Source organism: Panicum hallii, chromosome 8 (genome assembly GCF_002211085.1).
Source record: "Panicum hallii strain FIL2 chromosome 8, PHallii_v3.1, whole genome shotgun sequence".
In the NCBI taxonomy this organism is placed as follows: domain Eukaryota; kingdom Viridiplantae; phylum Streptophyta; class Magnoliopsida; order Poales; family Poaceae; genus Panicum; species Panicum hallii.
The window spans coordinates 36,845,900-36,917,459 of record NC_038049.1 but is presented as its reverse complement, the minus strand read 5'-3'; the positions used below and the strand labels follow the sequence as shown (position 1 = coordinate 36,917,459).

General features: G+C 46.0%; 3 protein-coding genes and 1 pseudogene across 6 annotated transcripts; 2 read left to right on the top strand and 2 right to left on the bottom strand.

Moving 5' to 3' along the window:
• The first annotated feature begins 9,087 nt into the window (after positions 1–9,087).
• LOC112902215 (DNA-directed RNA polymerases II, IV and V subunit 9B-like) lies at positions 9,088–10,718 on the top strand. 4 transcript variants are annotated; one of them, XR_003230518.1, is made up of 6 exons: positions 9,088–9,219; positions 9,293–9,389; positions 9,516–9,591; positions 9,777–9,938; positions 10,029–10,168; positions 10,301–10,718. XR_003230518.1 is itself a non-coding variant. In XM_025971165.1 (5 exons), exons 2-5 carry the CDS (start codon positions 9,361–9,363, stop codon positions 10,107–10,109), a joined length of 348 nt encoding a protein of 115 aa, XP_025826950.1. In that variant the 5' UTR covers positions 9,088–9,219; positions 9,293–9,360; the 3' UTR covers positions 10,110–10,718. The 4 variants fall into 4 exon arrangements, 3 of the variants coding, with proteins under 3 accessions (XP_025826950.1, XP_025826952.1, XP_025826951.1); XM_025971165.1 differs by having other exon boundaries at positions 10,029–10,718; XM_025971167.1 differs by having other exon boundaries at positions 9,131–9,219; positions 9,324–9,389; positions 10,029–10,718.
• A 4,926-nt stretch (positions 10,719–15,644) lies between these two features.
• Positions 15,645–17,358, top strand: LOC112902088 (annotated as a pseudogene).
• An 18,125-nt stretch (positions 17,359–35,483) lies between these two features.
• On the bottom strand, positions 35,484–37,385 carry LOC112903483 (AAA-ATPase At3g28510-like). Its single transcript, XM_025972752.1, has one exon. The coding sequence runs from the start codon at positions 37,290–37,292 to the stop codon at positions 35,853–35,855; it is 1,440 nt and encodes a 479-aa protein (XP_025828537.1). The 5' UTR covers positions 37,293–37,385; the 3' UTR covers positions 35,484–35,852.
• Positions 37,386–66,732: 29,347 nt separating this feature from the next.
• On the bottom strand, positions 66,733–70,327 carry LOC112902846 (serine carboxypeptidase-like 45). Its single transcript, XM_025972034.1, has 9 exons — positions 69,898–70,327; positions 69,596–69,697; positions 69,345–69,440; positions 68,911–69,003; positions 68,720–68,799; positions 68,207–68,616; positions 68,030–68,122; positions 67,387–67,504; positions 66,733–67,292 (listed from the first exon to the last, which is right to left on the bottom strand). Exons 1-9 carry the CDS (start codon positions 70,166–70,168, stop codon positions 67,137–67,139), a joined length of 1,419 nt encoding a protein of 472 aa, XP_025827819.1. The 5' UTR covers positions 70,169–70,327; the 3' UTR covers positions 66,733–67,136.
• Between the last annotated feature and the right edge of the window lie 1,233 nt (positions 70,328–71,560).

Genomic DNA, 71,560 nt, shown 5'->3' with positions numbered 1-71,560 from the left:
TTTTTTTCCCTTCAGTTTTATTTTCCTAGTTTTTTTAGAATAAGTCATTTGGGAAACTAATTCAAAGAAGCATCAAGAAAACATGCTGATATAATTTGTGCTTTGGTAAGTTTTCTCGAAAACTTATTTATATAATAAGTTGTGAGATCTTCCCGAAACGTTATATCGGGGTGTATATAAGTTATGCTTCAAAAGATTTTCTAGAATTCTTGTTTTTGTAAAAGTTGTATTTAAAATTTTTTGGACATTTTTGTTCAAAGAGATCACCAAAAAAGTTTTCTACTATAGAAGTTGTACTAAAAAGTTATGCCAATGCGTATTACTCTGAAAATATCCTCTTGAGAAGTTGTCACGAGAAGTTACATGTAAAATTTGTGTAAAGTTAGAACTTCGTAGGGATGGTAAACTACCAAGAGGAAAAAATCCAAAAAAAAGAGAGAAATTTGGGATTGTTGCAGATCGAGGACGTGCGGCAGCAGCCCTCTACGCAAGTCCAGTAAGCTTTGTCAAGCCATACCATCTAGTATACACAAACAATAGAGATCATACATACAACTCTTCACAGATTCCAACACATCATTTTACTTTATTATGGCCCACTGGTCAGGCTTTCTGATTACTCGCCTCCATATCCTTATTTGTTTTGTCCGTGCTTCACCGAGAGCAGCAGCTCCATAGTTGTGGACCCGTGATTCAGACGTCACAGTTGAGAAGGATCGGCATCCCGGCACCCACTGCTCCGCGCCCGCTCGTGTTAGCTTGAAGCACGTTGTCTGCTCGATCGGCTAGGGAACCCCAGCCAGCAGCTCAGGACTCGGGAAGGTCGCCGATGTGCTGGCCCTGGCCGGCGACTAATTCCCTCGACGCGCGGTGCTCTGCTCACCTGGAGGCATCAATGCCGCGAACATGTACGGTGCGTAGGGAACTCGTCCGGCCGGCCATCTAGCTAGCAACCGCGCAGGCATGGCAGCAGCGGAGGCGCTAAGGGAGCCCACACGTTCGCGGGACGAAGCCCGGCCTGAAAAAAGCCTAGCACAATGGCATTCGTGCCCGGGACGGCCCGGCACGATGGAGCAGGCCGTGCCTAGGCTGCCACCCCGGGCCATAATGCTGGACCGGGCATGGCCCGACTAAGGGCTAGGCCTGATGGCGGCCTGCTAGCCATTACCACCCCCCTTCCCCGTCCCGTCTGCTAGCTGTTGGCCCAGCCCACTGGCCGTTGGGAGGAGGGCATATATATGCCCCGCCGGCCAACCGCCCCAGCACCCCAAAGCCTAGCTCGCCTCCTAGCCTCCCAACACCTCGCTCTCTCCGCTCCGCTCTCGAAACCCTAGCTGCTCTTCTTCCAGCTCTCCAGCGGCCGGCAGCGGCCACCGGCGGCCTCTCCTCCACACCCTGACCGACTCCTCGCCTCCAGCTCTCACCTCGCTCTCTCCATTCCGCTCCTACCACTGGATCTCGAGCTCGCTTGTGTTCTAGATCTGCAACTCTCTCAACCTCTCGTCGACTCGGCGGCCGCCATGGTGCTCCAGTGATCCGGTCTCACAAAACTGTTACCAATCTGTGAAGCCGTAAGGAACCAGAGGCTCCATGGTTCGTTCGTTGACCTCGCCGATCGCTCTAGTGCTCCGGTCTCACAGCAGGTAGAAGTCAAACCCATTTTCTTGGTCTTGTTCTTGTGTTCTCGCTCTAGCGCTTCTTCTCGTGGTCTCATAGATCCTGGTGCCCTGATCTTGTTGCTTCATCTAGTGGCCGCTATGGTGCTCTGGCTGTGCAGATCGGTTGCCGATCTATGAAGTCATGAGGAACTAGAGGGCCGTTTGGTTGTTGACCTCATCGACTGCTCTGGTTCTTTGGTCCCGCGGCAGGTAAACCCCATTTCCTTAGTCTTGTTCTTCTGTTCTTGTTCTTTTGTAGGCTGTTGAGGGATCAGACCAGCCGATGGCGCGAGTGCTGCAGCTGGTGATGAGGCTGGAGCTACGGCTAGTGCTTGTGCCGAGCCCGTGACCATGGGCACCGGCGCCAAGAGGAAGCACTCCTGCACCTCTGATGTCTGGAATGATTTTGACAAGGTCTACAAAATTGTGGATGGTAAGAACATTCGCTTCCAAGTTGTGTGCAAGCATTGCAAAACTGTCTACTCTGGTGTGTCTTCCAATGGTACCGGTCATTTGCAACGGCATAGAGAGATATGAAGTTAGAAATGCTAAGTCTTGTGAGTCTCGTATGTCTCAAACCATGATCCTCAGTTTAATCTTGATGGTAGTGTGCGTCATTGGGAGTATAATGCCGAGGTTGCTCGTGTCCAGATCTGTCATTTGCTTGCTAGACTTGATCTTCCTATCTTTTGGGTGAGACTGATGCTTTTGAGGAGTACATTAAGATTTCTCACAACCCCTAAGTTTGTTCCTGTGTCTAGGCAGACCACGACTAGAGATCTTGTGAAGTATTATGCTGATTGTCGTGCTAAGCTTGTTGAGGCTTTGAGTTATGGGGTTTCTTCTGTTGCTCTTACATCTGATATTTGGTCTGGAAATGCTAAGGAGGACTAACTTAATGTGGTTGCCCATTTTGTTAACTTTGATTGGCAATTAGAAAAAACAATAATTGGTCTTAGGCTCATTGATGTGTCCCACTATGTTGGGAATATTGCTACGCATTTGCTGACTGTGCTTGAGGAGTATGCTCTGACTGACAAGGTGTTTGCTGTAACTTTGGATAATGCCTCTGCTAATTCTAATGCTGTGGAAAGACCGAGACCTAGATTGTCTACTTATGTTGGTAAACTCTTCTTGCATCAACGTTGTGCCTGTCACATTATTAATCTGATTGTTAAGTCTGGCTTCAACCTAGAGGCTTTCGGAACTACAATTTCGTTCTTAAACTCTTCTAACCGGCACATTGCTGCATACAAAAGCTATTGCGTTGCTACTGATAAAAGGCCTAGAAAGTTTGGTTTGGACATGGAGGTGAGGTGGAACTCTACCTACCTTATGCTTAAGCATTTTATCCCTTATAAGGACACATTCAGTGTGTTCGTCCAAACTCACTATCCTAGGGGACATTGTGACCCTATGCTTTTGATTGAAGCACGTTGGTACTTTGGTGAGAAGATCTTAGAATATCTTAAACTTTTTATGATTCAACTATTGCACTCTCTAGTGTTTACTATCCTACATGTCCACTAATACTGCATCATATAATTAAGATTACTGGCCACCTAAATTTTTATGAGAATGATAACTTGCTTAGAAATATTGTAGTCCCTATGAAAGATAAATATCTGAAGTACTAGAGAGACATTCCCATACTTTATTCTGTTGCATTCATATTGGATCTTAGAGCTAAATTAAGGGGTTTCAACATTATATTACAGCTGTTAGCTAAGCTCACTGGTACTTATTATTATACTTACTTCACTAAGGTAAGAGATGAGTTTGCAACCATGTTTAACAAGTATGATATTAAGTTTGGTATAGTGAGATTGTAGAAGCCTGCACAGCAACCCTCTTCTGGTAAGAAGAAAATAGCTTGGGGTAAGATTTTTGCATTTGATGGTGGTGGTGCTTCAAGTTTATCTGTTGGTTTTGGTACTGGTACTTCCTCCATCCCCTCCCTATCTAGAAGAAGCTCAGCAAGTGCCTTGCTGAATGCAGCAAGCACTACTGCTGGTCTTCATATTGGATCTGAATTGTCTTCATATTTAGATAGGACAATGTGGACCAATATGATGATGATGATTTCAACATCTTAACCTGGTGGCATGAGCACAAACTAACCTATCCAGTGCTTTCGATCTTAGCTAAGGATGTTTTGACTGTTCCTATTTCTACTGTCTCTTTAGAATCTGCATTTAATCTTACTAGCAGGATCATTAAAGAAAGGCGGCGTCGACTGACCCCGAAGATGGTGGAGATGCTCTCCTGCATCAAGGATTGGAAAGCTGGTCAAGCAAGACCCCAACACTCAGTGGAGGATAAGGAACTTGAAGCTGCATTCAAAGATCTTTATCTTGATGGTCTCAATGTGTAAATGTAATATTAATGCTGGTGTTGTAACTGCACTATAATGTGGTTGAAGAACTTGAACTATTTAACTTGAGCTGGGCTGTACTCTTTTTCTATCTAGGGTTTTCTCACCAGCGTAAGGTTTTATGTAGATTGATTTTTAATGAGGCAGCCATTGCACTAAAGCTCAATAATATTCAGTATTTGTATCATCTCTTGTCTCTATGCTTGTCTTTATTTCTTTTTCTTCTGAATTATAAGATTTTTTAATTTGGTACTGCTTGAATGATTTATGTTTTCAACTTGGTACATAAAGTAGGAGTTGAATAGGTGGTGATTTGTGGTATCGTGCCTGGCCGGCATGGGCACGTAGGGCCCGGCGTGCCGAGCGGCCCGGCCCTGCCCTGTTATGAGGGCTTAGGGTCGTGCCGGAGCCATGGCACGTCGGGCGGTCCGGCATGGCTCGACTAACTGATCGTGTCGGATAGGGCCAGGCTGTATCATGCTTGGGCCGAGCAGGGCTTGAACCGGATCGTGCCGGGCGGCCTATTTGACCAACTATACCCACACCCAGGGTTGGGGGTATTTTATTTACCAACCACCCCTTTGTCCCTGGCAGCCGTGTCAGATCGGACACAAGCATGGCGAAGCGAGCGGCGACCGCGCGCGCTGCTGAAAGGCTCCCGTCAGTCTCGCTCTCGCCGTTCCGTTCTCTGCCACGGCGGAACGCGTGCTGGCACGACCTCGCGCGCCGCTAGCTAAACTAACGTGCCTGGTGATCGGCGCCGTCGACCAGGGCCTCTCGTGCTGCCGACGGAACGATCCGCGGCGCTGGGAACGATCGGGGAGGCCTCATCGGGGGCCGGCCGTGAATGCCTGGTCATCACTGTCGGCACATGACCGGCGCGCTTGCGTGGTCCATCGATGAGATCGAAGCTCTCCCTGGGTGCTCAGCATGAACTGATTGCTGATTCAGTCATCATATCTGAAAAAGCAGCAGTACCTGAACAAAGATAGGAATCGCGTGGCTCAAGGTCAGGTCCAACAGGAAGTTACACAACATGATCAACTAGGTCCTGACTCCTGAGATAAAAAATAGATCATCGCACCAACATGATCTTCAGCAGCATCAGTAGTAGATGTTGACCGCATGACTGGCAATTCAGACACCAGTAGTAGATGTTCGACCAACTTTCCCGTTTTGAAGTCTTTGGGGGAGCCACCGCAAATACACTCCGGCTCAAATAAGCCTAGCTGGAAAAGACTTTTTTTTAAAAAAGGGATTACAAAAAACTGAAATTTGAAAAAGGGGTGCCAGTTGGGAAAATTTAGAGAAATGGGTACCTCCCGCTCGCTGAACGGGCGGGACGCGTGGGGCCGGGGACATCCCGCCCACCCAGCGGGCGGGATGTCCCCCGATGGCCTATTCGCAAATAATTTCTTCGCGAAGAGGTCCCTGGGAGGGCATCCCGCCCAACCAAAGGGCAGGATGTTGTGCTGAGGGGCATCCCGCCCTTTGGTCGGGCGGGAGGTCCCCCCACCGGCTATATAAGCCCCAACCTGCCCCAAAAATACCATTTTATCCAGCAAAAATCAGAAAAAAGAGAAAGAGAGGAGAGGAAGAGAGAAAAGGAAGCGGCGAAGCCCTGTCCACACATCGATTTTGAGGTATATTCTCATTCTAGCCATATAAGTACTTGAAAATAACTATAATTTAGGAAATATTTCTTAGAGTAGTTATGTTTTGAATAGTTTTTAGTATTTTCATTTGTTTTTAGTATAATTTATAATCTGAATAGTTTAGAATCTGTAAAATATAATCTGAGAGTCGCTGAAATTTAGGGTCGTTCGTTGTGTATTAATATGTAGTATAACTAGTTTATTAATGATTGACAGATATGTCTTCCGAGAAGGGTATTTTCAGTATATATTACGGAGAAGGAAATGTGATTTATGGGCCGAATGGGGTAGATTTAAGTGAATTCAACTGTGCGGTCAGAGGAATTACCAGACCGCACGAGAGGACATTTGAATCCCTATGCAACTGGTTAATGAGGAGATTAAGGATTAATCAGGAGACACACACTGTGAGTGTTCAATGCGTCATAAATCGTACCACTCACGCTTTGATCTGGGAGCTTATGCCACTTGCAAGCAACGAGGACTGGTTAACTTATCTACAAAATGCAAGTCATTGGCAGTGGCCACTGGTACTCCTTGTCAGTATGCACCAAAACCCTTTGATAAACATTGAAGCTGCTCCGGGGGATGAAAATATTGATGAAGAAGTTGAGGAGGCAAACATTGAGGCAGGTGGCACCGCAGCACCTCAATGCGTGGCTGATGAGGGGGAGAACATACCCTTTATTGTTGAACAGCTGCAAGACGAAGAACGTGAATTGGATGAAGCAATGAATGCCGATTCGTCTGATGATGACGATGATGTGCCTCAAGATTGGGTAAGCAGCGACTTCAGTCATCTTGTCGTAGATGACGGATGTAGCTGGCCTTCGGATTGCAGGGAGAATGAAATTATTCAGGGTACAAGGTACCACTCAATTGAAGAGGTGAAGGAAGCTGTTAAGTGCTGGTCTCTCTCTCTTATGCGAGAGTTTAAGACAGTCGAGTGCAAATCTCGTAAGTACGATGTGGTATGTGTGAAGGATGGCTGTCCATGGCGGGTGCATGCCTATAAGGGTAAATGAAAAGATTATTGGGAATGCTCCATTGTCACTTAGCACACTTGTCATTTGCCTGGGGTACAGAAGAGCCATCGCAACCTCATGTCGCAATACATCGCAAATGAGATGTACGGGATGATAGTAGAGAACTTGTCATATGAACCAAAGTCTATTATCAGGTACATTCAGGAAAAGTACAAGTATACCATCTCATACAGCAAGGCGTGGAGTGCAAAACAAAAGTTGTTGGAGATGAGGTTTGGTACGTTCGAGGCTGCATATGATAATGACCACCAACTTCGCCGAAATTTACAATTGGATGCTGCGAGGTGTTCGTGGGCTTCCACTGGTTGCAATTGTTGAATTCATTGTCCGCGGGTGTACCGATTACTTTCGGGAGCGGTTCACTAAAAATCAGGTATTCATGCGAGATCCAGACAGAAATTTTGGATTCAAGGTAACAGAATATATGACTAAGAAGGCAGAAAGCGCCCGGCTACACCATGTACGGCAATGTGGAACACAGGAGCTCAAGTTTGAGGTATCTCCTAAAGACAGGGCGCGACATGGCATGAGACGTCAAACTCCTGTAAAGGAGTGCATTCTCAAGTTTGATGGAACTTGTTGTTGCTCATGCATGAGGCCCAAGTTGCTGCACTTACCTTGTTCTCATGTAATGGCTGCTTGTGCGGATATTGGACATCCTGTCGATATATATGTTTCACATTACTTCAGAAAGGAGACAATTGCTAGCACCTGGCAGTATGAGATCTATGGGTTCCGTTTGGTTGGATCGTTCACTGAGACAGCGAATCCTGTTATATATATTCCAGACCTAAGATCATCACGGGTTAAGAGAGGGCGCCGTCAGTCACGGCGTATTCGTAATGATATGGATGAGTCAGAGTTCCGTCCGAGGATACAACGCTGCAGTGCATGTAATCAGATTGGACACACGTATAAACGTTGTCCAACCAATGATGCTGGCCCCAGTTGTGCTGAAGCTAGCCCTACAGGTGATGCTACAGATGGAAGACCTCCGGTTGCATCAAGAAGTGGGAGACGTCGCCGATCGAATGCTAGTACGTCATCAGGCATCATTTAGTTGTAATTTTATTTGAACGTTGTTTGCTCATATGTAATATTTGCTGCGTTGAGATTCTATCAGACCTGGATGCGTATTTGTAATATTTGCCACATTGACTGAAGACACAATATTTGGATTCATGTATTTGTAATATTTGTAATGTTCATTATCATATTGTTTTATTTTTAATGGCTTCATGTATTGTACTATCGTAATATTTAGATTCTACGTTGCAAACGTTATCGTTTAACTATCTTCGTACGAGTTTTAGATACCGTAATCTTCTTCGTAAAATTGAATTAAAATTTTATATGCATACATAAGAGTATGGCGAATAAATCTTATATTTGAAAATCTCTGAATTTTAAATAGTTTCTGAAACAAAAAATCTAAGAAAAAATATAACAAAAATGGACCAGGAGCATCCCGCCCACTGGCCGGGCGGGAGGCATCCCGCCCAGTGGCCGGGCGGGAGGCCTGCTTCAGGGACCTCTTCGCGAAATTTTTTTTTTTGAGCCTTTCCGCCCGTTCAGCGGGCGGGAGGCACCCATTTCTCTAAATTTCTCCAACTGCCACCCCTTTTTCAAATTTTTTTTATCCCCTTTTTAAAAAAAGTCGCTGGAAAATACACCGCAAATAATTGATTTGATGTGCGTTTCATGCTGACGGATATCAGGCCCAGCCCAACCAAGATGGTGGGCGTTGTTAAAAGGTAAAGCCCAGTGATGTTAGGCTAGCCGCATATTCGGCCAAAGCCAAATCTAACCACATCCCGAGCACAGAATTTGGTTTTCCAATTCAAAAAAGAAAGAAATAAAGAAAGAAAGAAAGAGCCCTGACTTTTACTCTAAAATCTGTGCTTTCTCACACTTTACCGATTAAAAATGAATGCATGTCATAGTCAAACTACCATAGGCAAATGAGGTTTACTGATGTTTTTCTATTGCAAGAATAAGAAAATAAAATATGGTCGTGGCCTGCATATAGTTAATTACACTAATTAGTACTACAAAGTCTAATACGTACTACCGCCTACTGGTTTAAATTTGAGTTAAAGCCATGCCCTTTACTGCTTGCATTTGCTTACATGCTCGTTCTGTAGGTGCTGGTGCTGTGATAGCCATCCAATTGATACCAAACACAATTAAAACTGTTAAAGTACAATCATTAAAGTTACACTAGAGCATGTATTCGAGCTTTCGCCGAAAAAGAAAAAAAAAATCAAATCAAAGCTTCAAGCGAGACGGAGCTGCTTCTAGTAGTTAGTGGATCAGTAGACGACCAGACAGCTCGACCGATCCTTGAAAGCGAAAGACCAAAACGCTCCCCACAAAATCACCTGATGCTACGACACACTGCATCTCCAGCCACTTCTCACTTCTTCCACCAGGTTCCTCCAGACTACACGACTTGGCATCAGCCTCGACCAGCAGCAGCAAGTCAGGTGAGATTCTGCAATTATTTTCTTTGTATACTTCAATGGTCTCTTACAAGTAGCATCTGAATTTACTTGTCAGCCATCTCGGATCACTGATACAGTCAGAGCAGAGCAGGAGAGGGCGGATAGGGTGCAGCAGGAGCAACCATGAGCACCATGAAGTTCTGCCGGGAATGGTGAGCTGATTGACGGTGATTGATTCATATGCTCAGCCAGTTTACTCCTTTCTTGATTGTTTTTCCCAAGAGGGGATTGGCTCATGAACAAGTTCTCTGCTTTTTTTAATGGGTGCATGCATGCAGCAACAACATACTGTACCCCAAGGAGGACAGGGAGAACAAGGTGCTTCTCTATGCCTGCAGGAACTGTGACCACCAGGTTACCTGATTCCCCATCCATATTTACCTTCCTCTAATCCATTATCTGCTCAAAGATTTGAAATTATCTTTCAGATTCTGCAGAACTATACTGTTTTAGGTTCAGAGCATCTGAATTTAAGAGCAGTCACTCTGAACTTGTCATGGCCTTGCAAGTACCCTGTCTGAAACTTCTGCTCTCCGCAGGAGGTGTCCGACAGCAACTGCGTGTACCGGAACGTGGTGGACCACGCCGCCGGCGAGTTCACGCAGGTGCTCTTCGAGGACGTCGCTTCCGACCCCACACTACCGCGCACCAAGTCCGTCCGCTGCGCCGCCTGCGGCCACGGCGAGGCTGTCTTCTTCCAGGTCAACACCATGCCTGATGCCTGTCTTCGTTCAGTTGGTTCAGAGTCAAGGCCTGACTTGACAGCCACCATGTTTGGATCGTTGGCGCAGGCGACGGCGAGGGGCGAGGAAGGCATGACGCTCTTCTTCGTCTGCTGCAACCCCAGCTGCGGCCACCGATGGAGAGACTGAATGGTGATCCGATGCTTCAGCTGGTTGCTGCAAGAGAGAAGAAACTTCATCGATGCATTGTAAGTTGTAACAGCAAGAGATTCATGGTTTACTTCTTGCGTTGCTGCTCAGGAAATGGTAACGAGTTAAGGGAATCCAGAATTCGTGCTAATGTTCTGGGATCGATGCGCCATGTCTGGCAATTTGTTTAGTCGCAGAGCTTTGTGCCCGGCCATCACTCGGCCGGTCCCTTCGCCTCTGGGGTCCGGAACCGGGCAGCTGCACGGCCGTGGGCCGTGGCCATGGCTAGATGCAAGCAGGTGCGGCGCTGAGGCCTCCAGGAGTAAGGGAATGGAAGCGAGGGGCGGCCGGATAGCGGTGCCGCTCCGGCGAGCCGCGCGCGGCATGAGGCAATGCGGTGTTTCTTGTCAGAACAGACATTGGCCGCCTCTTCAGGCTCCGAACACCGTCGATCCACGCGATATGGGACGGATACGAGACGGAAAGGAGGAAGATGAGGTACCCAAGGGACGGCCGGCGTCAGGGGGCCCTCCGGCGAGCTGCTGTGGAGGATTGGATAGCGATCCAGGATTTGTTCTTAAAAATACCCCTGCATATTTTCAAATAACCCCCTAATTTAGATCGAGATTATAGATATCGATCCAAATATTTAGAAAATACCCCCCACCAATTGCAAATCGCCCCCTAATTCGGATCGCGATTATTAATCGCGATCCGATTATTTGCGAAAACACCCTGTTTCGGAATTTCTGCTCCCCACCCGTCCAGCGCCGCCCGTCGCCGGGCCGCCGCCGCCGTCCCCGCACGCCGCGCCATCCAGAGCCTCAAATCCGCACCCTGCGCATCCAACATCTTCTGGAGACGTAGCACCGAACGCCAGTGGCGTGCGCCATTCGCGGCGTGACTGAGCTTGCACCGGCCGGGCATGGCGAGCTGCGATCCGACGGCGGGGCGGTGGCGGGTCCGAGACGTAATTTTTCAGCTCGAACTCTGACCGAGCTGGTCCGGATGCCGGCTGCCACCGCGGCCATACGTCGCCTGGAAGCGAGTGGCGCAGAACGGCTGAGTGCTCCTGCTGTCATGTCAACATGTCAGGGTCCGGCTTGGTGTCTAGGAAGATTTGGAGCTCACTCGTCAGCAGGACTAGCCGCTGCCAACGTCGTCGGGTTGTTCGCTACTGATCCAGCGAGGTAAACAACCAATCTCTCATGGCGAGATAGAGATCGTTCGTCCGGAGCGTTGCGAGGTCCAGCATCTGCAGGGTGGTCTGCGGTCAAAGCAACATAATGGTGATATACTCATCAGCGGGATAGCCATTAATTGCCACCATCGCCGGCAGCGACCCGCCGCCAAGTTATATTTATTTTTGGCTGATCGGATCCATCAAAAAATTTGATAAAATAAACTAGAATGATATTTATCAGTGCTAAGAGAATGGGGGTTCCCGGCGCAAGTGATGGAGACGCTCACCCGCCACATGAGGCTGGGCCACAGGTAGGTCCGCATGACTCTCGGGTCTTGGAAGTCCGGAGGATCTTAGGATACTACTACGAAAGGATCCTGGATGCTAGGCCACAAGATAGGCCCACCTGACTCTCAGGTTCCGGGAGGCCAAGAACCCCGGGATGCTACTACGAAAGGACGCCGAGGGAACACGAGGCTGCCGTCGCTCCAAAGCGCTCGACAGGCGGCAGGGCAGGCGGCACTAAATAGCCCCCCCCCCTGCATACATGCATGCACCAAGATATGACAAGACAGAATCAAAGAGAACTCCTCCACAGGAATACATGAGCCGCATGAAAGCGTGTGCCCACGTATATGCACCTGTACGCATTAAAAAAGAAGGTCCATGCATGAAGGGCATGTCACTTGTAGAGGCAACACCTTATTGGTTCTCTGTGTACAGCTCGTTATAGGGATGCCTCTTTGATTATAAAAGAGGAGACCGTAGGGCAGGGAAGGGGGCGGCTAGCTCCAAAAAGATTCAAGAGGTAGAGAACGAGCTCGGCTCTTGTGTACTCTCTAGTTCATGCACACCCACAAAATATACAGAAAAGCAGGACGTAGGGCTATTATCCTCCGGTAGGCCCGAACCTAGGTAAAAATCTTTTTGTGCTGACCATATGTGCTGTCCAATGGGATCAACGCGTTTAGCCCCCGGCCGAATCTCTAAACGGGGTTCCACGAATCCCCGCTCGCAGTTCTCACCCACCGCCAGTTGGTGTGCCAGGTAGGGGGCTATGGCGTTGTTTCTTCTTTCCCAGCATTTCCGATGACCTTTGCTGCGCTGCATCCCGGCGAAGCAACTAAAGGCCTCGGGCCGGACGAGCATCCGACCCACAAGCTGAGTTGGCTGCATGACAGCTTATTGCTCCGGGCGACCATGTGCCGAGCTGCTCGTGTGTGCTCCGGTGGAAGCGACGTATGCTTGGATACCGCTAGCTAGCGCGCCTGTCCCGCTCGCGAGAGCCCGGGGGTTGACCTCTTGCGATCCCCCACGTGGCTCCCTGAGCTCCCTCGGGACGCTATCCCGGGATGTACACGGCGTGTGGCGCTGCCGCTGAGCACGTCGCGGTGCACTAGTGCTCTGATGGTAGCCTGCTGGTCCCGAGCCACCGGCAACGACCCTGCTCGGGGCGGCAACGACTCCGTGATGACAATGGCCACCATGGGCAACTGCCCCGAGTTGCTGTCGACCGCGCTTGATTTTGCGCGACGACAACAACGTCGTAGTAGTCATTGGCGACAGCGCCTGGCACGATACAGTGATGACCCCATGCCACGAGGACGGTGCCAGACCGCAGCCCCAACACAGGTGGCGATGTTGAGATAGACACGACGATGGCAATGCACAGATGATGCCGAGTGCCACATGGTGATGGCAATATCCTCAGACGAAGCTGCGTACCGGGTTCTTGGCCTCGAGCAACTTTCTAGAGCAGTCGGGTTGACGCGACCTCGGGTCGCCGAATCCGAGCGTGCGGACCCCGGGTTCGGTTGGTACTGTTTCCTTAAATAATATCGTTGTGTTTATTCTAAAAAATTAGTTGATTATTTCATAAGCATCTAAGCTTAGATCCAACTGAATGAGATTAACTGAAGGCGTCAGACCAAATGATACCCTTGATCATGATTAGCACTCAGAAGTTTTAAATGGAACTCCATCGCGCTGGCGGCAGTCAACCTGCACCAAGTCGTCTCTAAAATATATAGCACCAAAGGCTAGGTTTTACTTGCAATTTGTTGTTAATTAAGGACAAACCACGCATCTTACTAGTCTTCAGACCTGTGATTACTATGCCAAGATGCATGCCCACAATTCCACAGGCATCGTTGCTTCTTGAACCATGGGAGCTCCCTGCCTTGTTTCCAACCACAATTTCATATAATCATATTGATTCTTTCGTAAGCATCCAAGCTGTATCTGATACTTCACATGGTCTAAGCTTAGATCCAATTGACTGAGACTAATTTAACCGGTACGAGCAAATGGTACCCTCATAATTACCACTCAGAAGTTCTAAATGGAACTCATCAATCGCTGGCTCAGTCAACCTGCACCAAAGTCGTCTGTAATATAGTTGTAAGCTTCTTAAAGCAAGGTTTTATTTAAATTTGTTGTTATTTAAAGGATAAACCAGTAAACCACGCATCTCACTAATCTTCTAGACCTACGATTTCTATTCCAAGATGCATGCCCACAATTACATTGGCACCGTTGCCTCTTGAACCATGGGAGGTCCCTGGCTTCGGTTCCATCCATGGTGTACTCAATTCGATCCATGTATCCTGTATCTTCCTTTTCCATCCAACCCATAGATCCTCCCTCCCTCCATTCAAAGGGTTGGTTCCTATCTCAGTAGCTCCTAGCCTCCTACACTTCAGATTTGCACTCTCACATCACCAGCTAGCTGACTTGAGAAAGCTCGGAGATCCGGAAGATGTTGGACATGATCCTGGGCTCTGCCCAGGGCGCTGTGGACTCGCTGCTCGGCCGGCTGACATCAGCCCTTGCCGAGGAGGCACAGCTGCTTGGCGGCGTCCGCGGCGACGTGCACTTCATCAAGGACGAGATGGAGAGCATGAGCGGCTTGCTCATGCATGTCGCGGACGCCGCTGGTGACGACACTGACGAGGACCACCAGGTCCGTGCGTGGATGAAGCAGGTCGTGGAAGTGGCGTACGCCTCCCAGAACTGCATCGACATCTATGTCCAAAGCATCGGCACTAGGATAGGGGGGCAAGGCCTCCTGGGTCTCCTGCAACGACTGCCCCAGCTGGTGTGGACGCTGCCGGCTCGCCACCGCATCGCAACGCAGATCCGAGAGCTGAAGGTCCGGGCTCGTGAGGTGGGGGAGAGACGGCTGAGGTACGGTGTCGAACCCCCTCCCAGATCCAAGGTCAACAAGGCATCGCTGCATGCTTCCGATGATGAACACCAGAAAAACCTGGAAGATGCTCGACGGCTTGCTTTGGTCGAAGCTAAACCAGTCCCATTTGAGAGTTTCTGTCTGTTTAAGTTGATGACAGCAGAAGGTGGAGGAGATCCACTCCCCCGGGGAGTTCATGGAAGCGAAACAACACAGAATTCAGGTGAGGAGACTCTTCCCCGCCTGGTTATTGATCAAAGAGAACAGACATAAATTTCAGGTGAAGATACTCTTATCCGCCCGGTTGATAGAAGAGAAAAAAACACAGAATTCAGGTGGAGATTCTCTCCCTGACGAGGTCAAGGAAATAGAAGAAACAATGAGTCCAGATGAAGGTTTTCTCCCCCGCCGGTTTGGTGAAGGGAGAAGTTCACATAATTTAGATGTGGATGCTCTCCCTCACGGGCAGCCAGGGGTCAGGGGGAGTACAAGTTCAAGCCCCCAAAACCCATTAGGACACCCAGATCGCAACCGAGAAGAGCACGAGGGCAAAGAAGAAAATGCTACACCCAGAGTCATTGCACTTGTGGGACAAGATTGGTTTGCAAAGAAAGCATTTGAAGATCCATGTGCGGCTAGTTCGTGCTCCTTTGACTACAAGGACCCTGGTCCTAGTTGGATCCACGCCTTTTAGTCCAAGTAGAAGTCAGTAAGATAGTCACGGTGGTCTGAATAAAATTTCCACTCTTCATAGACTTCACAAGGAGAAAAGGAGTAGGCTACTAAAAGGAGGCTTCCACTCTTCATAGACTTCACAAGGAGGCCCCTTGTGAAGTCTATGAAGAGTGGAAGTTTTATTCAGACCACCGCGACTATCTTACTGACTTCTACTTGGAGCAAGCAATTGGCCCGGTGAACAAGAATGTAAAGGCAGTCTTGAGGACCATCTTCGGAAACTTGGTCTTCTACACCAACAACTGTAGGTTGTTCCTTGCTGTTCTCTATGCTAATCCTAATCAGACCCTAGGGAATTTTTGGAGCTTATGTAACAACCTAGATAGATATTCATGGTCCAAGAACAAGAAGCATTTACTGATGTTTGCCTACAATGGCCTATCTAGCAATTGCAAGAACTGCTTACTATATCTCAGCATTTTCCCTTAGGACACGACCTTTTGTCGGAACAGACAGGAAAGAAGATGGGTTGCTGAAGGCATGATAGCAAAACGAGGCAAGCTGAGTGCATTGGATGAAGCAGACCGCTGTCTTGATGTACTTATTGCACACAGATTTGTAGTGCCCATAGACACATTATAGGCAAGGTCAAAAGGTTTTAATGGACAACTTGACTTATCGCCTTATTACCAAGATTGCAAGCAGTGAAAACTTTTTCAAGATCAACCTTCTGCCTGTCTGGGCTCATCGCCTTCCAATTCGGAATACAATCCAACTGCAATATCAGCAACTACATACAACCCATTCCAAAGCCTGCTGGAACATTTTCAGTCATCCCAACAGAAGTTACTAGACAGAAATGGATAACACCAAAATATTCTTAGAATTGATTCCTTTATCAACTAAGTTGGGGCTCCTGGAAATGCTTGATCTAGAAGATTGCAAGCAATTGAAGGACCGCCATCTAAAGAACATTTGCAACCACGTGTTTCAGCTGAAGTACTTGAGCCTCCGAAATACCAACATTACCAAACTACGGAAGCAGCTCAACAAGCTAAAGTACCAACTCTTGACATTCGAGATACAAAGATACGAGCTTTTTCCAGGAAGGCCCTTCTACTTCCAAAGCTAAAGTACCTACTTGCCAGTCACCAGGCTGAGTGTACAGATGCCAGCAGGACATTTTCACTGTACAGATGCCAAGTCGTTTTTGGACCATGACAGAATTGCAGGTGCTATCCCATGTTGCAGTTTCCGGCAGAGGTTATGAGCTGATTAGCATCGGTAACCTAGTCCAATTGAGGAAGTTGGGTGTGGTTCTCAATGAATGCCAAGAACCAATCTTCAGGCATTTGTAGCGTGCCATTGAAAAGCTGAGCAAATGCCTGCGTTCGTTCTCGATCCAGAACAAGTCTGATAATAAGAATGGAAAGATGGACAATGGTCACATCACACAACATCTATATATAGCCCCAAAGTATCTTCAGGAGATAAAAATCAGTGGATTGGAAGGATTGCCCCAATGGATTAAAAATCTAGAAGAGCTTTCCAAAATAACACTGCATGAGACTCTTTTGGCAGTGGAGGACATTGCGATTCTTGGTAACCTCAGGAAATTGTGCTGCCTTAGGCTTGGGGAAAAGTCATGCAGTGAAAGCACACTCACCTTCACCAGATATAGTTTCCAAAGTCTTAACTTCCTTATCATAGAGTGCTCAGACATAACCAACATTATTTTTTCTGATGCAGCAGCTTCTGAGCTTAGGAAGATAGTTTGGTCTTCCACTGGGCAGCAGTCTCTTTCTCTTTCTGGAATCGAGCATCTTCAAAGCCTCAAAAAGCTCAATCTGAAGGGCAGCTTCGATCTTGAAGAGGTGAATAAAGCAATTGAAGCAAATCAAAACAAGCCCATCTTTGAACAAAAGCTCAATTGATATTTCCTATGACCTGCTGTCTCTATTGTCTACTCCTTAGCTGCACTGAAAGATTCGACACTCATATTCTGGGACACATACAGCTCAAGAAAAGGTTTTCCTTTTACCATTGGATACTTTGGTTCCCTTCCTATTTGTTTGATTGTCTCTTTCTTTGAACAAGGACAAAAACTGCAGTAGTTCAAGTGATACCAAATATCTTGATGCTCAATGGAAGGGTACATTACTTCGTTATTAAGAAATATATGAAGTGTGGCAGAATACAATAACCCCCCCCCCCCCCCCCACAACATACACACACAGAGAATGCTTATAATGAGGACCTGCCACCTCTACCCGTCAACTTCACTACATGCTACAGCCTTCCAACACCCAGGAAAGAAACTTAAGGAGTTTCCACCGCTACATGCATGCTTGATTATGTGGTAGTTTGTATAGGTTTGTAACTGTCTTTCTACTCAGCTTGTGTGTTGTATGCTGAGCGATTGAACTTGTCGTGTACTCGTGTTGTACAATGTGAATTGAACATGAGATTTCACTATTTTGGGCGTTGTCAAACTTGACTGATGTCTCGTATATTATGCCATGATCACTATTTATACCCCCTCAGCAGTTCCTTGGTTCAGCAAGAATCTGCAACTGTGCCGCATGTATGAAAAAAAAAAAAGCAGACTTATCATCAGCTTGAGTGATACTAAACATTTAATTGATCAATGGAAGTTTATGCTATACTTGGTCAAAAGCACATACAAATGTGATAAACAAATATCTTCTTACAGTGGCTATATGCCCCGTAGAGGCAATTTCCCTATCTATGTGAGTGCCTGAAACTCTGACACGTTGTTGATAGTAGCCTAGGTTGGGCATTGCATCAACAACATTAGAGAGGCTGTCGCTGTTTGGAAGCCAGGAAAAGAACAAACCTGTTCGATCTGCAGGCCTTAAGTTTCCAAGGGAGCATAAACCTGAGACTCGTGTTTAACGAACGAACTGAACAGTTTAACAGTTGTACCTTTGGGGCAAACCATCGAACGCCTAGGATGCAGGAACCAGAAGAAGAACTCAAGTGGAAGATCACCGCAGAGTACGCATCACCTGATGCCACTTCACATGAGCAGGGGAGCCGAACATCGTCCTAGAGCGCGCCGACTGGTCAGCTGGACTCCCCCTCCCATCTCCGCCGTCCTCCGATTCAAAACCCATGGTGAACCAGAGATGGCGGCAAGCAAATGCCAGGAGCAGCGTCGGGAACGGGAGTGAGGTTGGTACAAGCCCTGGTTGACGCCCACCAAAGTTCGCCGCGACGGCGACTGGGGAAGGAGGGGAGCAAGCTGTTTTCACCCAGATCAGTTTGCCACGGATGATCTGCTCCTCATGGCCGCATTCAAATTTCCTGAAAGCGCACCATATCCACCACCTCTAATCAACAATCCAGATAAGAAATAGCTCTACCACCTCCACCTCTAGTCAACAATCCTGAGCTAGTGAGCTGCGCCCAGGGCAGGCAGGAGCGGGTGCGCGAGGGAGGGAGGAGGAGCCGAGGAGGAGACGGGTCAGACCTGCACTAGGCGCAGGCCGTCGGGCGGGGGGTCAACGCGAGGGCCCTGCATCCGTAGGAGCGGCAGCGGCCGGGGAGCGACCACGCGATTGACTCCTCGGCCGACGCCGACGAGCTCCAGTCCACATCGTCGGCGAAGGCGAGTGCAGGAGGGAGCGCCGCGGGCAGTGGAGACGGCCGGATTGGCCGGCGAATGGTGGGGAACGGCTGGATCATCGTGAAATCGTGTGGGATGGAAAAGAGTAGCCCGGCGACGATGGCCGGCGGCGAGAAGAACATGGGGCGGAGGGGATGGGCTTCATCCCATAGTTGTACCGGCCCACAAACGATACGAACCCATCGGGCCCAACCTTTTCATCAGCCCACCCATTAGCTGATTCCCGCGAACCTCTCCGATGCAATCTCCCTCTCTCCCTCTCCCTCTCTCCCGTGTCTTGCCTTATTACCAGACAGGTAGAATAACAAATACGTGAAGATTAATATTAGAATATTTAAATTAGCAAGCTTGTCTTATATGCTTAATATATTTGTTTATTCGTTGATTAACTTTTTATCTTTTTTATTAGTGTTTTATATGCTCACGAGGTTATTAGTTTTATATGTAGTGCAGGATCGTTTCCGGTTGGCGAACGCAACAGTCGGTGCGCTATGTGGCTGTAAAGTCTTACTAGGTGCTCACCATATTTATCGCAAATCTATATTTAATAAGCAATCTCATATCCCTAGTTATCTACGGTTATGACTATGCGGCCTAAAAACCTATCATCCCCCTAGGCAGTTCCACCCAAAGGGAACACTTCTCTACGGCAACAATATTCTCTCAAACTGTCAAACACGGCTTTAAACGAGAACTACCGAAGAGATCTCTCCTATAGGATCCTTGGTATAGAGACTTAGAACGCACAACCAGACGAGCAGATACAGAGAAATTAAATGGAAAATATTTTATTAAAATAAACATGCTTACATATGTTTTTTCCTCTCGGAAACCCCCAACTCTTAAAATAAAGAGGGAAAAAATATTACAGTTTTGGTGACTAGGAAATGGTACTAGGCATTTTTTAGTTTTAGAAACTCTCACAGGAACTTCGCTCTTGGAGGCTCTGGCTACTCCTTCAGATGCCTCTCTCTACGAAGCATGTTCTCCTAGTACCGCGGAGAGTGCTGGGATCTTCGTTGTCACACCCGGTTTTTAAGGACAAAACCGAATGCATAACTATATGTATGCTAGGATCAAGTTCCATACATATAGTAACTTCATCAGTGAATAATCAGCAACAGTATCACGAAAAGAGAATTAAAAGACTATAAAGATTATCAGAGTTATACAGCTTATCCTGGAAACGAAGACTCCAAACTTCACAGGCAATCAACCGGGGGTTCCGCAGGCCTAGAACTCACCATCATCTTCAAAAGACTTCAGATCACTTTCTCTTCTGAGCAGCAATTATAACAAGCGTGAGTACACTTATGGTTGGTACTCAGCAAGTGTTGGGAATTATATGACATGAAGGCCAAAATCAAGGAAAGGCTCACTGGCTTACTGCGATAAGCAATTTTAGTTGGTCAAGTTTTACTAGCACCTGATTACTAAGGTATAAGTTCATACCAAAACCCACTTTAAAAGAAATAGAAGAGATATAGCATAAGCATAACCACAGCCATAAACATGGTCCACGATAACCACAACCATAACCATGGTCCACGATTTAATTCATCTTCAAGTTCAATTATCATGTGAGGGTCCAAGCCGCTCGTAACCGTGAGCACGGCTGATATATCAGTTTTCACTCTGCAGAGGTTGTGCACTTTACCCACAATTCGTGTCTCCCGATTTGCCCGAGGTAGCTAGCCTCTTAAACACTTCCGAGGTGAGTGGCAAGGGATTCACTACGAGGCCTTTACAAAGATTCACTAACTTATGACAATCCGCTAAGGTTTCAGACCGCAGTGGTCATAACCCTCCCTAATGAGGAAGACGCCTTACCCAGGAACATATCTACACCTCAAGAGGACCGGGCTATACCCCATCAACGCACTCCCCTCTTGCCCTTTCGGTAAGATTATCATAAGCTAGAGTTTCTAATTAATTAGCCAAGACCAGAGCCATATAGTATTGTAGTTGCACTGTTTTCCTGGGTGGTTCTCCATGTTCCAATTAAAACATATAATCTTGTGATTAACAATACAAAGAGCATGAACATGGATAAAATAGGTGTAGCATCATCATTATCATCATCATGGTTATAAATTATTCCCGAACCGGAACCAGTTGAAGCAACTAAGCAATAGCCACCCAACAATAAAGATAAAACCCAGGTTGACAAGGAATGATCATAAAGACTAGGCATATCCTTAATTAGGATCCATCAAAATTAGGACACATGCATGCATAAAGAAAAAGTTATATTTATTGTGATTATTAGGACAAAAGCATGATCAAGGAAACACTTGCCTTTCTTTTAAAGAATAGCTGCTCAGAGTCTTCAATTCTTGCTCTTCAAACTCTAAATCTTCAAAGCTCTTGGATCACGCTCCTTCTAACGTCACACAAGCAACGGGCCCAAAACATACAAGCAAGCAAACAAACAAGAACGACTAAGAACAGATACAACAAACAAAAGGAAAGCTTTAAAAGAGCAAACTAAAGGATAAGGCTCGCTGCTACGGTCACGAGAGCGCAAGGAACGCGGAAAACGGAGCTAGGGTTGAAAAAAAACAGCTATCGGAAGATTTATATCATAAAAGAAATAAAAGAACGATAGGCTTTCATTTATTTTAATTTAGAAAACAAATGTAAAAGATATTCAAAAGAGAATATCCCTAATTATAATTAACTCATATTATACTTGCATTTATAAAGACGAAGTATAACTTAGTCAAATTTTATATACAATTCTCTATGTATAAATTACACTAATTAAATAATTAATTAGAAAAGAAAACTGGTGAGAACATCTAAACGCATAACTTTGTGATTCGAGTTGAACTAAACAAATTAAATTACAAACACATTTGAGTTGATATTAATCAAATTAACATTAATTATGAAAACCGGAGAAAAGACTTAATTGGATTTTATTTCGAAAAACTAGATGAGAGGATATTATTCAAATTAAATTGATTATTTAATTTTAAAAACAGGAATTACGACACAACAACGCTACTAAACGATAGCTTAGGATTTTAGAAGACTAACGCAAAAAGAACGGATCAAAACGGATCTAAAACGCGGAAACTACGCATAAAACAGCGCTGCAGGGACCTATACGCAATTAACTATAGACTTCAAGGGTTAGCTGAAAAGAAATACAAGACACAGAAAATAGTGCTTGCAAAATAGGAAAAGATTAAGGTTAGATCTGAAAAATTCTATGGTGGGGCTGGATTGAGAAGATGGAAAAGATCTAGGGGGTTTTCTGCGAAATCTGCAAGACACGGGAATTTTCACGGTAATTACAGGATCTTCCAAGGACCAATCTGCAAAAAGCTTGAAACAGGCAGCAATGGTGACCGGCGGGTACTGTAGCTCGAATTCCCGTCGATTTAGGGCACGAGAGGTCGCGGGAAGCGGGGCAATTGAAAGAGGACGACGAGGGGATTCCGTTCCATACCTTACTTACCATGGGGACGAATCGAGGTGATCGAATTTCGCGGAGGAAGATCACGGTGGCTGTTCTGTTCATGCATGTTCCGTTCCTGGGCTGATGCGCTTGTTCTTGTGCTGGGCATGGTTCTGTAGGGGCGGCGCTGGGCAAGGCCAGGAGGGGGGAAGAAGACGCGGCTGCGGAGGGGGAGACGCGCGCAGGGTAGGGCGGCGGCGTCCTGTGGTTGGCGACAGGCGACGCTGCAGTCCCGGCGCTCGGGAAACAGGGGAAACTGATGGCGGCGGTGGTCCTATTCTGGTGGCACGCAGGGCAGCAGGGCTCAGACGCCTGGCCGTGGGCGCACAGGAGGAAGGCGACAGCGGCAGGGACAACGCACGGCACGGAGACGCGCGGCGGTGCCGGCTGCAGGAGATGCGACGCGGCAGAGGGACGGCCTGCTAGCTGCGCAGGGACGCGAGGGCGGCGGCTGTGCGACAGGGACGCAGGGGCTAGGGCACAGAGAGAAAGGGATGTCGCAGGGGCTGAGGATTTTATAAGCAGGGGCGAGGCGGCGCTCTGGCGCACGGCGCAAGGGCAGGGGCGGCGCACAGAGGCAGGGTAGGGCACAGGCCCGAGGGTTTTGGCTCGCCCTTTATAGGGGTGCTGTGCAGGGAGTCCGAGCTGTCCCCGTGCACGGGTTGGGCCTGAACAGAAAACGAAACCAGAAAAGAAGATGACAGGTGGGGCCGTGATGTCGTAGAGAAGGATCAGGGAAAGGAGCGACTGTCTGCAGGAACTCAGGGGCGATGCAGAAGGAGGTCGCACGGGCGCAACGGTTCGGGCGCTCGGCCTTGCGAGCAGGAGGGTCGCGCAGTCTCAGCACTCGAGACTTCTATCATGGGCGCACGGTCTCGCAAGCAGCGGCGGCGCTGCGAGCGCGAGCTCGGGTGAAGGCTGAACAGGAAAGCGAGCTGACAGCGCTGGTTAAATGTGAACCATTTATTCGGAAGCGCGAAAAGACAAGGAAAAGATCAGGCCGAGTCGCTGGATATGATGGTGATCGAACATCGTCGGAAAAACACTGAAGACGAGCCACGAGGCGTCATTTTCGAGCATGACTTGATCGAGGAGAATGGTTAGAGGATCGGGAGCTCGATGGGACATCTTAAAGATTCAGAGAGGATAAGGTTAAAACGACGTACAACAAAGATATGGCTCGGTCCGACTACTATGACAATCAAAATAGAAATATTTTCCAGAATATATTTTTAAGTTTAAAATAAATCTAGAAAAGTCCAGATAAATATTTCAAACCACACAAAAAATATATATCTGAAAGAATCCCAAAAAAATCCGAGGAAAACTCGGAAGGTAATTTGGGTCACGAGGATTCCAATAAAATATTTGGGACTCAAGAAAAAGAATTTTAGAGCTTTCCAAGTAAAAAAATGGATCTAGCTCTTGGATAAATAGAATAATTACCAGAAAAATCTTTAAAATTCCTGGAAATATCCTATTGATAGATGAACATATTGTAAAAGATAGTCACATCCTAAAATCAAATATTTTAGGGTGTGACAGAACTACCCCCCTTAAACAGAATCTCGTCCCGAGATTCGCATGGGCTGGTGACAAAGACGAGAGCTAGGGCAAAAAGATTTCATCAAGAAGACAACAAGATTTCAAGGCGGGTATCGACAAAGGAGAGAATTTGGATTTGGATCTTCACTTGCTTTCAGTTGGATTGAGCAGATGGTGTTGACAAGAGATTCGCAAGGGCTGGTGATTGGAAGGGGGAGATAGAACACTGAGTTTTTTTTATAAAGAGTAAGGCAAGATGGCAAGATGGGTATCAAGAAGGGAGGGAAGATGATTGGATCTTCTTCACATGCTTCCAAGCAGATGGGGTGACGAGAGATTTACAAAACCTTGTGGTTGAAAGGAGGCGACAAGGTAACAAGATGGGTAATAAGAAAGAGAGAAAACGGATTTGGGTCTTCTGTGCTAACTTTTGCCAAGGAGCAGGAAGATGGCGTCGACGAGAGATTCGTAAAGTCTAGAGATAGAAAGGAGAGATAAGGCAAGGAGCTTCTGACCAGGAGTAAAGCGATATGACAAGACGGGTATCGAGACAAAAGGATGGAATTTGGGTTTGGGTGTTTTCTGCTGGCTTATGCTTGGGAACGTGAGGATATCGTGGTTGAGAAAAGTAAGGGAGAACTGATGTCATTGCAGGCATAAGTCTGACAACGCATCAACAAGCAAAGACAAGGAGTCTAAGCAGTCAAGAGCAAACAACAAGCATTACAAGCACACCAAGATAAACTATCAAACCACTGAAACTAACGTTTTATAACTGAAAAGGGAAACCTCTTAAGTATGGGCCATATCCTAAAGCTTCAGCATTCTTGAGTTAGGCATCTCTCTCAGCTTGTCTGGCAGAACATTGACTTCTTGAGTGTAACGCCTATGAGTCCAGTGTAGTCTTCAGTTGCTCTAGCTTGACTTCTTGTAGTAGATGATTACTTCCATTCTTCGGGGTACAAGGTCGGACAATCTAGCGTTTGTAACAAGAGAAGAGGATAAAATAAATCCACTTGGAATAGAATATAAGGGGATTTCCAAAGTGGCCAAACTTGAAATCAAGGAGGAGTTAAATTGGAACAAATGGATACAAGGTAACCAATGCCATGGAGGGTACAAGCAGACAAGGGAAATGGTGAGATGTAAAAGCAATGAAAATGAAGGAATAAAATAAAAGAATACAGAGTTAGATAAAAGCAGCATCAAGGATAAGATAAATGAAGAAGGGTGAGGGATAAACAACAAAAAGGGTCAAGGATATGGTAAAATATGACTTTTATGTCAAAATAGATCTTAGACAAAACGACCATTGCTATCTAGGCTGGCGTCCTACGGTCGACACAGCTCTGATACCACCTCTGTCACACCCGATTTTTAAGGACAAAACCGAATGCATAACTATATGTATGCTAGGATCAAGTTCCATACATATAGTAACTTCATCAGTGAATAATCAGCAACAGTATCACGAAAAGAGAATTAAAAGACTATAAAGATTATCAGAGTTATACAGCTTATCCTGGAAACGAAGACTCCAAACTTCACAGGCAATCAACCGGGGGTTCCGCAGGCCTAGAACTCACCATCATCTTCAAAAGACTTCAGATCACTTTCTCTTCTGAGCAGCAATTATAACAAGCGTGAGTACACTTATGGTTGGTACTCAGCAAGTGTTGGGAATTATATGACATGAAGGCCAAAATCAAGGAAAGGCTCACTGGCTTACTGCGATAAGCAATTTTAGTTGGTCAAGTTTTACTAGCACCTGATTACTAAGGTATAAGTTCATACCAAAACCCACTTTAAAAGAAATAGAAGAGATATAGCATAAGCATAACCACAGCCATAAACATGGTCCACGATAACCACAACCATAACCATGGTCCACGATTTAATTCATCTTCAAGTTCAATTATCATGTGAGGGTCCAAGCCGCTCGTAACCGTGAGCACGGCTGATATATCAGTTTTCACTCTGCAGAGGTTGTGCACTTTACCCACAATTCGTGTCTCCCGATTTGCCCGAGGTAGCTAGCCTCTTAAACACTTCCGAGGTGAGTGGCAAGGGATTCACTACGAGGCCTTTACAAAGATTCACTAACTTATGACAATCCGCTAAGGTTTCAGACCGCAGTGGTCATAACCCTCCCTAATGAGGAAGACGCCTTACCCAGGAACATATCTACACCTCAAGAGGACCGGGCTATACCCCATCAACGCACTCCCATCTTGCCCTTTCGGTAAGATTATCATAAGCTAGAGTTTCTAATTAATTAGCCAAGACCAGAGCCATATAGTATTGTGGTTGCACTGTTTTCCTGGGTGGTTCTCCATGTTCCAATTAAAACATATAATCTTATGATTAACAATACAAAGAGCATGAACATGGATAAAATAGGTGTAGCATCATCATTATCATCATCATGGTTATAAATTATTCCCGAACTGGAACCAGTTGAAGCAACTAAGCAATAGCCACCCAACAATAAAGATAAAACCCAGGTTGACAAGGAATGATCATAAAGACTAGGCATATCCTTAATTAGGATCCATCAAAATTAGGACACATGCATGCATAAAGAAAAAGTTATATTTATTGTGATTATTAGAACAAAAGCATGATCAAGGAAACACTTGCCTTTCTTTTAAAGAATAGCTGCTCAGAGTCTTCAATTCTTGCTCTTCAAACTCTAAATCTTCAAAGCTCTTGGGTCACGCTCCTTCTAACGTCACACAAGCAACGGGCCCAAAACATACAAGCAAGCAAACAAACAAGAACGACTAAGAACAGATACAACAAACAAAAGGAAAGCTTTAAAAGAGCAAACTAAAGGATAAGGCTCGCTGCTACGGTCACGAGAGCGCAAGGAACGTGGAAAACGGAGCTAGGGTTGAAAAAAAACAGCTATCGGAAGATTTATATCATAAAAGAAATAAAAGAACGATAGGCTTTCATTTATTTTAATTTAGAAAACCAATGTAAAAGATATTCAAAAGAGAATATCCCTAATTATAATTAACTCATATTATACTTGCATTTATAAAGACGAAGTATAACTTAGTCAAATTTTATATACAATTCTCTATGTATAAATTACACTAATTAAATAATTAATTAGAAAAAAAAACTGGTGAGAACATCTAAACGCATAACTTTGTGATTCGAGTTGAACTAAACAAATTAAATTACAAACACATTTGAGTTGATATTAATCAAATTAACATTAATTATGAAAACCGGAGAAAAGACTTAATTGGATTTTATTTCGAAAAACTAGATGAGAGGATATTATTCAAATTAAATTGATTATTTAATTTTAAAAACAGGAATTACGACACAACAACGCTACTAAATGATAGCTTAGGGTTTTAGAAGACTAACGCAAAAAGAACGGATCAAAACGGATCTAAAACGCGGAAACTACGCATAAAACAGCGCTGCAGGGACCTATACGCAATTAACTATAGACTTCAAGGGTTAGCTGAAAAGAAATACAAGACACAGAAAATAGTGCTTGCAAAATAGGAAAAGATTAAGGTTAGATCTGAAAAATTCTATGGTGGGGCTGGATTGAGAAGATGGAAAAGATCTAGGGGGTTTTCTACGAAATCTGCAAGACACAGGAATTTTCACGGTAATTACAGGATCTTCCAAGGACCAATCTGCAAAAAGCTTGAAACAGGCAGCAATGGTGACCGGCGGGTACTGTAGCTCGAATTCCCGTCGATTTAGGGCACGAGAGGTCGCGGGAAGCGGGGCAATTGAAAGAGGACGACGAGGGGATTCCGTTCCATACCTTACTTACCACGGGGACGAATCGAGGTGATCGAATTTCGCGGAGGAAGATCACAGTGGCTGTTCTGTTCATGCATGTTCCGTTCCTGGGCTGATGCGCTTGTTCTTGTGCTGGGCATGGTTCTGTAGGGGCGGCGCTAGGCAAGGCCAGGAGGGGGGAAGAAGACGCGGCTGCGGAGGGGGAGACGCGCGCAGGGTAGGGCGGCGGCGTCCTGTGGTTGGCGACAGGCGACGCTGCAGTCCCGGCGCTCGGGAAACAGGGGAAACTGATGGCGGCGGTGGTCCTATTCTGGTGGCACGCAGGGCAGCAGGGCTCAGACGCCTGGCCGTGGGCGCACAGGAGGAAGGCGACAGCGGCAGGGACAACGCACGGCACGGAGACGCGCGGCGGTGCCGGCTGCAGGAGATGCGACGTGGCAGAGGGACGGCCTGCTAGCTGCGTAGGGACGCGAGGGCGGCGGCTGTGCGACAGGGACGCAGGGGCTAGGGCACAGAGAGAAAGGGATGTCGCAGGGGCTGAGGATTTTATAAGCAGGGGCGAGGCGGCGCTCTGGCGCACGGCGCAAGGGCAGGGGCGGCGCACAGAGGCAGGGTAGGGCACAGGCCCGAGGGTTTTGGCTCGCCCTTTATAGGGGTGCTGTGCAGGGAGTCCGAGCTGTCCCCGTGCACGGGTTGGGCCTAAACAGAAAATGAAACCAGAAAAGAAGATGACAGGTGGGGCCGTGATGTCGTAGAGAAGGATCAGGGAAAGGAGCGACTGTCTGCAGGAACTCAGGGGCGATGCAGAAGGAGGTCGCACGGGCGCAACGGTTCGGGCGCTCGGCCTTGCGAGCAGGAGGGTCGCGCAGTCTCAGCACTCGAGACTTCTATCATGGGCGCACGGTCTCGCAAGCAGCGGCGGCGCTGCGAGCGCGAGCTCGGGTGAAGGCTGAACAGGAAAGCGAGCTGACAGCGCTGGTTAAATGTGAACCATTTATTCGGAAGCGCGAAAAGACAAGGAAAAGATCAGGCCGAGTCGCTGGATATGATGGTGATCGAACATCGTCGGAAAAACACTGAAGACGAGCCACGAGGCGTCGTTTTCGAGCATGACTTGATCGAGGAGAATGGTTAGAGGATCGGGAGCTCGATGGGACATCTTAAAGATTCAGAGAGGATAAGGTTAAAACGACGTACAACAAAGATATGGCTCGGTCCGACTACTATGACAATCAAAATAGAAATATTTTCCAGAATATATTTTTAAGTTTAAAATAAATCTAGAAAAGTCCAGATAAATATTTCAAACCACACAAAAAATATATATCTGAAAGAATCCCAAAAAAATCCGAGGAAAACTCGGAAGGTAATTTGGGTCACGAGGATTCCAATAAAATATTTGGGACTCAAGAAAAAGAATTTTAGAGCTTTCCAAGTAAAAAAATGGATCTAGCTCTTGGATAAATAGAATAATTGCCAGAAAAATCTTTAAAATTCCTGGAAAAATCCTATTGATAGATGAACATATTGTAAAAGATAGTCACATCCTAAAATCAAATATTTTAGGGTGTGACATTCGTTGCCTCTTATCTTCTCTGTTGAGAAGATCATTCTGCGGCATGGCGCAAACTTCATCGATATGGTGCTAATATTTTGGTAACTTGTTCTGCATGGCGCTTGCATGGCCTTAACTGCAGTTGCTTCTCATGCATATTTTTTTAAACAAATCCCCATGTAGAATCTTGAAGACATCATAGCTTGCTGAGTGCATGCTTGTCCATGCAGTGCTGGTGCATGCTATATCACGATCTGAAGAAATTTATTTATTTATTTTTATCTATTTTTGGATTTTGCGGTATTTTTATAATATATCTTCCACGCCCAAAGATTTGATATCACCACTATCAAATTAAGGGAATGAGAATGTTATTGACGCTTCCACGCCCGATTTATTGATATTCATACAAATATTCAAGTGCTTTCAAAGCTACCTATGCCCGCAAATGTTCATATTATTTTCTGGTGAGTTCTCCATTTTGTCATCTATTAATAGGAATTCAAATTTCTCATCGAAATCTTTCTTTATATTTTCAAATTTTTCTTTGATTTTTTGTCTTAGCTCATTCATTATTTGGTTCTTCATTTCATCCTTTAGTTCATTCATATTTTGTTTTTTTTATTTTTTTTATATTGTGGGGAAGTTTGTTCAAACATTTCTATGATCTTCCAGTCTATATACACTATCTAGAGGGTCTATTCCTTTTTGCAGAGTTTGTTTATAAGTTGGTCTCGACGGACCTTCTTGGGCTGTATTCATTATGGATGTTCTTTGTTGTATTCCTTTTGTCTTTGCTGATTTAAAATTTTGGATATATTCTTTGGCAGCTAGTTCTATATAATAATTTACTCCCAATATAGATTTTGCTTTAGTCCAGGCTTCATCAATCTCATTGTATTTTTTTTCATGACATTTCTACTTGGGTCATATTTGCTTCTATTTTTTAGGATATTATTTCTTCAAAAGTTATTTATAGACCAGGCTATTTTCCATCATAAACTACATATATTTTTCTATCTTTAGGAGCTGTTGGTAGGATTTTGTTGATATGGTGGAAGTATTCGGCAAGGCTATTTAGTATTGATAGCATGTAGCCTTTTTCTTCTCTTTTATTGTTGTATTGGAATCAGAAATTATCTAAAACATATTCTTGCACTTCATCCAAGATTATATGATCTCTTGGCTTGAATTTGAATGAGTTTGGTGGAAATACTTTGAGCTTGTTGTCTTGTCCAAAAAGAAATATTTCGATACCGCTGAAGGTGATGCTTTTCTTCATCATTTCTGCAAAAATGATGAGCGTGAAAATAGGTCAGGTAATTTATTCTCCTTTCTTTTAATATGCTCAAAAATTAATTTATATCCATTTCCAGTAATAATATCTTCGAATAAAACTTGTCTTCTAATAGAACTCTTTTTGCTATTTATTTGGTTATAGTAACGACAAATGGCTTCACAATCTGTTCGTACTGTGAACTCTTTGAATCCTAAGTGCAATCTAAAGGCGTTCAGCGTATGAATTATCGCTAAGATCTCTCTATCAGTGTTATTTACTGTTTTAAGTTTATAGCTCCCTGAAGCATATATGCATATTTTTTTCTTCTATTTTTGGAGAACATTTATTTGGTTTTTGCTTTAATATGGCTCCCTATCTAGATATGGATGCATCTATTTCTATGATAAAATAATTATTGTCTAAGGATAATTCTAAAGGTTGTAGATTTTTTTTACTTTTTTTATGGTTTGGACTAATTTTATATCTTCAGACTTGAAGTACTTTTGTCCATTTTTTCTTAACTTTGCATATAGGGGTACAGCAAGCTTTGCTACATTATCAATATAGTTTCTAGCATAATTCACTATTCCAAGAAATTGTTGTAGAACTCTTTTAGCATTCATATTATCAGGAAATTGTAAGATTTTCTTTGCAATGTGTTCTTGTAAATATATTTTTCCATCACCTATTTCATACCCAAGGAAATTAATCCTTTCTTTACATACTTCCATTTTCTTTTTAGATAATATTAACCCATTTTTTCTACCTTTATAAAGAAAACTTCTAAATGAGCAATATGTTCTTTATAGGTTTTTGAAAAGACTAATAAATTATCTATATAGACTAGTATATAGTCTTGGTTCTCATTAAATATGTTTTGTATTTTTCTTGAAATAATGTAGATGCATTTTTTAATCCTAATGGCATGACAAGCCATTCATAGTGGCCTCGTGGGCATGTGAAGGCGGTCCAGAGAATGGATTCTTCAACCATTTTTACTTGCCAGAATCCAGCTTTTAGATCAAATTTTGAAAAATATTTGCTATCTTCTATTCTATTGATCCATTCTTATTTGTTGGTTCTATTGTAAGCATCATCTACTGTATTATCATTAAGTCTTTTATAATTTATTACCATTCTAGATTTACCTCTAACTATTTTATTATAATTTCTTACTATAAAAGATGTAGATCTATGCGGGCTTCTACTTTCTCCTATTGCTCCTAGCTTTATTAATTTTTCAATATGCATCTTGAATTCTTCAATGTCTTTTGGAGTAGCTTCTATGGGTTAGTTTTAATTATATGATATGTGTTAATTATATTAAATTTACAAACAATAGCATTTTTATCCCCATGCTTTATTAGAATTTTCCTGATTATTTGACATCGTTGTCGGCGAAGGCGACTGCAGGAGGGAGCGCCACGGGCAGTGGGGATGGCCGGATTGGCCCGCGGATGGTGGGGAACGGCTGGATCATCGTGAAATCATGTGGGATGGAAAAGAGTAGCCCGGCGACGATGGCCGGCGGCGAGAAGAACATGGGGCGGAGGGGATGGGCTTCATCCCATAGTTGTACCGGCCCACAAACGATACGAACCCATCGGGCCCAGCCTTTTCATCAGCCCACCCAATTAGCTGATTCCCGTGAATCTCTCGGATGCAAGGCGCGCTCTCTCTCCCTCTCGTCTTGCCTCATGAGCATGTTGTGCCGCATTTTGATTATATTCTAAGATCCTTAAATAAACATTGTACATGCCATGTTATTTAAGAAAGAGCAAAATAACTGGCGGTCTCTAAATTTGTGACGGTGCGTTACTTAGATCTGTTAACTTTGAAAATGCATTTCTAAACCTATAAATTTATTAAATTGTTCACTGCAGGTTCGTACTTATCAACATATGCTATGCTAACTATACGTCTTCCGTCTCATTTATCTCTCTCCTCGGACCATCTATCACCCTTCGACCCGCCCACCATATCCAATAGTGCGTCCACCGCGTGACTGAACATGGCGCACAACAGTGCCTTCGTTGATGCGGCCCGGCCACAACAGCAGGAGGCACCCTAAGCGGCGGCCTGCTTGGACGGTGCCAGCACGTGGTGAGATCGACAAGCGACCCACCGGCCAAGAGAAAGACCAGAGGAGGGAGATAGTATGGCGGAAAAGAAAGCCAGGAGAAAATGTATCAATTATCACCATAATGTATATTGGCAGCCTTAAGAACGTACAATCAGCGTACCATGTTAGTGTTACGTGCATATGTGTATACATATGGACCTGCTTATGGTAAACCACTTAAAGATTTAGTTTTTAATCTAGAAATGCATTTTCGACGTTGATGTACCTAAGTGTGATATAAATTTAGAAACTGCCGGTGCATTTTACTCTTCAAGTGACCCGACTCAAATCGTTAGTGCCTTGGAACTGCTTTTTTTATGTTTTTTTTTGACAATCAAATAGGCCCAATAACACCAGTTGCCAGATCATTCTAGACACTTAGACAGCTGTCCACCTCCTCTCTCTCTCTCTGCTGCACTAGCAAAGATTACAGAACTACTTACACTAGATTATTGCAGTACCATGCAGCACCCAAAACTCCATAGTCAGCTGCAAACTCTCACAAACCTCAGAGTCAGCAGATGTCTGTCTGTCCAGTAGATGATGAATAACAGTTGTGCATATACAGGGCCCTAATGCGTGTTGGTGGCATGGCGCTGGCCTGCAAAGCGGGCCCACGTCCAGTGTCTGCCCGCGGGGTCCACAAAAGCAAACAGGGAGTGCCCGTGATGATTTGCTGCGTGTTCGTGTCTATGCACGGTGGGCCACCACGTCCTCGCCACGTCGGTTTGTCTCTCTCATGATCGTGGAGGGTTGATTGGACAAGCCCTCGAGGATTTGAACGGCTGCTCCTTTTTTTTTTGTCGAGGGCCGGCAAGCAAGCAAGCAAGTCGCCTGAGGATGATCACAAACACCAATTCAGGGCCAAATAAAATCAATTGAGGGCATGTGCATGTGGACCTATAAAAATTTACAAAATGAACTTAGAAAATATTATGTCTTCATAATTTAATTTGGTATTCAAAACTATGTTTGCACAAAATACATCTCAATAATTAAACGGTGAGTTAAATTAGGTGCACGGAGCTATCTCTTCCTCGCAAATCCCCATTGCAAGCTAAAGAAACTTTACATTAAAGAACCAAATGATTTCATGAACGACTTTTCGTAAGGTTCATTTGTTCATTAGATTAGATTACCCAGGATAAAAACGACTCGATCAGGTACTACATACTCGCCATGGAAAAAGTCGAGCTAGATAGGTGGCGTAGGGTTTTCCCATATTGAGATAGAAATCGCACACCAATATCATCGAGTAAAACCTACGAGTATTCATGTAACTTGCAAGAGTATGCATACTACTTGTGTCTCTGAATCTGATCTGTTACAGCAAGAAGAGTAGAAGACATTATGAATCTGTCTGCAAAGCTACGTAGAGTAAAGCCACTGCACCTTTTTACCTTCTCAACAAAGCAAAAATACAGGCAGGGAGACGGGCAGTGTGCGTCTTTTTACCCCTGAGGAAAAGCGAAGCCCACTCGGGTGTATCGTACACGCAGAGGCCAGCAGGGGGACAAAGAGCACAAAGAGGAGCAGCAGGACACGCAGCAAAAGGCCAGCGTTCCACAGCAACGCATACAACTTTGGTGGCATGCACGGGGCACACTGCACGGGAGGGAAAGCCCTCCAGAAGCACCAGGCCAAAAACCAAAATCACAAGCTTTACCATTATTCATGCATATATATTTATACCGAAGTAATTTTAAAATACGAAAGTTTTAATACATGTGCTGGCAAATAATAATAATAATTGTATTTTGGATACCAATGTATTTGCCTTTTCTTTTTGTCAAAACGTGATGTATTCATCATCGTTGGACCTGATGTTGTATTTCTATTAGGACTCTACCGGCAACTTCGTGCCGCATCCTTCGTATAAAAATCCGAGTTTATATATATGTACGTGAAAAATGTGAAGTTATCACACAAAATGAAATAATGCAAACGTTTCCTGAGAGGCATTGAATTCCTGCTTCCTGTACCTGCGTAGATGTGTTTCCAAGAAATACTTTGTTGGCAATTTTTCTTACCGGACACATTTTCCTAGCTACTGCCTAACATAAAAGAAAAACAATATATGGGACCTAAAATTCACATTTCTACTGTTTTGGTGCCATATATTTTATGCACTCATATTTAGTGGCAATTACAAGAACCGTCCACAAAAGAGAGGCCCCCAAGTCAAGTGACAAAGAAAAGCATAAAAAGTGTTACCAGCATGATAGATCGAATGTACTGGTAGATTTTTCTGCCCCGTACAAGTTGCCTCTCGACATCATTGGCCTGAGGAATTTGAGGTTTTTTGGAGAAAAGAAAGAAGAAAGAATCGTTGAGAGAGATCCATGTGCATGTGTATGTATACTTTGAAGACAAGAATGATGATGGCAGTAGGACGAATGCATTTGCATGGGTAGCGGGTAGCCGGGAGTCTGCAGCCTCATGTGGCGTGTCACCACGTGTTTGTCTCTCATCGATTTGCTTGGAGTGGTGGGCAAGTAGAGTTTGTTGTGTTCATATCAGGTCCACAAGGGTAGCTAGCTAGTGCTTGCATTAGTGCCATCATCAGAATATGTGCGGGCCAAATGACCTAAATGGTTTGAAATGTATTTTTTTAACGAAAACAACTGTATACATACTATATTTGCTAACAATAATTTCTTCAAACTGTTCTGTTTTGATTCCGGAGCTGCGCAATTAAAGCCAGCTCCAAGTCCAAACTCTATAGGTTTTACAGATCAGATCAGATCTAGTGTGGATTATTTATTTTCTCAGGTTTTATTTCCACATTTTTGAAACAAACTAAGTCGGGCTTTGCAAGGCCTTTCCTTTTACTCGGACTACAACTGCAGTACATAGATGTGTTGATAAAACGGGGAGCTTATGTCGTGGCTAGGGCATTCCACTTAATTTAAGTTCACAAAATCCTACTATCACACTTTTACTTAAACGTTCGCATATATTGAAACTGAGCGAGAAACAATAAATTGGTACAGACAAGAAGAGCCAAGATATCTGAATCTGACTCAGACCTCTGCCTCTGACGCTCCGGCCCGGCCCTCTCCATCATTGGCGATTACCTCTACTCTCTGTCCCTTTCCTATGTCGGATCAGGTCAGGGTTTGACTGGCCAGACACATTAGTCACACGATCACCCACGGAGCTAAGAGTCCGACGATGAACACGTAATAATAAAGCAAACAAAAGCTTTGGCGACACCGGATGGAATGCTATTTTTATTTTTTCCGGTCTTTTAGTATAATTTATAAGCATGCATAGCAACACGCGCGAGACAGAGCCCAACGAGATCAGGCACTGGATCCTCGATTCGCCTTCTCCTCCTTGGCCTTCTCCAACGCCTTCACCAAGGCAGCAAGGCACGAGTCCGCGTCGTCGTCCTTGCTCTTGGGCGTCAGCTCCTCGATTACGTCCGCCGGCGTCATGTCCACCTCCCCCAGCAGCGCTCTCACGGCGCCGAACAGCTCGTGCGACCCCACGCCGAGCTCCCTCTCGGCCAGGAACCTGAAAGCCTCGAAGCCGCAGTAGGGCATCTTGATGTGCTTGTCCATGCGGCCCCTCCTGATGAGCGCCCGGTCCAGCTCCTCGACGTGGTTCGTGGTGAACACGATGACCTGCTCTTCCCCGCATGCCGATAGCAGCCCGTCGACGACGTTGAGGAGGCCGGACAGCGTCACCTTGCTGCCGGCGGTGTCCGCTTCCGCGGCCGATGATGACGTGGACGCGCCGTTCTTGGTGTCGTCCGCCGCCCGCTTCTTCTTCTCGCGCGCCCCGGTGAGGTCGAGCGAGCAGTCGATGTCCTCGATCACGACGACGGCCTTGCTCTTTATTTCCATTAGTAGCCTCTGGAGGTCGGAGTTGGACTTCACCGACGTGAGCTCGATGATGTAGACGTCGTATTCGAGGTGGTTGGCCATGGCGGCGATCATGCTCGACTTGCCCGTTCCCGGCGGGCCGTGCAGGAGGTACCCGCGCTTCCACGCCTTTCCGACGCGCTCGTAGTGTTCTTTGCCGTTCTTGAACGTGTCGAGGTCGTCCATGATCTCCTTCTTCGTCGCTGGGTCCATGGCGAGCTTGTCGAACTTCATAGGGTGCTTGAACGTCATCTGGCTCCATCCAGCACGGTGGTCGGAGACGCTGGTGTACAGCTTCCGCTGGCGGCTATTGACCATGATGTCGCGGCCCCGCTGCTGGACGAAGGCGAGGTAGCTGTCGAGCACGAGTTCGCGGTGGCGCTCGTGGTAGTGGAGCTTGAAGGAGCGCTCCTCCGGCCCCGCGCCGCCGTTGCGCACCGCCGTCCTGTTGGAGTGCGCCGACCACCAGACCGTGGCGCCGCCGAAGTGGTCGGCTACCTCCTCGCCGTCGATCATGCTGAGCACGAGCCTGTCGGCGGCGGCGTCCCTGGCGCCCTCGGCCCTGAGGTGGCGCGCGGTGCGTGAGCACGAGGCGCCGAGGTAGGCCTTGACCTCCTCGTAGTAGGCGTCGCCGCGCCTCATCATGCGGCCGGTGCTCTCATGCTCGTCGATGTTGACAGTCAGGTACGGGTCGATGAACGCCGCGAGCCACCGCACGCGCCGGCTCGCCCGGCGCCCGACCAGGTGGTGCAGCTGGAGGCGCTGCAGGTTCCGCCACGCCACCGCGGACAGCCACGGGATCAGGCTGAGCACCAGGACGGAGTTGAACCAGCTCCACCACGCTGGCGTGGGCACCGGGTCAGCCTTGCCGGCCATTGCGCCGCCCGTCGGGATGTCGGGATGATCAGGCTAGATCGTCTCGTTTGGAATTGAATTGTACACGGGCAGAGCATGCTCTGAGGTGTCGGGTGTGAGGCAGGCTTGAACTGGGAGCTACTGCTGTCTGTGTACTTGTACTAGAAGATGGAGAAACCACAGATCGATGGGTGCACATCAACCCGGATGAAGTTTCCTGGAAGCAGCGTTTGTCAATGTCACCCGGCGACTAGTTTCAACTTTCAATCGCTCGTGTCCGAATTCTTGCTCCGCTTTCGGCGCGAGGATAGCACACCTAACCCTAGTTCATCAGGTCGGTCCCGTTCGCTGTTTGTCGGAGGCGAGGTGGATGCCTGAGATCAGAGACGACGCAACAATAATGCAAACGAAGATGCATGCATCTTCCCAGCGTCATTTTGGGTTTTTCCTGTGGGACTTGTAGCGCCCTGCAATCGCCTTTTTCTTGGTAATTTGGTGAGCAAGCAAACGCGTGAGCAGAAAGAATGGATTGCCATTGAGGTGGTATTTCAAAGCAACAATTAAGAAAAATGAATTCAGAAAAAAAAACGCTTCCAACTGCGTCGCCATGGCGTGCGACAAAAGGCCTGTTTGTATCCTCGTTTAATTCTTTGGATCCAAACAGGTCCAAATAAAATTTTGCTAAACTTTAGTTGGAGTCCTAAAAGTGCTTTAGCCTTTAGCAAGCTATGGCTGTCTCCAGCAGCGTGCCCTAAAGGGTTCTGTACTCTATATATAGAGGAAGATTTCATTCTCTATTGCTCCAGCAGCGTTCTCTAAATGGTCCTCTAAAATAGAGAACGCTACAGGTTTCCTCTATATATAGAGATTCTCTCTCCTCTTCTCTATTTTTTCTTTACGTTTCAAACACTGATTTAAATAAAAATAAAATATGTCCATAGCGTTTGAGGTATGATAAATACGTACGTATAAAAATTTGGAACAAAATACGTTTCTAATAGAGGGTTTAATGTATAGAGAACGAGATTTAGAGAACGTTGTTGGAGAGAAATGAGATATAGAGGAGAGAATCTTGTAGAGAATTCTGTAAATGAAGGATGTAGAGGATGGGATTTGGAGAATATCGCTGGAGACAGCCTAAGAGTTGCTAAAATCTATTAAAACTGATGAAAGTCTAAATTAGCCTCGCAATTAATGGTCTTCCAGTCCACCGCCGGCCCACCGCCGACGCGCCGCACCCCTCATCCTCCCGTCCTTTCCCCAACACGCCGCACCCCTCCCTCCCGATCCCTTTTTTTCTCGCAGCGCCGCCGCCATCCTTTTGCCACTTCACCTCCCATTGCCACCGCCACCGCATCCCACCCCCGCCTCCAGTGCTCCCACGCCGGCGTCGGATGGAGCGCTATGATGAGTACGACGACGACAACTCGTTTTGGGAAGCCAACGCCCCGCCCCGTGGAAGGTTGCTCACACCATCTTCATCGCCGCCGGCTCACCTCCTCCAGCACACCGGAGAAGATGGTGGTGCCAGTGAGTCCGGCTTGCCCTTGGCATCTGCGGAGGCCGTGGCGCCCTTGCAGGCCGTGTCGTGGCTGCAGGCCATAGCCCCCCTACCAGCCGTGGTGCCGGTGCTGGCCGTGGCGCCCCTGCAGGCCGTGGCGCACAGGTAGGGGGTGGAGCAGAGAATTAAGTGAAGGATAGCATAGTCACTTAGAAGAGTTTAGCAAGGGGATTCAAACAGCTCTTGCTAAAGTTTAGCAACCTAATCTTTAGTTTGATAAAAACAAGCTCCAAACTTTAGCAAGCTAAACTTTAGTCGGAAGCCATTCAAACAGGGTCAATAAAAGAAACAAACAAACAAACAAAAATCTAGAGCCAGAGCTAGTAATGTGCTGTGCCCTAGCTATCATGACATTCTTGACAGGTCATATCTGAGATTTGGAAGTTTCACCCGGGGCTAGGATCTATGTCAACGGGAAAAAAAGGATTTGTCTCGTGAATTATTTCTGATATATGCAATTAATTTTATAGTTAGATTATATTTAGTCCCTCTATTTGGTATCCAAATATCCGTTGTGATCCGAACTAAATTAGTATTTGGATCCAAACACCCTCTGAATTCACCGAGGTGAAGTAAAAAAGAAGTTAGCAAGGTATCCTCGGTGATGACCCTACTTCCTTCCAAGGGCATTAAGGCCCAGCTCTCCGGAGAGATGTGAAAGTTTGTTTGAAGCTCAGGATCAGCTCTCCGGCAACTTGTGCCTCGCCGCTGTCTTGCCTTGAACTCGCTCACAATTTCCTTCTATCTCTGTAAAATATTTTTTTAATTAAGAAAAATTTCAACCTTGAATATTCATAAAAGCAAATGTCTATGCCCAAACGTTACAGGAGTTCTTAAACTCTAAACTTCAAATAAGAAATTTTACAAAAGCAAGAAAAAAACTATAAAATAAAAGAAAGAAAATTAGAAGACTAAGCTTCAATCTTCTTCTTCATTCCCACTTGCACCTTGCAATATCTTCACGTATCACCAATCCATCACATCTCTCATCTGCTTAGAAACTTGATGTCCGGATCGTGTGTTGCTTACTATATCTTCTCACGTAAATCTCCGCCTAATGCATGGGTGTGAGGAGATATTGGTATTGCGTACGAAAAAGGGAGTAGCACCACCAATATCAACGCCAGCGTAACGCCTGATAAAAATTCCCTCAAACTGTTTCCCATAGCATCCAGCACTAGTACGAACGTGTAAGTAGCGTATTGGCAAAGTCTCCCACCATAAAAACGGCGTAAAAAGCGTAAAATATTTCATCGCCAGGCTTTGGGTCGATCATCTGCTGGATAGATGGATGGACTGATCGGACTCGTCGACCATGAGCAGCCAGAGCAGCAGGTCCGTGTCCATCCATCGATGGGAAAATAGAAGGAACAACAAAGCCGGCCGGCCGCCTGCGAGGGTTTGAACTCGTGCTCCCCCGCGGCCCCGCCGCAGCCGGGGTCCGGGGAGCTGCCAAAGCCGGCGCCGCCGCCGCCCTCCGGTCATATCAGCACGTGAGGCAGCCAGCCATAGGCCGGGCGGCCGGCGGCACAGCTGGAACCGAGAACCTCCGGTCGGCTGTCCCGTCTCCGTCGCTTCATCTATGGTGCGCCGCGGTGCAACAGTGGATGCTCGCTCGCCGGTGAACTGAACAAGGAGGATCGATGATGCGAGGATCTCGGGGAAGATGCGTGTGCCGGCATAAGGCTGTCTCCAGTGGACACCCCTAAATTTAGAATCCTGTACTCTATATATAGAGGAAGATTCCGTTCTCTATTGCTCCAGCAGCATTCTCTAAATGGTCCTCTAAAATAGAGAACGCTACAGGTTTCCTCTATATATAGAGATTCTCTCTCCTCTTCTCTATTTTTTCTTTATATTTCAAACACTGAATTAAATAAAAATAAAATATGTCCATAGCGTTTGAGGTATGATAAATACGTACGTACAAAAATTTAGAATAAAATACATTTCTAATATAGGGTTTAATGTATAGAGAACGAGATTTAGAGAACGTTGTTGGAGAGAAATGAGATATAGATGAGAGAATCTTGTAGAGAATTCTGTAAATGAAGGATGTAGAGGATAGGATTTGAAGGATATCGCTGGAGACAGCCTGATAACCCCACCACCACCGAGGGCCCCGCGCGGCAGCTGCGCGGCGGGCCCCGGCTGCAGCGACCCGGAGCACGCAGCTCGTACGCATTTGGACGCAGGCCTTGGCTCCCATTGGTCGTTGATGCGTGACGGGTCGGAGGGCGAAGTGGGGACCGGCCTGGAGCCCGACGTGTGGCGTCCCCGAGCCGTCTGATCGTCAGAGCCTGGGGCATCAGGCATGCAAGACGTACGTACGCCTCCTCGTGTTGTCTCTTCTGCTACTGACCAGCCAGTCGGGGGGGAGTGGGGGCTGTGCTCGAGGAGTTCCGCCCTGCAAGATGCCTCACTGACAACAGCACGCTGCCGCTCCGTTTGACTCGAAGTAATTTTGGTTGTGTTCGTATTTTTTTTGGGTTTCATTACTCTTCGACTGTAGGAATGAATGCTTGTATGCTGCACGTTTGTATTATACTTGGCACATTTAGATCCGTTTAGGATATAGTATTATGAAAACGTAGGAATAGGAAAAGAATACATTAATTGTGTTGCATAAAATTTGCAATCTTACGGGGATTCAAAACCCAGGAAAGTTAGTACCATAGCTTTTGGATGAAAAATGAACACAGGAATTGGAAGATAGATAAACGCAAAATGAAGTTTTCATGTGTGATCCAACCTCATGTTACTTTTCCCCCACTGCTGTTGCCTGCCAGATACTCTCACGCGCGCGGGTTTGCTTCTCCACGCAGGATGACGCCACATACTTGTTTTGCGCCCTTGCCTCTTCTCTAGACTACTAGCACTCATAACAAGTAGTACATGCATAGGGCTGGAAAAAAAGCTCGCGGCTCGAAGCTCGGCTCGGGCTCGGAGCGGCTCGGCTCGGCTCGCGAGCCTGGAACGAGCCGAGCCGAGCCTCTTTTCTGGGCTCGCAAAAACGCTGAGCCGAGCCGAGCCGGCTCGCTCCGGCTTGCGAGCTGAGGCCAAACCTCCAAGTGCCCAAGCCCAACCCAGCAGCCAGCCCAAAAGGTCAAAGACTCAAAGCCCATTAGGCATTAGCTAAACGCAAACCCTAACTCCCCTTCCCATTTCCCAATCCCACCCGGCCTGCCGCCGGCCACCCCATCCGCGGACCAGAGGGGCCGCGCCGCTCCGCGCAGGCGCCGCCACCCAGGCCCAGCCGCCCAGGCGCGCCGCTACTGCACGCGCTCGCCCTCCAGCCTCCACTCCAGTTCCCCGCTCCCCGGTTCCTCCGTCCGCCGCCAAGCTGCTACCGCCGCTGCTCCCACTCCGTCTGCCTCTAGGTATTACTCTTTACTCTATTACCAATCTGCTTCTTTAATGTAGAATGTGGGGGTGGGCTAAATGATGAACCGATTATAGGCTGTAAATATATGATTCAATGAAACTCAATTATTTCTTCTTGATTGTATTGATTGTAGCTCGCCAAGTGATGGAATCTGTTGTGCAACAAAAGGAAGGGAGTGCAAATGCAAATGATGGAACTGATTCAGAAAGTAATTCATATGACAAGAATGACAATATGTCTGAGGATGAGCTGACAGTGCTAGGTGGGAGTGACCATGTCACAATTGTTGAATCTAATGATGATGGTGGAGATAGAAAAAGAGGGAAGAAAAGACGCAGAGGGGTAAAGATAAAAGTTAAAACAGAAAGAGTCAACAGGAAGACATCCAAAGTTTGGAATGTCTTTGATGCACTGCAGGTGCCAGATCCATATGAGGAAGGGAAGATGTTATCAAAGGCAAAGTGCAGGTACTGCAAGAAGGATTATGCTTACACACCAGGGCAACGACATTGTCGAGGCATATGAAGAATTGTACAGCGTATTTGAAGGCGGTGGAAAAGAAGCTAGACCAAACTCTTTTGAACTTTGCTCCTTCAAAGGCAGGTGAAACTGGTCTCCCTACTATCTCATCTCCTCAAGATTATAATCATGAGCAAGTTAAAAAATTAATTGCCAAGATGATTATAGTTCATGAGTATCCATTTAGGATGGTTGAGCACACATGGTTTAACATTGTGATGAGGTATTTGAATCCTTCATATGAGTTTATTGGTCGAAAGACCATAAGAGCTGAATGCTTGAAGGTGTTTGATACTGAAAAGTATCACTAGCAAAGGTCCTAAAAGATGTTGATTTTATTGCCTTAACCACTGATTTGTGGACATCTAATCAAACATTGTCCTATATGTGTTTGGTTGCACACTACATAGATAGTGATTGGAAAATGCAATGCCGTGTGCTGAATTTTTTTGAGTTGGACCCTCCACACAAAGGAGCAGTGATTGGACAAGCTGCATATGACTGTATTACTGCATGGAAAATTGAGGACAAGATTGTTTCTATCACCCTAGATAATGCCTCAAACAATGATGGTGCTGTCCGTGTGCTGAGGTCTAGGTTAACAGCTAGACAGGGCTATGCCTTTGATTCAAAATATTTCCATGTCCGTTGTTGTGCACACATTATCAACTTGGTTGTCAATGATGGGGTTGCTGTGCTTGCTTCTTTGATAAGCAACCTTAGGTTAACTGTGAAGTACCTTAAGAAATCACCAGCTCGCATGCATACTTTTGTAGAGATTTGTAGATCTCTTGCATCGCAAATTGGAGAAGGGTTGAGTCTTGATGTGTCAACAAGGTGGAGTTCAACATACAAGATGGTGCGTACTGCTTTAGCTTACAAAGAAGCCATTAAAACATATGCTGATCAAGATTTAAACTATAAGTGGGAACCTTCATCTCAAGAATGGGATTTGTTTGTTGCAATTGAACCAATTCTTGCCTCTTTATCTAAAGTAACCACTGCATTGTCAGCTTCTTTATATCCCACCGCCAACCTTTTCTATCCTCACATTGTCGATGTGAAAATTGCATTGAGGGCAGCGATGGTTTCCAATAGTTTAATTATGAGGAACATGGGTACTGCTATGATGGAGAAATTCAGTAAGTATTGGGAAGAAAAGAACAATGTTATGGTGATTGCTACTATCCTAGACCCGAGGTACAAGATGAGATATATCGAATGGTGCTTTGGTAAGATATTTGATGGGGGTCAAGTTCAGATTGAGATAGGTGAAGTCCGAGGTGAGTTAGACAAGTTGTATGCAGAATTTGAGTTGAAACATAGAGAGAAGAAAGCTACTGAAACCAAGTCTAGTGGCTCATCATCTGTGACGATTGACAGATCCTGCAGTTTGCCTTCTGCCTCTTCTGAATTTCAGTCATATTTATCATCTACTGAAGCTAACCCATCAAAGAGTGAGTTGCTCATCTACTTGGATGAGACAAATGTGAGTTTATCGGACAAGGAGTTTGATTTGTTGACTTGGTGGAAGATTAATTCACATAGATTCCCAGTGGTCTCAAGGATGGCAAAGAAGTTTTTAACTATACCAGCAACCTCAGTGTCTGCAGAGTCTACATTTAGCACTGGTGGTAGAACTCTAGATGATTTTCGTAGTTCTCTAAGCCCTTCTATGGTGGAGGCATTGGTATGCTCGTCTAGCTGGATTCGAGGTGCATATGATGGAAGTTTTACACATGTGGTATGTTATTCTTTTACTAATTGCTCTAGCTGGAGTGCTGGACTCTGTGCTATTGAAGTTTAATTGCTCTTTTTATTTTTCAGGAACAAGATGATGAGGATGACGTAGAAAATATTACATTTCCAAGAAGCTGGGTAGCGAGCAACTAGCAGGTCATCTTTACTATCATCTATATTGTCATCTTTGCTGCTACAGATTCCATTCATCAACAATGATTTGGTACTAATGAAGACATGTTTTATTTCAGGTTTAGTCCTTGCTAGTTGCTGCCGTGAGGCCTCAATGGAGAATGGACAGTGCCAGATTCTTTTGGAGCATTGGAGGACTTTATTTTGGATCTCTTTATTTATTTTTGGATAGGAAAAATGGCTGTCTGCTACTCTGCTACCTGCGTGTAGCTGTTGCCTATGCCCTTTATGCATTTTTTTCTTGCTGTTAAACAGTTGATGTCTTGATCTGTGAATCTGTGATGCACTGATGCAACAAAAGTTGTGGCTCGCGAGCCGATAACGAGCCGAGCCGAGCCGAGCCTCTTCCACTAGCTCGTGAAATTACCGAGCCGAGCCAGGCTCGGCTCGCTAGATGACCGAGCCAAGGCGAGCCGAGCCGAGGCTCGGCTCGGCTCGTTTCCAGCCCTATACGTGCACCAGCAGCTGCTAGAAAAATGAGCTTTCCGAAGTTTCTCCGAAGCTATTTTAATACCAGATCTAAATTTAAAAAATTTTGAAGTTATTTTAGTATCATACCAAGACACCAGCTGGTACTAAATATCGTATTTTAGTACCGATGGTGTTTTGGCCTAGTACTAAATGGCCAAGACACCACCTGGTACTAAATGGTTCTAAAACAGTACGGACATTTAGCATCAGCCGGTGTCTTGGCCTGGTACTAAATGATCTTCTACGGATTACTTCAAAAGGAAAGCATCTCACCTAGTCATATGTGATACATAGGTGGATGGTAAGGAAGCTACGCGCGAGGCCGGAGGTCGTGGGTTCGAATCCTCACGACCACGCATGCACATTTACGTGTAAAAAATTCGCGTGACTTGTGACTTGTGCGGACCTCCTTAGGGTCCGTAATATTTTTTTCTTTATTTTTTGCGTGAAATCATTTAGTACCGACTGCCAGCCGGTACTAAATGCGCCATTTAGTGCCGGGTACCGCGACTGGTACTAAATATACGCCCATTTAGTACCAGCCAGCCTTTACCGGGCGGGGAACCGGTACTAGCCGGGAGTTCCCGCCCGGTACTAGTGTTAGGATTCCTAACAGTGAGCAGCAATGAAGTAGGCACAGCTGACAGATGCTCATCGACGACAAACACCCTATGGTTTTGCTTGCAGCGTACAACAGGTCTACTAGTTGCCGGGTAGGTGTGGTGAGCTTCAATGGTGGGCAAGGGACGCGCAGGCAGGCAAGCGATCAGACCCGGACCCATGGGACTACGTACATGGCCTACATCTTATATGATAGGGGGTGGGATATGATCCACGCCCTACACCAGTTGTAACTACTCATAGCGTAGTAGAACTACTCATACAGTAGTAGAACTAGTTGGAATAGAAGGAGACTACCCAAAAAGTACTCGGGTAGGACTCCTAGGCTCGTATCCGACTAGAATTTTATGTAACCCTGTCCCCCCAGACTATATAAGGGCGGACAGGTACCCTCCTCGAACAGGAGCATGAGGGACTATGAGATCACTCCGATCAATACATAAGACAATACAAACCACACAGTACGTAGGGTATTACGCTCTTGGCGGCCCAAACCTGTCTAAACTTTGTGTTCCTTGCACCTTCAAGTTCCTGATCTCGGCGACACACTACCTACAAACTCACCACCACAGGGTATCCCTCGGTGAGCGTAGCGGTAAAACACCGACAGCTGGCGCGCTAGGTAGAGGTGATCAATGAAGATCCACTAGCGGGCTTGAAGGATCTCATCATCAAAATCAATCTACTCGTCGCAATGTGATTATCAAAATCGAACAACATCCCAATGCGGTCCTCTGTTGAGTCCAAGGCAATTTGGATTTTTGCACAATGCAATGCGTTTGAGGCACAATCCAAAGCAGAGAAGTATTCATCTGCTATTGGCCCAAGATTCGGCGGGTCCTGCGGAATTCCGTGTTGTTTCTGCGTAAGGCCGATTGCCCGAGTTCGAGTCAAAAAGAAAATGGTGAAGCGGCGGCTACAATCAGGAGTCAAGCCTATTTCTCGATCTCCACAAAAGAAGCGAAGGTACGACTACTTCGGCAAATCGGCAACGCTAACCGGCTAATGACTACTCCGACTAGTTGTCTTGACAAGAAAACTAGTCGGAAGTGGGTTTCACACCGTCAGCAACTAGGCGGAATCGACTCCGACTAGTCGGCTTCATCAACAAATCGTCGTGGCTCCATCAACGACAGCTGCGGCTTCATCGACAATCATCCATGAATCAAGCTAAGTCACTTATACTTTTTGCGCAACGCGCATTTCCTTCACTAGGCCATGTATGCCTGTTCCCAATTGACTGCACGGTCCGCCCTGCAACACGGGCAGTCGGGTTACACCCTATAAGTACGCTCACGAGCGTTCTCTCTTTTCGCGCAGCGCCGACCGCTCTAGTTTTCTCTTAACGGTTGGTACAATACCTTAGTAGCACACGCTTTAATACGTGAAATCTTGACTCTTCTGTACGCCTATGCTCCTACACGTGCATTCGGCCACACTCCTTGTGCTATGGTCTACGGCTATCAGGGATCAGGTGCCTAAACGTAATAGGCTACCTACTCGGGGAAATTATGTGATCCAGCAAAAGCAAAATGTGAAAAATTTTACATGCACTTTACAATGCTAGGATTTGCTCCCAACACGATATCATGTATATCAGTTACAATATATACTTTTATATTAACCTTGCAGGGACCTGACCTGGACCATGCCGTTGGGCGAGTCAGATTCGACTCCAACTAGTTGACTTCATCAACAACCTTCAACGACTACTTTGACTTCGTGAGAATGCTCGGCTACATGTTCCCGACTACAAAGACTACTCGGCAAAACTTTAGCTTGCATCGCCTACTACGTCGACTGCTCAGAGCGACTCCTGCTCACGCTATCGGCACACTGATTGTCAGACCCGGGGCCACGGGGCTATCTACATAACATAGTTTAAACAGGCTAAGTGATAAAGCCCGTCTTATCTCTTATTTACCTTATTTATCTCTTATCTATCCCGTATGAATAGGAGATAAAACTAGTCGATACAGAAGGAATCTACTCGAGTTGTATTCGGTTACGATTCCTTATCTAGTATTGGACTAGGATTCTTGTAACCCTGACCTCCCGGATATATAAGGGGGGCAGGGACCCATTCAAAACACAACATCAACACCCAAGGGAATACAAACCACCATACAAGACGTAGGGTATTACGCACCTCGCGGCCTGAACCTGTCTAAATCTTGTGTTCCTTGCACCTTCGAGTTCCTGATCTCGGCGTCTCCTCACCTAGAACTTACCACCTTGGGTATACCCCTCGGTGGGCAGCCGGTAAAACACCGACAGCTGGCGCACTAGGTAGGGGAGCGCATCGAAGATCCACCAGCGAACTCGATGGCATCTTTCCAGTTCACCAGGTCAGTACCTTCTCAGGGTACAACTCTCATTTTTGGCTCGTGGGTCTATGTCACAGATGGTGAGGGCGATTTCCGTCGTTTCCTCGTCGACATGAAGCCGAAAACCCCCGCTGCATTTTCTCAAAGCGACCTCGACAAGTTCACCAATGATCTCGATGATTTGTCAATTCATGGGTCCACGATGAGGATCGAGGAGGAGTCTGCTTTCAGCACGACTTTATCCGGCGCTGTAACAACTTTCCTTGGGTTGGACTTGTTCCAATCTGAGGACTCGCGTAGCCAATCACGACTCGGCCAACGCGATTTGGCCACTGATCTTCAGGAGGCCAACAGCTCCGAGTCCCTGTCCATATTGGAGGAGGACTTGGATTCTCTACTCCAAAAGCCAGAAGCCACCGCACGTCAGGGGGCTTCGGGTTGTTTTGGTGCCATTAGTCTGATGATCACTTCCACTCCGGAGGGGCGCTTCGTGCATTGGAAAGGCATGAGCCTTTCTGATCTACTCGAAGCTAAGGATCAACTTGTGGCACACTTCGAGCCTTTGCCTTTCCAGGAGGGCAGGCCATTAGCCACCGTGGCGGAGGAGTCGACTGAACTAGTCGACGCGAGCTTTGATGAGCTCGCCTCTCGCCAGGTGCTGATGGCGGAAGAAGGCGAGGACGATGGCGATTTCCCCATCATCGAATTCAATGCTGTATCTGAAGGTGAGGTCACAGCCAACACCGGCGATGAAAATGACGCCGATCGTGAGGCATGGAGGGCTAGGAACAGAGCCCGCACAATCCGGCGGAGGAGGGTCAACGAGCGCAGGCGATCTAGTTGAGCTTAGGTGAGAAATAGGAACTCGCGCTCGTCAGTTTCCTTCAGGCTAACTGAGACATATTCACGTGGAAACCAGCGGACATGCCAGGGGTGCCCAGGGAACTGATCGAGCATAGTCTGAATGTACACCCACAGGCTATGCCCAAAAAGCAACGCGTGCGAAGGTTTGCCCACGACAAGCGTGAGGCAATTAAATGAGAAATAGCTAAACTCCTCACGGCTGGATTCATTAAAGAAGTAATCCATCCAGAGTGGGTAGCTAATTCCGTCCTTGTAAGGAAAAAGAATAATGAATGGAGAATATGCGTTGATTACACCAATCTCAACAAGCATTGCCCAAAGGATCGCTTCGGGCTCCCGTGCATTGATCAAGTCATCGACTCGATGGCGGGTTGTGTACTGCTCTGCTTCCTTGATTGCTATTCAGGATATCACCAGATTGTGCTCAAGGAGGAAGATCAAATCAAAACCGCATTCATCACGCCATTCGGGACATACGCTTACAAAACTATGTCTTTCGGGTTGAAAAATGCAGGAGCAACTTATCAACGCGCGATTCAGATGTGCTTTACTGATCAGCCACATCGGAACGTTGAAACTTACGTGGATGACGTGGTCATCAAGACCAGGAATCCCGATGACCTGATTGCAGACTTGGAAGAGACGTTCAGTAGCCTACGCAGGTTTCGGTGGAAGCTCAACCCAACTAAATGTGTTTTCGGAGTACCATCAGGGAAACTGCTCGGGTTCATCGTCAGCAACCGGGGAACTGAAGCCAATCCTATGAAGATTACGACCATCACTGATATGGGGGCTCCGGCCACAATCAAAGTTGTGCAGAAGCTAACAGGATGTATGGCTGCCCTGAATAGGTTCATCTCCCGACTTGGGAGAGAGGACTACCTTTCTTCAAGCTCCTGAAACGCCAAGATAAGTTCCAATGGATGGAGGAGGCTGAGCGGGCCCTGCAAGATCTGAAACATCACCTTCAGTCTCCGCCGGTTCTTACAGCACCATTGCCGGGCGAAGATCTGCTACTCTACATCGTGGCAACAACTCATGTTGTCAGCAGTGCTATTGTAGTCGAGCGAGGCGAAGAAGGCCATGCATTTGGAGTGCAGAGGCTTGTATATTTCATCAGCGAGGTACTCTCCGAATCCAAGGTACGATACCCGGCAGTTCAGAAACTTTTATATGCTATTCTGATTGCATCAAGAAAGTTGCGCTATTATTTCGACGAGTACAAGATCACTGTGATTGCGGATTTCCCTTTGGTGGATATTCTTTATAATCAAGATACCACGGGGCGTATATCAAAGTAGGCAGTGGAACTGGGGGCTTTGTCAATCGACTTCAAGCCACACACTGCAATCAAATCTCAAGCTCTAGTCGATTTTATGGCTGAGTGGAGAGAGAATCAAATCCCAACTCCAGTCGATAAGCCAGAGCATTGGACCATGTATTTCGATGGATCTCTTAAGCTCGACGGCGGTGGCGCTGGGGTCCTATTTATTTCTCCACGGGGCGGACAGTTGAAGTATGTCCTTCAGATCCTTTGGGAGGTATCCAATAATGAAGCCGAGTATGAAGCCTTGCTTCACGGGCTACGTTTGGCGATATCACTAGGGATCAAATGACTAATTGTATATGGCGATTCTCTTCTTATCGTTCAGCAAATCAACAAAGAGTGGGACTGCAACAAGGAGACAATGGACGCCTATGTACAAGAAGTGCGCAAGTTGGGCTTGGAGGTTCATCATGTGGTACGGGAGCATAACGTTGGTGCCGATGTACTGTCCAAGCTAGGATCCACCCGCGCATAGGTTCCAGCGGGAGTTTTCATTCAGGAGCTGAAACAGCCATCCATTAAGTCCTCACCTAAGGTAACCACTGATGATAGCCTTCAACAGCCTGATCGGGAGGTTATGATGCTTGGAGAGGACTGGAGAGAGGCTTATATCGACTTCATCCGGGATCAAAAACTTCCAGTGGGGATAGACGCCAGAAGCGCAGAGGCAGCTCATGTCATGCGCAGAAGCAAGGGTTTCGCTCTAGTCGACAACAAGCTCTACCAGCGTGGCGCACGATCAGGGGTGCTCATGAAGTGCGTCATGAAAGAAGATGGCTACGACATACTGCGGGAGATACATAAGGGCGTTTGCGGCAACCACGCAGCTTCAAGAACGCTGGTGGGAAAAGCATACAGAGCTGGTTTCTGGTGGCCCACTGCGGTGTCTGATGCTGAGGATCTCGTGCAGAGATGCCAAAACTACCAATTCTTTGGCAAGCAATCTCATGTCCCGGCTCACAGTCTCATCACCATACCGCCATCCTGGCCGTTTGCTTGCTGGAGCCAAGATATTATTGGGCCCTTCACAACGGCGCCTGGCGGTTTCACTCATGTATTGGTGGCTATCGACAAGTTTACCAAGTGGATCGAGTACAAGCCGATAGCCAAGCTCACACCAGATCAAGTTGTTGATTTCATCTCTGATATCTTGCATCGCTTCGGCTTCCCGAATACCATCATCATGGACCTGGGATCAAACTTCATGGCTAACCAGTTCTGGGAGTTCTGTGAAAAACCGTGCATCGAGGTCAAATATGTTTCTGTTGCACACCTAAGGGTCAATGGTCAAGTCGAAAGGGCGAACGGCAATGATAATTGAGGGTCTCAAGAAAAGACTTTATGATGAAAACAGCAAGAAAGGAGGCAAGTGGATACACGAGTTGCCACATGTCATCTGGGGACTCCGGACTCAGTCGTCCAAAGCCACAGGACAAACTCCGTTCTTCCTCGTCTACGGCTCTGAAGCTATCTTACCGGCCGACATCATGTGGAAATCCCCACGGGTTGAAATGTACAATGAAGGTGAGGCGGACGAAGCGAGGCAGTTAGAGCTCGATTCTGTCGAAGAGGCTCGCTGCACCGCTCTTGTTCAGTCAGCTTGATACCTGCAGGGGATCCGGCGATATCACGATCGCAACGTGAGGGAACGGTCATTCAGCATAGGTGACTTGGTCCTACATCGCATCCAAGACGAGTCTGGCCTACACAAGCTCAACTCAAGGTGGGAAGGACCTTTCGTTGTCAAGCAGGTTACAAGACCGGGGTCGTACCGACTACAGTATCCTAAGGGCCAAGATGTTCCGAACTCTTGGAACATTCAGAACCTGCGCAAGTTCTACCCATGAGAAAATGTTCGGAGATAGCTGATCTCCGGGCGCTCAGGTGGTCTATTTTCTTCCAAATCAATTTGGAGGCTACGTGTCACAAGATTCGGATTGTAAATTTCCCTGTGAACATACGAGGGCTACGGCCACGTGCATATTTTATATAAAACGACTTCTTGTCATGAGTTTTATGGAGGCTACGGCCACGTTCATGATACATCAACTTCTTGTCGGAGGCTACGGCCACGTCCATGCTTTATCGACTTCTCGCCATGACCTCTGATGGTCGTTTGCGATGATGCTCGCATCCTCCCCAACAAGGTCGATCCGTTCGATTGGTTTATACCTAACTTGTTGGATGGGCTCGCATAAGGAGCTATGTCGACTACGCCCAGAGTCATTACACTTGGGGCAATTTCAACTCCTTGCCGGAAGCACGGTAGCTGCGTGACGATGCTCGCGTTCTTTCCCAACAAGTTCGATCCGCTCGATTGGTTTATACCTAACTTGTTGGACGCGCTCACATAAGGAGCAATTTCGACTACACCCAGAGTCGTTGCATCCGGGGTAGTTTCATTTTTCTCGCCATAAGCATGGCAGTCCCGCGACGATGCTCGCATTCTTTCCTAACTAGTTAGGCCCGCATGATCGGGTTATATCTAACTTGTGGGATGGTTTCCTACCCGGAGCTGCTATGGCTACTTCCAGGGTCGCTGCACCCGGGGTAGTGTCTACTACTTAGCCTTTAAGCCTGGATGACAATTCAGCTAAGGCACACACAAGTAGAGACATCAAATAAAATATATATACAAGGAAACAAGTACTTGTTTTTACATTCTACTCTTGCAGTACATTTTCCACTATCTATTCTGCTACAGGTCGGGCTTCTTGGAGGTACTCGTTGGATTGGTCTTCGGTGCACTCTGCGGCCACTCCCTGAGCAAATGTCTCTAGTTGAGCTTCCGGCCAAAAGAATTTTACAAAGACGAGGGCGTGGCTAACACACACGACCAGGGCTTCTGAGAGGAACTTGATGACCTTCTGCGGCGCTCCACGAAGTCGCTCTAGAAAGGGCCGCTCGCCTGCTTCGCCTTCTTCTGGTGGATCCACCATGTCCACCAGCTCCTGGCTGGCCCCCCTGAGGTCCTCCAGCTCCTTTTGCCGCCGCTCATCCTTCTCGCTCAGCGTCTTGATCTGCTGAAGGTTGCCGACGAACTGTTGTTCGGTGTCAGCGATGACCTTCTGCAGTCTCTCTATGTCATCTGTACGGTGATACAGCATATTCTTCAAGTCAGTAAGCAGCTCTTCTTTATGTGTTAAGATTTTCGTAAGCTCTGCGGTGAAGATATTTTTAGAATTCAAGACAAATTGCTAAGTGGAAGTACTCGAGGGAAGAAAGGGCTTGCCTTGGTGCGCTTTCTTTTGTTCTTTGAGCTGCTCCTGGTGTGCCTTCTTTTGACCCTCGAGTTGTTCCTGGAGCTCGGAGTTGGCCCTTTCGAGATTCCGCAGATCATTCTTGAGGAGCCATGTCTCCCGAGTCCGCTCTGCCTTCAGCTTGTCAAGTTCTCTCCGGAGGTAGATGTTCTTAGTCAGCTCCTCGGATATGCGCTTGTCCTTGGCAGTAAGCTTCTGGTGACCACTCACGACTGTTTTCAACTTCTCGGATTTCTTTTGTGAGTGCATGATCACGTTCTGCATAGAGGGGGAGATTAAGACAAGCCATTCGACAACGCATACAAGCAGAAGAGTTGTCACGTCTTACCATGGTAAAATCGTACAACTCCTTGTAGGCCTTCTTGAGGGTTTTTATGTTATTGGCCGTCAGCATTGGATCATCCACCAGATCTGTGGTGATGATGTTCTGGTACCCGGGCCCGGCCATCAGCAGCTCTCCAGGATTCGAGGTCCCCGCGGCTTCGGGGTGGTCAGACGCTTACCTGTGCCATCCGCAGGAGCGGCGTTAGAGGCCTCGACTTGTTCCTCACCACCAGCCCCGGCTTCGGCTTGTTGTGGCTCGGGAGGTGGCAGGTCGGGCAGCGTCGCGTCTGCCTCGGGGGCTGGCTCCTGGGGCGTGGGTTCCTCTAGGGCTGCTGGCTCAGGGGATGGAGTAGCGGTGGCCGGTCTCAGCTTGTGCTTCACGGCGCTTGCAGACCTAATGAAGCCGAGTCAGTTATACAATTACATGTTGAAAAGAGCAGAATGTTCATTATGCAGCAAGATGCAAACTTACAGCGCATACTTCTTCATGACAGCCTGTTTCACCCTCATAGTCCATCGCATTTTGGTAGCGATACCCGTTGCTGGCGGCGGGGTTATACCAGCTGGTGGCGTGGTGCCCGCCACGGCAGCGGTTACCGCTCCTATCGCAGAAGCAGAAGGAGCTGATCCCACCTCTTCGCACTCGGACTCGGGAGGAGAAGCAGAAGGACTGCAAATGGATACTGTCAGCGGGCAACAATACCGTTATTTGGCGATTCAACAAGGCAGCAAACTCGTACCTGGAAGACTCGACTACTTGCGCTTTCCGCTTGCGCACAACCCGACAACCTCTATGGGACCGAAGGTAGAGTTTTGGTCAACTCCATGGCTGGTCCGGGGGAGTTGTCCCTCCTCGCCTCCCCCTCGGTTTCCTTCTCTACCAGGGGGCTCCCGCCCTCCGTGGACTCGCTGCTGTGCAGAACCTTGGCTACTCAAGCCCTCTTTGCTTCGGCAGCAGCGCTGGGGAGAAGGTGGTCCGGTCGCGGGATGTCGGGCCGTGGAGGGTAGCTCCGGTACAGTTCTGTGTGCCCCTGCAGAAGGTTTTCAGTTAGCAGTGGCAGAACAGAATTTGTTTTCAACATAAAGTAGTCGAATACTTACTGGCTTCGGAGGATTTTGTGACAAAATAGCTGTAGGACGTAGGGGACCGCGTCTACATCCAGTAGCACCCGCCTGACCCGGGTGAGTGCAGCTTCGTCCGTTAGCTCCTCTACGCATATGCGAGATGGATCTTCAGTGGTCTTGTACTCGAATCCAAGTATATGGCGTTGCTGGATTGGCTGGAGTCAACACTTGAAGAAGGAGAACATAACGGATGCGCCGGTCACTCCCATTAGCTTATGAGCTGCTATGGTGTCTAGCAATTCCTCAACTTGATCCATGTCCCCCCTGGGAAGCTCGATAGCTGGTCTGTTTGATTTTTCTGGGAGTTGGGGGGCATGATTTTCGATATAAAACTAGTGATTTTTTCACTCGGGAATGTTGGAGGGGAATTTGTACGCAATGTACTTGTCATCGGCCTGTTGTCTAAGTTGGATGCCGGCGCCCCTGCAACAGATGGATTCTTAGAGGTGGGTTGTGGTTTCACCCGGAAGAGGAAGCGGAAAAGATCCCAATGGGGTTCGATTCCAAGAAAGGCTTCACAGAAATGAATGAAGATTGAGATGTGGCAAATGAAGTTCGGGTTGAGATGATGGAGCTCAAGCCCGTAGTAGTAAAGAAGGCCACGGAAAAAAGAGCAAGAGGGGAGGGCCAAAACCCGTTCAGCAAAATGGTAGAATGTGATGATTTCATCTACATTCTCCATGGAGAAAGGTTCGCGAAATGAAGGGCGCCAATTGACAAGATTCTTGTCTTGGAGTAATCCCTTGGAAACAAGCTTATTGAGGTCCTTGAGGGAGCACTTACTGTGTGTCCACTCCCCGGACGGCAGCTGCGCCTCCTTCTTCTTCCCATCTTTCTCTGATCTCTTGGGCGCCATCTTTGGATCCGCTCGCCACGAGTTGCTCGGGGGCTGCGGGGAGAGGGACGGGGAGATTTGGGAGGATTGGGGTTCTTCAAGAGGATGAAGGCGGAGCGCGGCTCTCTGTTTGGGGATTTTGGCGGCTCTTGGCAAATTGCAAATTGGAAGCACAATTTTTATCAATGTTACCGCGGGGTTAAATAACCAGCGGTTGGGTGCAGTTTTACTGTTTTGAATTTGAAGAGTTGTTTCAGGGAATGTTTGGAAGTTGAGGGGTCATTTGATGGATTGTTTAGATAAAATATTTGATTAATCATTTTTTTAGGGTTAATTGTCCTGAAAAAAGGGGGTTTCGAATTTCAGATCTAACTTTCATCATTTGTACCATCACATCAGTTCTTTACCATATGGATATTTTTACACTGCATGCCACGACTTTTGGATCCTTATTTTCAAACCTGAGAGATTTGGATTCAAGGCTCGGGGGCTGCGAGATATGTGGCATCGACTACTTATTTTTTCGAATTTATTTGAAATGTAAGTAAGGAAGATTCAGGACTAATGCGACCCTTAGCCTGATTCTCCGATTCAACCTAAGGCTCGGGGCTACTCCATATGGAGTGCGATTTTTCAATCGCACACCATACCAAAGAAATAATTTGGGGCATGAGCACCTCATAGCTTCGATGCAGCCAAGTAAGTACTCGAAGAAGGATTTCAGGACGGAGCTTCAAAAGACGCCGAAGACTATTTCAAAAGTACTCGAGAAGCCTGCAGTACTCAGCTACGAAGAGCTCGGGGGCTTGTCAGACCCGGGGCCACGGGGCTGTGTACATAACGTAGTTTAAATAGGCTTAAGAGATAAAGCCCGTCTTATCTCTTATTTACCTCATTTATCTCTTATTTATCCCGTATGAATAGGAGGTAAAACTAGTCGATACAGAAGGAATCTGCTCGAGTTATATTCAGTTACGATTCATTATCTAGTATTGGACTACGATTCTTGTAACCCTGACCTCCCGGATATATAAGGGGGGTAGGGACCCATTCAAAACACAACATCAACACTCAAGGGAATACAAACCACCATATAGGACGTAGGGTATTACGCACCTCGCGGCCCGAACCTGTCTAAATCTTGTGTTCCTTGCACCTTCAAGTTCCTGATCTCGGCGTCTCCTCACCTAGAACTTACCACCTTGGGTATACCCTTCGGTGGGTAGCCGGTAAAACACCGACAATGATCGCTTGACTGCAATTAGTCGGATTCGATTCCGACTAGTCGGGTTCATCAACAACCATCAACGACTACTCGACTTCGTGAAGAATGCTCGGCGATACCCTGGCGACTACTTCAACTGCTCATGTCGCCTACAAAACTAGTCGAGAACGACGCTGCTCGGCGAAACGATGGCGACAACTTCGACTACTTGTCTCGCCTACAAAATTAGTCAGGAACGACTCTGCTCGGCGAGACACTAGCGACTACTTCGACTACACGTCTCATCTACAAAACTAGTCAGAATCGACCTGCTCGGCGACACGCTGGCGACTACTTCGACTACTCGTCTCGCCTACAAAACTAGTTAGAATCGGCTCCAGCTAGTCGGCTTCATCGACGGCTCCAGGTCGGCTTCATCGATAGCTCAAGATCCAGCGGCAACTTGGCCAAATCCTGGGTTAGGGAGCTGGTGCCACTGACTACTAGGTGTATCAATTGCGACTCATCTAGCTTCTAGGCTCGAGTGCTGGATACGACACAGCGCTTAGGGAACAAGGTTTGATCTCAGTGGTAATTTAGGACTTTTTTTGAGAAATTATTTCCTTAACCATTTTTTAGGGAATTTATCCCGAAAAAAGCGGTTTGCTAATTTCTAAACCAATTTGCCTATCTTAACCATCAAATTTTTATCGTCATATATTGCATGCCACGATTCTTTAAATTCTTTATTCAAAACCTTGACGATTTGGATTCAAGGCTCGGGGTCTGCAGGGACACGTGTCATCAGCGACTTATTTTTCAAATCTTTTGAAAGATGAGGATAGAAGGCTCAAGACTAAATTGACTCTCAGCCTGATTCTCTGATTCAACCTAAGGCTCGGGTCTACTCCATATGGAGTGCGAGTGTAATCTCACTCCATATAAAAGAAGACTTGACAACTACTCGGGGCATGAGCACCTCACAGCCACGATGCAGCCAAGGAAGTACTCGGAAGACACCTTCAAGATGGAGTTCGGGAGAACTCGAAGACGCTTTCAGAAGTACTCGCAAGCCTGCAGTACTCGACTACGAAGAACTCGGAGGCTTGTCAGATCCGAGCCCACGGGACTGCGCACGTGGCCTACATCTTACAGGATAAAAGGTGGGACATTGACCACGTCCTACACCAGTTGTAACTACTCGTAGTGTAGTAACTACTCATACAGTAGTAGAACTGGTCACAATAGAAGGAGACTATCCAAAAAGTATTCGGGTAGAACTCCTAGGCTCGTATCCGACTAGGATTTCCATGTAACCCTGTCCCCAGACTATATAAGGACGGATATGGACCCTCCTCGAACAGGAGCACGAGGGACAACTCGTACCTCATAGGAGATCACCCGGATCAACACTTAAGGCAATACGAACCACACAAGACGTAGGGTATTACGCTCTCGGCGGCCCGAACCTGTCTAAACTTTATGATCTTTGCACCTTCGAGTTTCTGATTTCGGCGACACCCTACTTACAAACTCACCACCTCAGGGGTATCGCTCGGTGGGCGTGGCGGTAAAACACCGACACAAGCTCCGCCCTCTACTGTGGGGATGCGTAGGCAGCAAGCTCTCAACACCGGTATGAGAAGGTATGGGCAGCGAGGTGTTTAAATTAAATTAGTTGGTGCATGCAACTCAATAGTGGGGCTTCCCTTCGGGAGCTAGGATACATAGGCGCATGGTGGCTCGGGTAGGTGGTGGTCAGCTCAAATAGCAGAGTATATAAGACCACACAAAGAGGATGAGGCCACACGAAAAACAAGAGAAAAGATAGGTCCAGATAGGATGATAGATGTAGCCCATATGTGACAGGTAGGGTCCACTGATGACTATGGCAAACGGTGTGAAAAATGTCACGCATCCCTTCTCTCAGTATCTGTGATTCCACGCTGCTAGAAAATAACTCATCTGTTCATCACAAATATACTTGTAGAAATTGAACCTGATACTAGCGTATTAGTACCGGATCCAATTCCTACAATTATATTTATGGTTGATGGATCGGTTGGTATTACCGCTTGGTACTAGAATCAGTACTCACCGTTACAATTTCCTTCGAATAAAAACCAAGAAGATCATGTGCATCATTGTTTAGCATTTTCTGTCATTCTTGGTTGGTTTCTCTTTGATCACGTTTGGATTAAAAGCTGAGACAATATACTGCAATTTAATAAAATACTAGAGCTGATTTTATAATATTTACTTATTTACTAAAAGAAACAATCATTATTGCTTACAACGGGCATTCTCAATGATACAACCAAAAGGAGAGAGCTGCATGGTACAACCAAGGTTCTTTCTATGTCCGGCTTTTGGGCTTCACATAGAAGTGTTACTAAGCTTCAAGGCTACAAGTTGAATTTTATTTGTGATCAAGATGGCTAGAAATACTCTCACTTTGTCCTATTAATTGATGCAAATATAGCAAAAGAAGCAGCCACTTTGGATATTGATCTTTTTTTAATGACAAGATGGTAAAGGCTTCAGTTTCTCCATGTGGACCTCTCGAGTTGGATGCTCAGCAGGTCTGGTCAAGTCCATATATATCATTTATCTACCTTGCTTCAGATCAAAACTACCTGAAAGATTCCTTTCCCTTTTCTCTTAGATGGAACAAGCAAAACTAATTCAAGCACTTCTCTTTAATGGTTTGTTTGGAAAACTGTTCACTGGATCAAAAGCATCCAAAACCGCAAGGGAGTTTATCCTCAAGAAAGTTGATACATTCCATTGGGATAATGCAAATATGTATTTGCTTTTACCTGTGGGTCCTACTCCGAATTCTCATGGAAGTGTTGGAATGTGATTGATGTAGCAGACATTATAATTTCTAACATGGTAACTTGCTTCGGTGGCGGACACGAGATTTTATAAACGGATGGACATAGTATTTATTTTTTTTCAAAATTATTTATCATTCTACTATATAAGTTTTAACCAATTGAATCATTGTTTTAAGTGAAAATAAATTTTTACCAACTATTCAATGAAAAACTAATAGTCTTTAATAAAAAGAGCACACAACCTTCATATGCTTTGGAAGTTGTGAGAGTTCATAATATTTTTCAGCTTTTTAACTATGTTCTCTCTTCACATTTCTATCTTAACAATGTCATGCTCACTTGGTCACTTCCAAATAACTTTAGCAATGAGGAACACGGTGGTCAGTTGGCTCCTGTAAGTATTTAATAATCAATAATATTGTAGTTGTCCTAACAAAAGTATCCAAAACTATTAGTGCTCCCATATTAACATATAAACTATCTTATTGTTATGGAGAAATCAAAATATCATTTTTTGTACAAAATCTTTTATGTAGAAACACCTATAAAAGTAATAATCTTTATATATTCTTTATATTATCTTGTAAGAATTATATATATCTATTTTATTTAAATAATATTCTAGAAATTTTCTTAGTAGGGCAAAGATTTTTAGAAGCATGAATTGGTACGATATGCTAAGGTAGCGAAGAACCTCCTTCACCATTGCCACTGAAGGGTGCATCACCGAATCCGAATATATGCTTTCCTTATTTTCTAATCCAGAATCTTCACTTAATTAGAATATATTTCACAATTTAAATCAAAGACATGGGCAATTGTGTCCATAGTGCTTTAAGCTTGGTGTGGTGTAGCATCGTTGTTTCTTGCTATTATCACATCGTTGTTTCTCAAATTTATTAAAATTCATGATCTATTGTACAATGTGCTCACCTTTGGCTTCTTATTGCTCTTCAGTTGGTTTCATGCATGTGGCTCCGCGGCTCCCGCTTCCGGGGGCCAGGCACCGCACCGCGGTCGCCAGAGGCGAGCCCACCTTTATTCCAAGATAATTAGTTAAATACCTATTATTTTTGGCAAAAAAGTTATCTATATAATATTTCTCAAGTATATGAAGAAAAAAATGAAACATAAACATCATAACAGGCTCCAAACTTCAAATCTCTCCTTTGGGCTCGAAAATACGAAGTAACCCATCTCTCCTCTCCCCACCGACAGCCCATGTTGCCACACATACTCATTAACGGGCGAGTCAACCCTCAATCCCATTGGTCCACCTCGCTCCTCACCTGCCCCAGCCCGGATTCCCCATCCCAACCGACAACCGCAACCGGCAACCCTAGGCGGCGTGGGGCACGCCGCTCGGCGGCGAGGCTGCGAGGCGGTGACCGGCGATGAGGGCATACGATCAGGCTGTAGGGGTGGTCAGCCGAAGGGGCAAGGGCAGCTCTGCTCGCTGGCTCGGCCTCAGCGGCCAGGGGGGTTGCGGGCGGCGGCCAGGCGGCCAATCGCAGGCAGGCAATGGCCAGGCGCAGGCAGGCGGCAGCCAGGCCAGGGCCGCCGCATCCAGCAGGCATGCAGCCAGGCACAAGGTGCGTGCCGGGAAGGGCAACCGAGCCTTAGCCATCAAGGTTAGTGAAAATTCATCAATATTTTTTTGAAAAAGATTCACAACAATATGGTATCACAATGAGGAAAATATTTCTGAAAGTTGATTGCATGTAATCTCTAGGTTCGAACCATGTCTATATGTTGAACATTTTCAAGTTATGAACAATTTATATTGTCCGTGCTCAATTATGTATTATTAATATGTACTTTGGGTGTAAATTTTTTATACTATTTGAAATTTTATCCTGAGCTTGCCCCTGACTGGTTGGTTGCTAAATCAGCAGGGCGTCTAGTAGGCATCGGTCTGTAGGCAAAAACACAAGCTCGTGACATCCCTGGACACGCTTGGTCGCTGCTCACTACGTGCTGCAAGCAGCATGTAGGGATGGAAATGGGAACACCGATATTGGAGATATCCAATCCAATATCCGTATTCGCTTAAATATCAATATGGATATCTGTTTTCGAATCTAATATGGTAGTAAAGTGCATATATCCGAATCCGATTTTTATTTATTTTCTCTATCCGATTCCATATCCATATTCGACGGTATCCGACACTATCTATATCCGTTTTTATTAAAACTATTTAAAAAGTCATATTAATTTCCCATAACCAATGTTATTAATTTTTATAATAAAGATATAAAAATATTAAGTTTGCTTTTAACTATATTCTTGCTTTATTTATTTATTGGTGAAATTACTTTTATAATTTTTATTTATATATTAATAAAAATTGTTTATATATATTTATTGAATGTATTTTTATTTCTAGTTTTGTTAATTTTTTATATATTTATTGAACGTATTTTTATTTCTAGTTTTTTATGTATGCATTTATTTAAATATTTGATAATAAATAAGCTATTTTTAACTAGTTATCTTTGTTATATTGTTATATTTTAGTTTGTACATATACAATAATTTTGTATTCTAAAACTACCAATAAAGAAAATAGCTAAAGGTTATCTTATATATCGAGTAAATATCCGAATCCGTATCAGTATCCGAGGTATCCGTTTTGCATTCGTACTCGAGAATATCCGTATCCGTATCGAGTTAAAATATGGTAAAAATGCTATCCGAATCCGATTCCATACGAATCTGATCCGCTTCCATCCTTAACAAAATGTGTGCGATAGAGGAAGAAGCACTTGCACAAGAGCCGAGGCGAAGGCCATGGCATCCATCCGTATAGTTAGCTAGCTGGAGACAGACATCTATCCAAGCATCCAGCAGTCATCTAAGCATACTTGGTTCAAGGTTCTAAGTAGGTTGGGTTGGATGGAACCCGTTTTTAAATGTGTTTGGTTTGAAAATAAGATGGGTTGGGTCCATCACTGAGGTGAATAATCGCTCAGATTGGGTCGAAATGGTCCGCTCAAATCGAGCGGACCATCCCGACACACTTTGACGCCGTCGCGGCTCTATCTCTCTGTTGCCAGTGCGAGAGCGAGCGGGGGGCAGGCGAGCGCGAGGTGGTGGGCAGCCGGCGCAGTGTGGTGGTAGGAGGCCGGGGCAGGACTGGCCGCACGGAGCCAGGCACAGCAAGCAGCGGTTGGGGCAGGGACGCCACCACCGAGCTGGCTGCGGCCGGGGGAGGGACGGCGCCAAGGGGCAGGGCTGCGGCTAGTATAGGCTCAAGGAAGAAGGAAGAAGATAATGTATGGAGAAAAAAAGAAAATTCAAAGAGGTGAATAATATGTGGGCTCCACCAATGAGTGTCGCTAATGGTGTGGATTTGTCATCCATCTCATCCCACTTAACGTCTACAACCAAACAGAAAATTGGATCGGATCCATCCCTTCTAACCAAACACGAGATGGGTTCGACCCAACCAAAGAAATAGGGATGGACCCAACACATCACCTAGTTCCAGAACCAAACACATGCTAAGTGAACAGATTTCGATAAAATTTGATTTGATTCACGATGGCAGGTTTACAGCTTGGAAAACGTCAAAAGTCCGCATACAAGGAAAAGCCTTAAAGCCACATCATAGAAATAATTAAGTTAAACTGCCCCACGGTCATATACAAGTATACAACCGATGAACGAATGCAAAACCGTACAGGGATTGGAATGTGTTCTAGCTAGCGCAGCCTTGGTAGGTAGTGCTGCCACCACAGCTTGCACCGGGTGAGCCTTGAGCCGTGAGCGTAGCAAGAGAATAATGGTGATTGGTGAATTCGATCTTTTAAAAAAACAGTTAATGCTTTTCTTATGTGGCTCCACTGTGTACCATGCATGTGAAACTTTTATTAATTAAGCTCTTAGTATTGTAATATGGTCTTTTTAGAAAGTTGCCTTAGCCTTCTTTCCACCATTTTAACAAAGAAAACGTTTTGAACAACGGGAACAAGATTTTTGCACTGTGGCAATTACATTATCAGTACTGGCCTTTTCTTTTCTAATATTCAGACAGATGGTAGCTGCCAATATGTAGATTTTGTTTCATTTATGCACTTCATTCTGTACCATTTCGAGTGGTGTGGATTGAAGAAGTCTTGACACTAAAATTGGTACGGCAGTGGCATAAATCGAACAAGTATTACACATCAGTGGCATGTGTATAAATATTACAACAGTAAGGGTAAATATTGAAACGGTAATTGGCACAAACTAAATTTTTGCTTCCAACAAATAGCCCCCTAATCATGTAAACATGCATGCATGAGCTGACGATCTAGAATTAATTCCTGACAGCAGCCACTAGATATACTATACTCGCCATGTTCGGCGTCTAGATTATATTTTCGAATGTGCGGGGTCAAACACTACAAGCATTGACCATAGCCCAAGCCCCAAAGGTGTATACTGAAGTACTTAAATTGATGACATAAAATGGTAGTATTTTTTCATAAAAACCATTCAAATCATAGTATTTTCCTCAAATTTATCTAAATATATATGTTGGATAAAGAATCCTTGTGTTGGAAGAGTATTTATACATACGTCCAGAACAGAGAAAGAAGAACGGAGTTGTTCTGAATGGCCGCTTCCCACCGGGTCCAATTTCCACCGGTATTTTTCGATGGATGGAAGATCATTTTTCTAGTAGTCCCTAATGCCATTTCGTACAGTAGGATCAGTAAATCATCACTTCATTAGCAACATCAACAAGAGTACTTAGCAGACTGCAAAGAAGGACTAGTAGCGTGCTGCACGCATGGCTTCCAGAAGGCAAAGTGATCTCCCCTGGCTTTATACCAAAAGGTTGCAGCATGAGCTCACCTATATTATCCAGCACCACCAATGTAAAACCTCTGCAGCTTCAGGCTCTCAGTACAGTTTACCTGAGAGAACATGTGGGCCGTACGGCCAGTCGGCCACTCACGCTTAGGTTACTTGGTGCCATCTTTTCAGACCGTGATGTCCCTTGTGTTTCAGCTTGTATTAGCGCAATAATTGCATGGAGTTGCCTGTTTATCCTTTTTATAGGGCAGCAGGCAAGCTTGTCCCTCTTGCTTTAGTGTGTTACTTGCAGGGGTTTCCTAATGCTGGTAGCATGTACTGACAGGTACTAATACTGAGTGGTGTTTGATTTTTTGGTCAAAATTTGGAAGTATAAGATGTTACTGTAGTGCATTTTTAAGAGCACTAGAAATCGAATAATCGATCAGTGCAATAATATACGTTTGTTGTGTGCCAACAATGACTGATTCAAATTTATGGTACAACTAACTCCGGCAAAAATGGAACCCCTCACCCTCTCAAATAGACAAACTGCAAATATGAGTCGATTGCGATAATTTTATTCAAAATTGCATCCACTAGGATTCGAATACGAGAACTCTAGCTCATGCATCAACTAGATCAATCCAAGATGTTAAAGTGACTAGAAAAATTAAAATATAAAATTCACTTCCACAGAAATTACTTAGGACCGAAAGATCATAGAATTGGTGTTGGAGTTCAGGTAGGAAAATCAGACTTTGATCAAAATAGACTTATTTATAGTTTGCTATACATTGGTCATCCAACCCGGATAAAAACGGTGCCGATCATTTCTCACCTGTAGTCTGCAGATAGGAGCTTCGGACGGGGGAGCGTGCAAGCAAAAGCAGGAACGCAATGCATCAACCCGGTCAGAAATTTATAGTGAATGTGATTCTTTAGGATAAACTTTACACGGAGAAAGAGAGGGGGAAAAAAGAATGAGGAGAAACTGGTCTTTTCATTAGCTTAATTCAGGGAATCACATCCATGCGTGCAACCTTCTTTGCCGGAGCTGTTGTTCGCATATTAATACTCATTGCAATTAAATTTACAAAACATAACCTCACATGATTATATCTGACAGAAAGAAAAATCAATACCTACAGTTTGACTAGATTTTTTTTACAAATTGAATAGTTGCCTGTTCCGCCTTGAGCACCATCCGATGCTTTACAACCTTTACAATCATAACCATCATCTAAGAATGTGAAAGAAAAACTTAGTACCCAGGTATTGGTACTATTTTTTTAAAAAGAAAGCCAAAGATAAAACCCCTCACAAGTCATATCAGCACCAGGAATGTCTCAAAAAAGAGTCAGGTTTTAGCATGGCTATAATTCAAACATTCTTATGCGCACGATTTGGCATTGCTTGGCATTTGGTCATGGCCAACTTCTTGCATGGTCTGGCAAACACCAAACACGGCCTGAACGAGCATGGGCAACCGTTGGACAGGCTTGTCCGACAAGCCATTTCTGAACATGAAAAACACTAGGAGAGGAGAAAAGCACTCTCAAGGAGTCATGGTGTCCTATGGACACTCCTCTACCCGGGCAGCTGACTCATCCTCTTGTCCATGGATCATTGCTGCTCCTTCTATCACCTCATCCACTGAAATGTTTCCACGTCATCGCTTGACTGCGATCGCCACCCTGTCCACTCCTTTCTCTTGAACCTCATAACCATCATTGACACTGCACTCGATTTACAGACAGTCTAGAGAGTAGCGTCGGGCGATATAATCAGCCCATCACATGCTCTCTCCACCTGGACCTTCCATGGATGATGGCCAAGGTCCAAGAGCGTCTTTAGCTGGGAACCTAGGATCATGGAGTACTGGATCGCACTCAGCCGCGACGACGAATCGAATGTCTGAACGAAGCATGAATCGATGGGGGCTCTCATGGTGCCACCCCTTCCAGGTGTTTCTGCTTCCGGTTACATTTACTTGTGCCCATCTCGGTCGCTGTCATGGCACCACAGCTTTGATCGGCATCATTGCCATCTCCTGGACTTCTGAAACTCTGTGGCCATGCCGTAAAATCAACGTTCTTTCATCTTTCTGGCTGCACAAACCGCGTACAACCATGAATTATTCAGGTATTTCAGAATGTACTACTATCACAGTGCTACGTGTTCTTCCTTCCTTTGGTCTTTGTTTTCATACTACTTGAACACTAGCTCTAAATTTACATACAAGAAGAACACACGCCGAATCCGGGAGTGACAATTCTTTCGACTTCTTTAGACAATTGCCGAGCCGAGGATACAGAAGAAACAGGGGCCAAAACCTGAAGAAACACCGCGAGTATCGCAGCTTCAAACAGCTACCAGCAGGAGGCAAATGCAGCAAACACATTCTTACAGTTACATTACAGAACCCCTTGCAGAAGCAGGAACCTGCATTGCATCGCAAACGGAGCACCTCGTTCATGGATCATGAGAAGGTTTCAGGCAGAGGCTGGCCCTGCAGGAAGGCTCTGAAGAGCACCAGCGACCGCCCGGGCTGCGAGAACGGCGCCTCGTGGGAGGCCCCCCTGATGGTGGCGAAGGACAGCGTGCCGCCACCGTACACCTGAGTCCATCCTCCAACCTGTACATGGAGATCATAACACATTCAGTAACGAAATGCAGCAATGTTCTTCGGTTTGCAGCTGGAAGTGTCATCAGCTTGTGTTGTGACGCACCTGCTGGCCCTCGAACCAAACCCGGTAGGGTGTGGTCGTCTTGAGGCCCATGTCATGAGCCAAATTCTGCACCAGTGTTCGGCTTCCAGTTAGAGGGATCACCGAGTCCTGATCGCCGCTGCGAAAGAAAAAATCAAGGAAGCAACACTGCATGTTAGAACATCTATTGTAAAGCTTTATGTTTCCCCAAAGTTCAGAGGACCCTCCAACAGCAAAGATTCAGGCTAACATTTATATCGTGCTTCAGAAGTGGCAAAGTACAATGGTCTAAAATTGCCTACAGTGTGATATCAGCAGAAGGTAAAAGCAAGCTATGTAAATTAGTAGCAAGTCATAGACTAGCTTTTTCCACGCTTTTCCAGTTTATTTTCACATGTAAAGGTCAAGTACTAGTAGTCCTGTATGATTGTTGAGCTTTATGTTTCCTCAAAATTCAGAGGCCCCACTGCACACAAAGTTGATGCATATTTTGGTACATTGTCAAAGGTACAAAAGTACAACGTTTTAGGACCTTGCACCAGATTCAGTTTTCCAAATCCTTTTGTCTCGAGACCATTGAACTTCATGATTGGTACGAAAATAAACAGTCGAAATAAAGACGGAAGGAAAAAAAAGACACTGAATCTCAATCGTCTTTCCATACCTGTAAACCAGCACCCGGATGCCGGACCTGACGAGCGACCCGACAATGTTGATGGTGGGGATCTGCAGGTTGAGCAACTCGTACTCAAGAACACTGTGCCCAAAAAACCGAAGCAGAGGTTAACAAGTCCTGTTCATCTATCAGACAGTAAGTCGAAGAAAAAAACAGTGTGATCACCTGCTGCAGACGGCCCACTTGTCGACGCCGACGAGCCTGGCGTGCATCGCCGCCTGCACGTCCCGGCGGTTGAGGTACCTGACGGTCTCGTCCTCGACGCAGACGTCGATCCGCTGGCCGGCCTGCTGGTGCGGCGTCAGGACCTTGGACTGCGAGAGCACCGAGGAGAGGCAGACGTCGAGGGTCACGTCGTACTTGTCGACGAAGCGGCTGGTCTCGCGGGTCACCTGGTTCATCACCCGGGCGCACAGCGGCGACAGCGAGCCGCCGTAGTACTCGGTGACGTAGCGGGAGTAGTTGCACACGGAGGTGAAGACGCGATAGGTGCCGTCGGAGATGAGGCCGTGCGACCAGAAGTACTCGGCGCGGGAGTTGAAGTCCGTCGTGAACTCGAGCACAGGGTTGCCCAGCTGATCGTCAGAAGTTTCAGAATCTAGTTAGGCAAATTTTACTGAAAAACTTTCATTTTTTTTAAAAAAAAGGAGTTTCAGAACCAGCCAGAACTACACTTACAGCAATGCCTTTGAGGTTGAAGATCTTGTCCTTGGTGTTGTACTCCACCATGGCCTCGGCGAGCTGTGGAATGTAGTGCCCTGATTTGCAAATACAAAAAAAAGACAGAGCATATTTGATCAAAACAATAAAGAAAACTGCAACAAAAAATACAGGTGAGGAAAAGAAGCTGGGTGTATAACTGTATGTACCTGCGTAGCTTTCTCCGGCGATGTAGAGGTCTCTGCCCTTGTACTGTGGGAACTTTTGGAGCCACCTTTGCAGGAACACCATGTTGTCCGTGGCTTCATTGGTTCAGACGTGCAGTGGAGAGGGGGAAAGTTAGAAGAGCTCATCATCACACCCAGTCACAAGCACTGCTAGTCTGCTACCGACCAAACAAAAAACAGAGCATGCCTTCTTCCCACATGTCACTTTTGTTACTAGTGCATTTTTCTTCAGCAAAAACATTGTTGCTTTTCTGACGCTTGCTAATACTTGGAGAGAGAGAGAGAGAGGAGAGAGAGAGATTAGAACTGCTAATGCAGCATTTTTAGTCTCTGTTTTATAAAAGGAGGACATATTTGCAAGGATGAAATGTGGAACACATGACAGTGAAGCTAGAGAAGAACAGAATGTTCAGTACCTGTCATCTTGTCATCCACGCCCTGGTAGTAGGCAGCATCAGCAGAGTAGGAGTAGCCTACACCAGCCGGCGTCTCCAGGTAAATCACATTGGCCTCTGCATTTTTAGCAGCAGCAGCAACAACAACAAATACAGAACAGGGAAACATGAGCAACTTTCTTGGGCCAGCCAAGAATTGGAATTAGCAGCATGAAAAGTTGCAGTAAAAAAAAGCTAAGAGTGGATGCACTCATGGCCTCACAGAAACACACCTTTGTTCCAGCTGTATTCATTCTTCACCAGCACCTGCCCACTAGGCCTGAAGGGGCCGTTCTCCGAGAAGGCCCCTACACCCAGCGAAGAACACCCGGGGCCTACACAAGCATTGATCCAAAGGAATCTCAGAAAGAGCAAGGATGGACAAGTACATGACAAAATTTTGGGATCAAGGATTCCATGAACAAGAGCACGAGAAAGCAAACACAAATTTTCAAACGCGAACTGTGTACCCAGCATCCAAGGCCCTCCAAAATACTGGAGCAAGCTCTGCATCCAGGTTTCAGTCAGAACTCACCTCCATTGAGCCAGAGGACGAGAGGCTTGGAGGCAGGGTCGACCTCGGCCTCGACGAAGTAGTAGAAGAGCGCCCTCTTGCCGCCGTCGTCCACGCCGACGTAGCCGGAGTACTGGCCGAAGCTCACCTCCGGCTGCCCGGGGAGCCGCCTGATCCTGTCGGCGGGAGCTCCGTCGCAAGAACCGAGGCGGCAGCACAGCGCCGTGGCGACGAGCACGAGCACCATGGCCAGTGCCCTGCTGGAGCAGCTCACCGGAGCTGGCATCTCCATGGCTCCAACCTCCAATGGAGCGAGAGAGAGCTAGAGAGAGAAAGAGAGTGACTGGAGCTGGCAAGAGTCAAGTGTGCTCTTTTGCCTTGAGAGCACAAAAAAATGTTCAAAAGACGAATGATTCAGTGGGAGGAGGAGGGAGAGAGTGGAGGTGGCAGATGCAGGTAGCTGAGGCCTCTGCTTGGTTGGAGCACTGGCTGGGATATATAGCACGGGGAAAGGGCATAAAAGGTACGTTTTGTTAGGACTGTTGCTGTGTTTGTCAGCCTTTGTTAAATATACAAATATATAAATACACATGGTATTTATATATTTGTTAACTGTTTCTGAAAGTCCATTTGTTCAGCAGACACTCATGAATGCCCAGATCTGATTCAGGAAGTAGGATTAGGATGTTCTTCAGACTTCAGCTGTAGTTACAGGTTAACAGCTTCTTGTGGAACTGGCGTTAGCATTAGTTCTGGTTCCTGAGAAGTTTCTTGTGAGTAATGGTCAGTACATTAGCTGAGAGATGGTGGAAGTTCATGTGCACAATTTGACAAAACAATGCACTGACAAAGTAGTAGGTAAAAACATAAGAAAGTAAGTACATAGGGCATAAAATTCCAGCAAAGATTTCAATTTCAAATGCTAGGAGCATGCACCAGCCCTTTTTCACACCTGCTGAACATTGCATCTCACAAATTCTTTATTTTCTGCAGGTAGAAATAACTGACCATCAGTGTGCACGGTGACCAGTGACAAAACATTAAGAATTACTAGTACATTGGAAAAATATATCTGAAATGAATTGTTTAATGGGTCACATGACATGAGAGAGAGGGAGGGAGGGAGGGAGAGGGGGAGAGAGAGAGAGAGAGAGAGAGAGAGAGAGAGAGAGAGAGAGAGACCCAAGGGGGCAAAAGCCTTTGCTGCACTACAGAAAGTAGGCTTTTTAGAGGACTTCCACAGTCACGCTGTTGTTTATACTGCTGCCTTGTGCAGAATGGTGGGCACCGGCGCACCGCTCCCCACACGTCAGTGTCATGCTTCACAAAGCAACATGTCAAGGTGACTAATTGTTTCCTTCCTCTTCCTTTTTGAATAAAATTATTTCTATATCAGCACAAGAAATAGGAATATATTTAGTAGCTCCTTCCATCCTTAAATATACAGACATTTTACTTTTATCTTGAGTCAAACATTACAAACTTTAACCAAGTCTATACAAAAATAACCAACATCTACAGCATCAAAGTAGTTTTCTTAAATCACATAGGGAATATGTTTTGACAGTGCATTTGTTATTTATGATTAAAGTAAGAAAACTTTGATAAATCAGAGGCAGGGACTTGCAAGGAACAGGGCGCAGGTGGCCTTCTGTTTCTTTTTATTAAAGGATGGAAATTCATT

Coding starts and splice junctions, on each gene's coding strand:
- LOC112902215 (XM_025971165.1), top strand. CDS start 9,361: ATGAGCACCATGAAGTTCTGCCGGGAATG. Junction 9,390..9,515: donor ATGAAGTTCTGCCGGGAATG/GTGAGCTGATTG, acceptor GCATGCATGCAG/CAACAACATACTGTACCCCA. Junction 9,939..10,028: donor GCGAGGCTGTCTTCTTCCAG/GTCAACACCATG, acceptor TCGTTGGCGCAG/GCGACGGCGAGGGGCGAGGA.
- LOC112902846 (XM_025972034.1), bottom strand. CDS start 70,168: ATGGAGATGCCAGCTCCGGTGAGCTGCTCCAGCAGGGCACTGGCCATG. Junction 68,123..68,206: donor AAGTGGGCCGTCTGCAGCAG/GTGATCACACTG, acceptor TTTTGGGCACAG/TGTTCTTGAGTACGAGTTGC. Junction 67,293..67,386: donor TTTGGTTCGAGGGCCAGCAG/GTGCGTCACAAC, acceptor CTCCATGTACAG/GTTGGAGGATGGACTCAGGT.
- LOC112903483 (XM_025972752.1), bottom strand. CDS start 37,292: ATGGCCGGCAAGGCTGACCCGGTGCCCACGCCAGCGTGGTGGAGCTGG.